Source organism: Oncorhynchus clarkii, chromosome 13 (assembly GCF_045791955.1).
Source record: "Oncorhynchus clarkii lewisi isolate Uvic-CL-2024 chromosome 13, UVic_Ocla_1.0, whole genome shotgun sequence".
In the NCBI taxonomy this organism is placed as follows: domain Eukaryota; kingdom Metazoa; phylum Chordata; class Actinopteri; order Salmoniformes; family Salmonidae; genus Oncorhynchus; species Oncorhynchus clarkii.
In genome coordinates, this window is record NC_092159.1 from 58,233,231 (window position 1) to 58,296,978 (window position 63,748).

The 63,748-nt window shown below is 43.3% G+C and overlaps 3 protein-coding genes across 3 annotated transcripts; all 3 read right to left on the reverse strand.

Moving 5' to 3' along the window:
- Window positions 1–17,745: 17,745 nt before the first annotated feature.
- LOC139424075 (centromere protein X-like) lies at window positions 17,746–19,037 on the reverse strand. Its single transcript, XM_071175769.1, has 5 exons — window positions 19,002–19,037; window positions 18,651–18,702; window positions 18,453–18,506; window positions 18,074–18,162; window positions 17,746–17,968 (listed from the first exon to the last, which is right to left on the reverse strand). The coding sequence occupies exons 1-5, from the start codon at window positions 19,035–19,037 to the stop codon at window positions 17,954–17,956; spliced, it is 246 nt and encodes an 81-aa protein (XP_071031870.1). The 3' UTR covers window positions 17,746–17,953.
- Window positions 19,038–25,305: 6,268 nt separating this feature from the next.
- Window positions 25,306–26,934, reverse strand: LOC139424076 (heterogeneous nuclear ribonucleoproteins A2/B1-like). Its single transcript, XM_071175771.1, has 4 exons — window positions 26,851–26,934; window positions 26,427–26,522; window positions 25,929–26,084; window positions 25,306–25,326 (listed from the first exon to the last, which is right to left on the reverse strand). The coding sequence occupies exons 1-4, from the start codon at window positions 26,932–26,934 to the stop codon at window positions 25,306–25,308; spliced, it is 357 nt and encodes a 118-aa protein (XP_071031872.1).
- A 1,895-nt stretch (window positions 26,935–28,829) lies between these two features.
- LOC139424077 (transmembrane channel-like protein 6) lies at window positions 28,830–60,098 on the reverse strand. Its single transcript, XM_071175772.1, has 21 exons — window positions 59,747–60,098; window positions 57,612–57,718; window positions 56,928–57,071; window positions 55,972–56,127; window positions 54,193–54,301; window positions 53,933–54,008; window positions 53,518–53,775; window positions 52,929–53,131; window positions 52,387–52,531; window positions 49,925–50,071; window positions 42,670–42,842; window positions 39,432–39,522; window positions 35,956–36,053; window positions 34,042–34,137; window positions 33,781–33,856; window positions 32,381–32,514; window positions 31,898–32,074; window positions 31,655–31,733; window positions 31,441–31,545; window positions 30,684–30,894; window positions 28,830–30,434 (listed from the first exon to the last, which is right to left on the reverse strand). Exons 1-20 carry the CDS (start codon window positions 59,797–59,799, stop codon window positions 30,868–30,870), a joined length of 2,454 nt encoding a protein of 817 aa, XP_071031873.1. The 5' UTR covers window positions 59,800–60,098; the 3' UTR covers window positions 28,830–30,434; window positions 30,684–30,867.
- Between the last annotated feature and the right edge of the window lie 3,650 nt (window positions 60,099–63,748).

The following is a 63,748-nucleotide window of genomic DNA, read 5'->3' on the forward strand; positions in this document are numbered from 1 at the left end:
TGATTTGTTTACCAAACATGCTAACAAAAGAAGCTATTTGGACATAAATGATGGACATTATCAAATGTAAAAATCAAACATTTATTGTGGAACTGGGATTCCTGGGAGTGCATGCTGATGAAGATCATCAAAGGCAAGTGAATAGTTATAATGTTATTTCTGACTTCTGTTGACTCCAACATGGCGGATATATGTATTTGTTCTCTGAGCGCTGTTCTCAGATTATAGCATGGTTTGCTTTTTCCGTAAAGCGTTTTTGAAATCTGACACAGCGGTTGCATTAAGGAGAGGTATATCTTTAATTCCATGTATAACACTTGAATTTTCGTCAACATTTATGATGAGTATTTCTGTAAATTGATGTGGCTCTCTGCAAATTGAAGTTGAAGTTGAAGTTTTTGGAACTACTGAACATAACTCGCCCAAGTATACTGCAATTTTTAAAAATATAAATATGAATTTTACCGAACAAAACATACATGTATTGTGTAACATGAAGTCCTATGAGTGTCATCTGATGAAGATCATCAAAGGTTAGTGATTCATTCTATCTCTATTTCTGCTTTTGTGACTCCACTCTTTGGCTGGAAAAAGGGCTGTGTGTGTTTTTGTGACTTGGCTCTGAACTAACATAATCGTTTGTGGTGCTTTCGCTGTAAAGCCTATCTGAAATCGGACACTGTGGTGGGATTAACAACAAGATTACCTTTAAAATTGTATAAGATACATGTATGTTTGAGAAATTTTAATTATGAGATTTCTGTTGTTTTGAATTTGGCTATGAGACCAGGCTGAGTCAGGGGGGAAACCTTGATTTGAATAAATATTGTAAAAGCCTGAAAGCACGGCATGACAATTTCCAATAGTGATAGACATCTGTCAGTCAGCTTCAAGCCATGTGTCCTTTTGCCCCTGAAATGAAAAGAGTGAGATATGACTGTTGTTTTGAACCATTCTTCTGGACACTGCAGCTTGTTAGGGTGAAAGTCTGACTCATTAGAAAGTCTGACTTCACTCAGATGCTCATGTCAAATTGTAAAATGTCCAAAATATAAAAAGGAGCCGGGTTGTTTTGCATATCCTTTTCTTCAAAGCACCGTGTCTGTGCTGACATGCAAATCGTCACCCAATGCTGAGACATTAGTTCCTGTCAGGATATGTTACGTATATGGAAAATAACCTGACCACATCTACACAATACATCCAGTGATGTCCTAACTTTATTATAAGGTCTATATCTGCATGTCTGATCGTTTGGATGTTCAGGAGGATCCAAAGGTGCAGATAGACAACCAGTCATGAATAATCTGGGAAAACCCAGAACAAACATGTTGCGTAATCTCATCAGATGCTCAATTAGATTCTGGGAGGAGAGGTTGAGAGAAACATACTTATGCAACTAGCAAAGTCTGGAGCCACCTAAACGGAAACTAACAGCCAAAGCTTATCCCCCCACCCCCTTCCAAAAACAACATTCTGCTTGAAATCATTGTTTGAAAGCCCCGCCCCCACTTTAAGAACCATCTTCACCCAATCACGATTGGTTCAAATGAACCAGTGATGGAAAATGTTTCTCAAAATGTGTCCTCCCTACTGACCACTACCCTGGTCCCGGAGTCTCTGACAGGTGGAGTGCTCAGACTAGGGTTCATATTCACAAGACATCTCAGTGTAGGAGTGCTGATCTAGGATCAGTTTGGCTTTTTATATCATAATGAACAAGATCATAGATGACCAGCAGAAGAGGACTGGCCACCCCTCAGAGCCTGGTTCCTCTCTAGGTTTCTTCCTAGGTTCCTGCCTTTACTAGGGAGTTTCTCCTAGCCACCGTGCTTCCTCATCTGCATTGCTTGCTGTTTGGGGTTTTAGTCTGGGTTTCTGTGTAGCACTTTGTGACATCGGCTAATGTAAAAAGGGCATTATGAATACATTTGATTAAATTTGATTGATTACATAGACGCTCGTTCTGTTCCTTCTTTGAACACACGACACAGTGGGATTACTGCAGTGCGTTTGTAGAACTCACCACACAGGAAACCCTGAATGACACCACCACAACACTATGGTGTGACCTCTGACCCTTAAACCCCTGCTCTCTGACCTCTCCTGCAATCTCACATCAGCCCTCTTGTCCACATGAAAGCTGTCCTAATGACTCACCACCAGGGCTAATCTAGAGTTCCGGTGCCCCCCCCAACTCCCCCTCACCTCTCCACCCCCTTCACCCCCCCCCGTCAGCTCTCCACTTTGAAACCCCCTCACCTCTCCACCCCCCTCATCTCCCCCTCACCTTTAAACTGTAGCTGCACCATCCCACATTATTGGGACCCCATCACCTCTCCACCCCCCTCAGCTCCCCCTCACCTTTAAACTGTAGCTGCACCGTCCCACATTATTGGGACCCCATCACCTCTCCACCCCCCTCATCTCCCCCTCACCTTTAAACTGTAGCTGCACCATCCCACATTATTGGGACCCCATCACCTCTCCACCCCCCTCATCTCCCCCTCACATTTAAACTGTAGCTGCACCATCCCACATTATTGGGACCCCATCACCTCTCCACCCCCCTCAGCTCTCCAACCCTTCACCTCTCCCTCATCTCTCCACTCCCTTATCTCCCCCTGACCTCTCCACCCCCCTCATCTCCCCCTGACCTCTCCACCCCCCTCACCTCTCCAACCCTTCACCTCTCCCTCATCTCTCCACTCCCTTATCTCCCCCTGACCTCTCCACCCCCCTCATCTCCCCTGACCTCTCCACCCCCTTATCTCCCTCAGTTAACCACCACCCTCATCTCTCCACCTCTTCACCCCTCCCCCTCGTCTCTCCACCTCATCCCCCTGGGGTGGCAGGGTGGCCTAGTGGTTAGAGCGTTGGACTAGTGACCGGAAGGTTGCGAGTTCAAACACCCGAGCTGACAAGGTACAAATCTGTCGTTCTGCCCCTGAACAGGCAGTTCCTAGGCCGTCATTGAAAATAAGAATTTGTTCTTAACTGTAAATAAAGGTAAAATATATATATTTTTAAATTACCTCTCCACCCCCTCATCTCTCCACCTTTCCAACCTCTCATCCCTCATCACCTCTCCACCCCCCCATCCCTCATCACCTCTCCACCCCCTCATCCCTCCTCACCTCTCCACCCCCTCACCACTCCATTGTTCCACCCCCTCATCTCTCCACCACTGTAGAGGAGACCGTAAAGAACTGATTCTGAACCTCTTGTGTTGTTGGACAGATATTTTCACTCAGGTTTGTTTGGCGCATTACGAATTCTGTGAATATACTTATCTTAGTCCAGCAGATTGGTGATAACTTTGTGAAGTGTATGATACAAAATTAATGAATTCTGTCTGTGGGCTTTTCTTCCTCATGTGAATTGGGCCGGACAACATCTTACGATCTTGAAAAGAAACTGAAGAATGAAAATTCTCAAATGTATTTACCTATTTTTAAGTTGTGTTTAGCCCTAGTCTCTGTTGCCACTGCTAGCCAAAGCCAAATTCCATTATGTCAGTGGAAGCAAGTGTGAGATCTGCTCCCATTCACCAATCTGCTGGACTATTCACAGAATTCACAGAATCCGTAATGCGCCAAACAAACCTGAGTGAAATGATCTGTCCAACAACACAAGAGGTTCAGAATCAGTTCTTTACGGTCTCCTCCACAGTGGTGGAGAGATGAGGGGGTGGAACAATGGAGAATTGAGCTGCACCATCCCACATTATTGGGACAGTAGATCCCTCATATGTTACCGTAGTAGTAGCCCTTAGACTAGTCCTTCACTCACTGGTCCAGTGAACAGCAGCCACGCGCAGGGGATAACCATGACACCTGTGGATGCCAATCCTCTCCGCAGCCTAACCAAAGGCCAAACATCACACTGTGTCCGCCCCCCTGGCAGCTAAAGACATTTCGGTCATTACTTGCTCCTTTCGAAATATCATCAAACGTTTCCCCTGCTCATATTCCCAGCCCGCTGTAAGCCTGATAGACAGGTACCCAGAGGGCCCGTGCAGCACTATTTTTATTTCAGGCCCTTTGATCGTTCCTAAAAATAGGTTGATCTGCTGACCTCTGGTCCCGCAGGGCCAATCAGCTCATTTGGAGTACGACTTGATCCCCCCCCCCCCCCCCCCCCACACCTTTTGACGTCATTTTAGACAAAGCAGCACTTTATTATTAGAGGGAGGCTTCCCGACATTAATTGAATGGTCTGCTGCCATTCAGTTTGTGCACCATGTGTGTTATGTAAGTGGATTTACTCTTGTTATCGTCGACCTGTACCCTGGCCATGCAGGCCACAGTACTGTGGGTGTGTGTGTGTGTGTGTGTGTGTGTGTGTCAGTTCGCAGTACAGTGTATGTGCAGTGTCTACGATAGAATCCATGGCTCCCGAAATAGCCCCAGTCCTCCACCTAATTGTACATCCCTCCTCCTTCTGCTCCCCTCTTTCCCTCCTCTGCTGCATGCCAAGGTCGCTGACCCCATCATCCACCTCACTGGTTCCGGAAGAGTCCTTTCCGCCCCCTGCGTCGTCCAAAACCCCAGCCAATAGGGAGGGCACAGCAGCAGCCCATCCCGGCCCAGGCCTAACAGCAAAGCGCCAAAACCAGTTAGGAGTGATCCCAGGCCGTCCCAGCCCAAGTAGCTCAAACTGCCAGGTATGTTCTAATCAGAACCACCCAGTGGGCCCAGTGGCTCCCTAACGAGGGCCCTTCAGAGGCTCCGTCCGGGGCCCCTGGAACCTCCCACTGTGTTTGTGTCACGGCCGTGGAAACTGCAGGCAGAGCACACCGTCTGGGTATTTACATTCAGTGCACACACGCTAGGGTTAGGGTACACCCTCTCTCCTCAACACTAGGGTTAGGGTACACCCTCTCTCCTCAACACTAGGGTAGGGTACACCCTCTCTCCCCTCAACAGTAGGGTAGGGTACACCCTCTCTCCTCAACACTAGGGTTAGGGTACACCCTCTCTCCTCAACACTAGAGTTAGGGTACACCCTCTCTCCTCAACACTAGGGTTAGGGTACACCCTCTCTCCTCAACACTAGGGTTAGGGTACACCCTCTCTCCTCAACACTAGAGTTAGGGTACACCCTCTCTCCTCAACACTAGGGTAGGGTACACCCTCTCTCCCCTCAACAGTAGGCTAGGGTACACCCTCTCTCCTCAACACTAGGGTTAGGGTACACCCTCTCTCCTCAACACTAGAGTTAGGGTACACCCCCTCTCCTCAACACTAGGGTTAGGGTACACCCCCTCTTCCCAACACTAGGGGTAGGGTACACCCTCTCTCCTCAACACTAGGGTTAGGGTACACCCTCTCTCCTCAACACTAGGGTTAGGGTACACCCTCTCTCCTCAACACTAGGGTTAGGGTACACCCTCTCTCCTCGAGACATACAAGCTAGGGGATGTTAGGGCCATACACAAACATACACACACGTCCATGCGACTGTGTACAGTATGTATGAAGTTTGTTATACAGTGTTGTTCATGTTTGTGAGTAGCATATGTGTTTGTAAGTCTTCATGATTTGTGATTGACTGTTAGCATGTATTGCTAGTGTTTATGAAAATCCTCCACACTATGAAGTGACCTATCAGATAGTGTTAATATTTTGAAATGGAGAAATACTCCATGTTTTATGTGCCTCCTAAACTGTATGTGGTACATCCAGTGGTTCAGCTACAGTACTGTTACAGCAGGCCAACCAGTCTGAGACAGAATGCTGCAGGGTGTATAACTGTAGCTCAAACTTATAGTCTGGGCCTGAGAAGAAAATAGTTGGAGGAGTGAAGACAGAATATTGGGAGGCTGAGTCATCGTGGGCTCAAACAGAACGATGGAAACCGGGGGGGGGGGGGGGGGGGGGGGTAGTAAAAGCTGACATGATCCTGACGTACCCTCAAAGGGACAATAAAGTGATGCTGACGTCCAGACTCACTCCACCCTAAAAACTGACATGATCCTGACCTCAAAGGGACAACACGGATTGATGCTGAAGTCCAGACTCACTCCACCCTAAAAAAAGCGACACCTGTCGTTGATAATCATAGATTTGTGCATGCTGGCATAGGGTGTTACCATTATTCTCTCAATGTGTTTTTATTTGCTGTTGTTTACAGAAAATGAGTGTTACTGTGTGTGTGTGTGTGTGTGTGTGTGTGTGTGTGTCAAACCTTGGTTACAGTGAAGATTCTGTTTTGTTTGTTTCCTTTCAGGTAAGACAAGAGAAGACTAGCAGTCCAAGCATTAGAGTACATCACGATGAATATCAACCTTAACTCAGAACCAGAACATACAGCACCACACATAAGAAGAACTTTCCAAGTTTCTCATTACTGACCTCAACCCTTTTAACACAGTCAGAATGACTACCTTAATGATACGAAAGACAACATATTGTAGTGACCTCAACCACTGTAATTTCTGACTCTGTTGAAACAATATCAACCCTACCTTAATGAATTACATCAACCCTACCTTAATGAATGACATCAACCCTTCCTTAATGAATGACATCAACCCTTCCTTAATGAATGACATCAACCCTTCCTTAATGAATTACATCAACCCTAACTTATTGAATGACATCAACCCTTCCTTACTGAATGACATCAACCCTTCCTTAATGAATGACATCAACCCTTCCTTAATGAATGACATCATACCTACCTTAATGAATGACATCAACAGTACCTTACTGAATGACATCAACCCTACCTTACTGAATGACATCAATAGTTCCTTTTATGAATGACATCAACCCTGCCTTACTGAACGAAATCAACATTACCCTAATGAATGACATCAACAGTACCTTAATGAATGACATCAACAGTACCTTAATGAACGACATCAACAGTACCTTAATGAACGACATCAACAGTACCTTAATGAACGACATCAACCCTACCGTAATGAATGACATCAACCCTACCTTACTGAATGACATCAACCCTACCTTACTGAATGACATCAACCCTTCCTTACTGAATGACATCAACCCTTCCTTAATGAATGACATCAACCCTTCCTTAATGAATGACATCAACCCTTCCTTAATGAATGACATCATACCTACCTTAATGAATGACATCAACAGTACCTTACTGAATGACATCAACCCTTCCTTAATGAATGACATCAACCCTTCCTTAATGAATGACATCAACCCTTCCTTAATGAATGACATCAACCCTTCCTTAATGAATGACATCATACCTACCTTAATGAATGACATCAACAGTACCTTACTGAATGACATCAACCCTTCCTTAATGAATGACATCAACCCTTCCTTAATGAATGACATCATACCTACCTTAATGAATGACATCAACAGTACCTTACTGAATGACATCAGCCCTTCCTTAATGAATGACATCAACCCTACCTTAATGAATGACATCAACCCTGCCTTACTGAACGAAATCAACATTACCCTAATGAATGACATCAACAGTACCTTAATGAATGACATCAACAGTACCTTAATGAACGACATCAACAGTACCTTAATGAACGACATCAACCCTACCTTAATGAATGACATCAACCCTACCTTACTGAATGACATCAACAGTACCTTAATGAATGACATCAACAGTACCTTAATGAATGACATCAAATCTACCTTACTGAACAACATCAACATTACCCTAATGAAAGACATCAACAGTACCTTAATGAACGACATCAACCCTACCTTATTGAATGACATCAACCCTACCTTACTGAATGACATCAACAGTACCTTAATGAATGACATCAACAGTACCTTAATGAATGACATCAAATCTACCTTACTGAACGACATCAACATTACCCTAATGAAAGACATCAACAGTACCTTAATGAATGACATCAACAGTACCTTAATGAATGACATCAAATCTACCTTACTGAACGACATCAACATTACCCTAATGAAAGACATCAACATTACCCTAATGAAAGACATCAACCCTTCCTTAATGAATGACACTGCTTCTCAGTGCAAGAGGTGTCACTGCAGTACCTGATTTGAATTCAGGCTGCATCCTATACGGCCATGATTGGGAGTCACATAGGGCACAATTGGCCCAGCGTCGCCCGGGTTTGGCCAGGGTAGGCTGTCATTGCCATTGTTCTTAACTCACTTGCCTAGTTAAATAAAGGTTACATTTTTTTTTTTTAAATAACTTAATAAATGACATCAACCCTACCTTAATGATACAAAGGACAACATATTGTAGCGACCTCAACCCAATGCCTAACAACCTCATCAAGAGGCTCTGATATCTTGGCGTGACAGCTAAGGTGTTGAGTTGACAGTTGCTGAACCTGGGTTTGTATCTTGGTCGGGCTACCCCCACATTCGCTATAATATTTATTTTGTTATTATCATAGATATTGGATTTTGAGTACGTTATTCTGGAAAAAAGCTTATTGAAATTCCTGTCTTTAAAGGCCCCTCTTGGGCCGGAGAAGAGGCCTTCAAACATAGCAGTCTGAAGTTATCTCACTTAATATATATATCTCTTTCTGTAGAGAACAGAGCTCGAGGAGAGGCCAGGCATGGCTACTGCTGCTTCCATAACGTCAGTACAGATCATGACGACCACCATCACACTAATAGCCACAGCCACGAGCAGGGCCTTTATCCCACGTGTGTCCAAGACCAGTCATCGGGATTGGAGACGGTTCAGTGTGTGTCTCCTGGTAAAAGCCTCCTTGCTCCGGAGCTTCTCCAATGCGTCTGGAATGGGCTGTGTCTCAAATGGCCCCACCTTATTCCCTACGTAGTGCACTACTTTTGACCAGGGCCCAGTAGTGCACTGTGAAGGAAAGGGTGCCATTTGGGATACAGACATGGGCTGTCGACACTCCCTAGCCTTTAATGTACGATCTAGAAAACCTTCAACTCATTACTCTCTTCCACGATCCTCCCCAGTCTGGTCCTAACTGCTTTCAGATGTTCAGTAATGCTGCCTTCAGATGTCATTAGTTCCACTAAGATGCAGAAGGAGAAAAGTGGTGGGGTAGCGCCACTACTTCACTACCATTACAGAGATCTTCCAAGAGCACTTCAGTGGAGATTTGCAATAGTACTCAGTATTGGAGGTTGACTACAGTTAATGTTTATGCATCTCAAATATCTCTGGACAGTAGGCACAATCATTAAATCAAAGGGAACTGTAAAGTTAACTGTCTCTGTGGAATCATGTCTTCTCATATAATACACACATTGTGAATTGACATCTTTATGATTAGTTACAGTATCTTTGTGGCAATTGTAATGCAATACTTTGAAATTGTTCAGTTACTTACACATTAGGAAACTAAATCAATAGTTTTACATATGCAGTGCATTGGGAAAGTACTCAGATCCCTTGACTTTTCCCACATTTTGTTACGTTACAGCCTCATTCCGAGTGGCTATAGAGTTACTCCCAGCGTCTGCCGGCGTAACTCCCTCCGTTGTGCCCTCAACCGACCTTTGCCGGACGTCGGAGCAGGCCCCAGCCTCGAACTCAGGTCCTGTGTGTAGTTAACTGACCCTCTCTGCCCATTGATCGCCATTTTACCTGTTGTTGTTGTCTTAACTGATTAGCTGTTGTTGTCTTACCCATTGTCTTAGCTAGCTCTCCCAATCAACACCTGTGATTGCCTTCTGCCTCGCTTCATGTCTCTCAAATGTCAATATGCCTTGTATACTGTGGTTTAAGATAGTTATCATTGCTTTAGTTTACTGCGGAGCCCCTAGTCCCACTCAACATGCCCCAGATACCTTCTTTGTCCCACCTCCCACACATGCAGTGACCTCACCCAGCATGACTAGTGCAGCCAGAGATGCAATCTCTCTTATCGTCACTCAATGCCTGGGCTTACCTCCACTGTACCCACACCCTACCATACCGCTGTCTGTACATTATGCCCTGAATCTATTTTACCACACCCAGAAATCCACTCCTTTTATTCTCTGTCCCCAATGCACTAGATGACCAGTTTTGATAGCCTTTAGCCGTACCCTCATCCTACTCCTCCTTTGTTCCTCGGATGATGCGGAGGTAAACCCAGACCCTGCGTGTCCCCATGCACTCTCATTTGTTGACTTCTGTAACCTAAAAAACCTTGGCTTCATGCATGTTAACATCAGAAGCCTCCTCCCTAAGTTTGTTTTACTCACTGCTTTAGCACACTCCTCCAACCCCGATGTCCTTTCTGTGTCTGAATCCTGGTTTAGGAAGGCCACCAAAAATTCTGAGATTTCCATCCCCAACTACAACATTTTCCGTCAAGATAGAACTGCCAAAGGGGGAGGAGTTGCAATATGCTGCAGAGATAGCCTGCAAAGTTCTGTGATACTTTCCAGGTCTATGCCCAAACAGTTCGAGCTTCTAATTAAAAAAATTAATCTCTCCTGAAATAAGTCTCTCACTGTTTCCACCTGTTATAGACCCCCCTCAGCTCCCAGCTGTGCCCTGGACACCATATGTGAATTGATTGCCCCCCATCTATCTTCAGAGTTCATTCTGTTAGGTGACCTAAACTGGGATATGCTTAATACCCCGGCAGTCCTACAATCTAAGCTAGATGCCCTCAATCTCACACAAATTATCAAGGAACCCACCAGGTACAACCCTAAATCCGTAAACATGGGCACCCTCATAGATATTATCCTGACCAACTTGCCTTCCAAATACACCTTCGCTGTTTTCAATCAGGATCTCAGCGATCACTGCCTCATTGCCTGCATCTGCTATGGGTCCACGGTCAAACGACCACCCCTCATCACTGTCAAACGCTCCCTAAAACACTTCTGCGAGCAGGCCTTTCTAATCGACCTGGCCCGGGTATCCTAGAAGGATATTAACCTCATCCTGTCAGTCGAGCATGCCTGGTCGTTCTTTAAATGTAATTTCCTTACCATCTAAAATAAGCATGCCCCTTTCAAAAAATGTAGAACTAAGAACAGATATAGCCCTTGGTTCACTCCAGACCTGACTTCCCTCTACCAGCAAAAAAACATCCTGTGGCGGACTACACTCGCATCGAATAGTCCCAGCAATACGCAACTTTTCAGGGAAGTTAGGAACCAATACACACAGTCAGTCAGGAAAGCAAAGGCTAGCTTTTTCAAACAGAAATTTGCAACTTGTAGCTCTACTTCCAAAAAGTTTTGGGACACTGTAAAGTCCATGGAGAATAAGAGCACCTCATCCCAGCTTCCCACTGCACTGAGGCTAGGAAACACTGTTACCACCAATAAATCCACGATAATTGAGAATTTAAATAAGCATTTATTTACGGCTGGCCATGCTTTCCTCCTGGCTAGCCCAAAAAAAGCTAGCCCCTCTTCAAAGGGGGTGACACTCTAGACCCAAACTGTTACAGAACTATATACATCCTGCCCTGCCTTTCTAAAGTCTTTGAAAGCCAAGTTAATAAACAGATCACTGACCATTTCAAATCCCACCGTACCTTCTCCACTGTGCAATCCGGTTTCCGAGCTGGTCACGGGTGCACCTCAGCCACGCTCAAGGTACTAAACAATATCATAACCGCCACCGATAAAAAACAGTACTGTGCAGCCGTCTTCATCAACCTGGCCAAGGCTTTTGACTCTGTAAATCACTGTATTCTTATCGGCAGTCTCAACAGCCTTGGTTTCTAAAATGACTGCCTCGCCTGGTTCACCAGCTAGACAGAGTTCCATGTGTCAAATCGGAGGGCCTGTTGTCCAGACCTCTGGCAGTCTCTATGGGGGTGCCACAGGGTTCAATTCTCGGGCCGACTCTTTTCTCTGTATATATCAACAATGTCGCTCTTGCTGCGGGTGATTTCCCTGATCCACCTCTACGCAGATGACACCATTCTGTATACATCTGGCCCTTCTTTGGACACTGTGTTAAAAACTTATTCGGGATAGGGGGCAGTATTCGGAAGTTCGGGTGACTGAGGTGCCCAAAGTAAACTGCCTGTTACTCAGGCCCAGAAGCTAGGATATGCATATAATGGTATTGGATAGAAAACACTCTGAAGTTTCTGAATCCGTTAAAATAATGTCTGTGAGTATAACAGAACTGATATGGCCGGTGTAAACCCGAGGAGAATCCATCTGGATTTTTTTTTTGAGCTGTCTGCCCATTAAAATGCTTGTTTATGGGAAAATCAAAGGAATACCTCCCAGATTGCAGTTCCTAGGGCTTCCACTAGATGTCAACAGTCTTTAGAAATACTTTCAGGCTTGTTTTTTTTTTAAATGAGCTAGAATTTGTAGTTTTTCTAGGTGGCTTTCATTTTGACTGTAGTCTTGTGGCGCGCGTGGATGAGCGCGCGCTCTTCTTTATTTATCTCCGGTAATGTACATACTATTCTCCTTCTTAAATTTGATCGTTTATTTACATGTTAGAGTACCTGAGGATTGATTAGAAACGTTGTTTGACTTGTTTGGATGAAGTTTATTGGTAACTTTTGGGATTCCTTTGTATGCATTTTGAACGAGGGGAACAGGTGGATTACTGAATCAAGCGCACCAACTTAACTTACTTTTTGGGATATAAAGATGGACTTTATCGAACAAAACAACCATTTGTTATGTAGCTGGGACCCTTGGGATTGCAAACAGAGGAAGATCTTCAAAGATAAGTGATTTATTTTATCGCTATTTCTGACTTTCGTGACACCTCTGCTTGTTTGGAAAATGTTTTTAATGCTTTTGTACGCGGGGCTCTGTCCTCAGATAATCGCATGGTGTGCTTTTGCCGTAGAGCATTTTTGAAATCTGACAAAACGGCTGGTTTAACAAGAAGTTAAGCTTTTAAACAATGTGAGACACTGATATTTTCATGAATGTTTAATATTACGATTTTTGTATTTTAAATTTCGTTAGCGCCCCACCTATCCCAAAAAGGTCACCTTTTGTGACTAGGGGGCAGTATTTTCATTTTTGGAAAAATAACGTTCCCATAGTAAACGGGATATTTTGTCAGGACAAGATGCTAGAATATGCATATAATTGACAGCTTAGGATAGAAAACACTCTAAAGTTTCCAAAACTGTAATCCAAACGAGCTTCAATGCCATACAACACTCCTTCCGTGGCCTCCAACTCCTCTTAAATGCTAGTAAAACGCAATGCATGCTTTTCAACCGTTCGCCCGCACCCGCACCCCCGACTAGCATCACTACTCTGGATGGTTCTGACTTAGAATATGTGGACAACTACAAATACCTAGGTGTCTGGCTAGACGGTATACTCTCCTTCCAGACTCATATTAAACATCTCCAATCCAAAATTAAATCTAGAATCGTCATCCTATTTCACAACAAAGCCTCCTTCACTCACGCCACCAAACATACCCTCGTAAAACTGACTATCCTACTGATCCTCGACTTCGGCGATGTCATTTACAAAATAGCCTCCAACACCCTACTCAGCAAACTGGATGCAGTCTATCACAGCGCCCTCCGTTTTGTCACCAAAACTCCATATACCACCCACCACTGCGACCTGTATGCTTTTGTCGGCTGGCCCTCGCTACATATTCGTCACCAGACCCACTGGCTCCAGGTCATCTATAAGTCTTTGCTAGGTAAAGCTCTGCCTTATCTCACCTCACTGGTCATGATAACAACACCCACCCGTAGCACGCACTCCAGCAGGTATATCTCACTGGTCATCCCCAAAGCCAACACCTTCTTTGGCCGCCTTTCCTTCCAGTTCTCTGCTGCCAATGAAGGGAACGAATTGCAAAAATTGCTGAAGCTGAAGACTTATATTTCCCTCACTAACTTTAAACATCAGCTATCTGAGCAGCTAACCGTTCGCTACAGCTGTACATAGCCCATCTGTAAATAGCCCATCCAATCTACCTACCTCATCCCCATATTATTTTTATTTACTTTTCTCTTTTGCACACCAGTATTTGTACTTGCACACTCCAGTGTTAATCTGCTCAATTGTAATTACTTCGCTACGATGGCATATTTATTGCCTTACCTCCTCAATTGTAATTACTTCTCTACGATGGCATATTTATTGCCTTACTCCTCAATTGTAATTACTTCTCTACGATGGCATATTTATTGCCTTACTCCTCAATTGTAATTACTTCTCTACGATGGCATATTTATTGCCTTACTCCTCAATTGTAATTACTTCTCTACGATGGCATATTTATTGCCTTACTCCTCAATTGCACACATTATATGGACTTTCTTTTTTTCTATTGTGTTATTGACTGTACGTTTGTTTATCCCATGTGTAACTCTGTGTTGTTGTTTGTGTCGCACTGCTTTGCTTTATCTTGGCCAGGTCGCAGCCTACCTGGTTAAATAAAGGTGAAATAAAAAATTACAAAAATAATATTCTAAAAGGTTTGCAGAAATTTTTGCAATTAAAGGAATAAGTGGTTTTGGGTGGATTTTTTTCCTTTGACTAATCAATCAGGTACAAGGAAGGAGTGAAAACCAACAGACACTGCCTTCCATGGAATGAGTTGGACACCTGCACTTTAGGAGAATTGTCACCTATACCTACATAAATGTGTGTGGCTTACCCTTTTCATAGTTAGGTTTAGTCTCTGCTGTGTGGTGCACTGCAGACATACACTCAATAAACACATCACTTTTAGGTTGCTAAGTAAAAATGGTTCCATAAATGTGCAGTGCTGGACATGGAATTGTCGAGATCTAATTCACTACCTAAAAGGGGCTGGGTCATGTTATGTTCTGTTAATTACTGATGCCCCCTTTAAGAATGGAGCACCCTTGGTCATGCGCAGTGTTGTTCTGTTATTCTGGTACTAACTTGTTTTAGTAAATGTGAAGCTCCAGTTCAAGTCCTGGTATTCAGTCTTTCTTATTATATAAATAAGTAATAAGAGCTAAGACACTACAGGTCAAATGCCAGGTGTTGTATCCTTGAGCACCCAGCAGGGCTAGCTATGACTCAAATCCCCCCACTTTACATCCAGCTGTATATGTTAGCAGCAGTTGTAAGCCCAGTGAGTCATTCATCAGCTCCACAAATAAAGTGTGAGGTGCTGTACAGCTATGCTGACTCACAGTGAAACCATGCTGGCTAGGGCCTGTCCCAAATGGCACCCTAGAAAGCTCTCTCAGGTTAGAATAACACAGTCATCAGGCTCTCTCAGGTTAGAATAACCCAGTCATCAGACACTCTCAGGTTAGAATAACCCAGTCATCAGGCTCTCTCAGGTTAGAATAACCCAGTCATCAGGCTCTCTCAGGTTAGAATAACCCACAGTCATCAGGCTCTCAGGTTAGAATAACCCACAGTCATCAGGCTCTCTCAGGTTAGAATAACCCACAGTCATCAGGCTCTCTCAGGTTAGAATAACCCACAGTCATCAGACTCTCTCAAGGTAAAATACCCCCCCTACATGCCTAATTTATTTACCATCACAATTACACCCTGCTCTTCCCCTGTGGGCCATGTTCCAATTCCTTCTGTTTTGCTTCTTCTTTTCAAATGGAAGATCTATGCGTGTGGTCTCTGCAATGGTTTGGCTGACACACACACAGAGAGACAAAAACACACTCATGCACGCACACTCCATTCAACTTTCCCCTGGCCTGTACCTCGAAGTCCCATTCCTCTCCTCCCCTCCTAACTAAACATTGCAGGACAGCAGAAGGGAACTTCAAAGTGTCCGGAGGGGGGGGTACTCCTTTTTTCCTGCCACTTGTCATCATCCAAGGGCCTGGCTGCTCCCCTTATTACTCTAATTGCTTCCAACTGCTCCAGGAGCCTTTGATGGGGGGGGGGGGGGGGGGGGGAGCCAGCCAGAGAGCATGCTGCAACCACCTGTTGTTGCAGAGCCAGACACAGGTGGGCTGTAGTGTGGCGGTGCTGTATAAAAGAGGACTGCACTACTGGGGTGTATTCATTTATGCAAAACTTTCTGGGGTTCCCAAAAACATAAAGATCATCTTTAGAGCTAAGATCATCTGAAGTCAATTGATAGGCAATGTACAAACAATGACCTTAATGCATAAGACAATCATATCTGTTCCGCATAGTTTCTAAATGTTCTGTGATGTTTCTTAGTCCTGAACATGGCCCCTGGTTTCTGTTTCTATTGTATTAAATATGTATAAACATATTCAGTGCACTCCGTAATTATTGTTGTTTTGGCTTTGTACTCCAGCACTCTGAATTTTAAATGATGAGGTTAAAGTACACACTGTCAGCTTTAGTCCTGAATTAATCATGAATAATGAGTGTGAAAGCTGCACAAATATCATACCCCGCCCCAGAAATGCTAACCTGCCATTATTGTAACGGTGTCATATTATTATTGTTAGCATTTTTTGGGGCGGGGTATGATATTTGTGCAGCTTTCTCACTCATTATTCATGATTAATTCAGGACTATCCGTAATCATGGTATCATCCACATTAATGTGGAAAATACCCTCAAATGAAAGCTGATAGTCTGCACTTTAACCTCATTACTCACGATTCATTAAGGACCATGCATAATCATGGTCGATCCATAAAAGTGTTAAGAAACATTCTATTCTTATTTACAATTAAAGGGACTCCAAATTGACACAATACATTGTTTACCATTCACTTCTAAATGGGCAAGAAAATTAATCTGAAACAACCAAAACTAACAACAAATGCATCCAACAAGTTAGTCACAAGCTTTTGCTCCCCTACAAAAGGGGGAAGTATGTACAAAAACCACTGTCATTTCAAAGCGGTTCACCTGACATGAATGAAAATACTCAAATTAAAGCGGGCCGTCTGCACCTTGACCATTAAAGAGGCCCGTCTGCACCTTGACCATTAAAGAGGCCCGTCTGCACCTTGACCATTAAAGCGGCCCGTCTGCACCTTGACCATTAAAGAGGCCCGTCTGCACCTTCACCATTAAAGAGGCCCGTCTGCACCGTGACCATTAAAGAGGCCCGTCTGCACCTTCACCATTAAAGAGGCCCGTCTGCACCTTGACCATTAAAGAGGCCCGTCTGCACCTTGACCATTAAAGCGTCCCGTCTGCACCTTGACCATTAAAGAGGCCCGTCTGCACCTTGACCATTAAAGAGGCCCGTCTGCACCGTGACCATTAAAGAGGCCCGTCTGCACCTTGACCATTAAAGAGGCCCGTCTGCACCTTGACCATTAAAGCGTCCCGTCTGCACCTTGACCATTAAAGAGGCTCGTCTGCACCTTGACCATTAAAGAGGCTCGTCTGCACCTTGACCATTAAAGCAGCCCGTCTGCACCTTGACCATTAAAGAGGCCCCTCTGCACCTTGACCATTAAAGCGGGCCGTCTGCACCTTGACCATTAAAGAGGCCCGTCTGCACCTTGACCATTGTATAATTTCAAATCCAAAGTGATGTCCCAATAAGGTCACCGTATATGTTTTATTGTCAAACACCAGATCCTCCCCCAATGCTGCTGGAGTACTAGGTGTGAATTCCTATCACACAACTGATTACAATAAAGTGCTTTTAGGTTTACAATACATGTTTCCCCCAAGAAAATAAGTGTCACAGACTGATGTAATAAATAAAAAAAGCACGCAACAACTTTTATTAGTTAGCAATGGTTTCAAATGATTTCAAATAACAAACGTAGGCAAAACCAGAGCAAAATGTACAGAGTTCATTAGAGACCGTGTGCAATGTAACTCAAATAAAGGACTAATTACAATATAATATCCTATATGGGCTGAATGTACGACTGGTGGAAGGGATCACTGCCCCTACCTCTCTCCAACCAAGGTGCATGAATTAAGAAGTAGATTCAGAAACTCTTGGAGGACAATAGAAGTAAATAAAGTGCTTCTTTATGTTTACAAACAAAACAGAAGCCTTTTTCTTTACTTCCATTGTCCTCCAAGAGTTGGTCAATCTCTCGAATTCTGAATTGAGGACTGGATGGCTCTCTGGCTCCACCTTCTGGCCTGAAGTCATACTAAAAATCCAACAGCTGGAGAAGAAATGAAATATGTTATGACTGTTGATTCTTATACTGTCATTCCTTGACAATAATAGGAGAGGATATTTAATAGAATTCATGGGTATATTTACACACCAGTTGAGGCAGGATCTTCTCAAAGTGTTCTATGTCCATTCTGTCACAGTCCTCAGCCTCAGCCTGTTTTATCGTTCTTTGTGCAGCTTCTGAGAAACAAAGAGTCAGGGTCTGTATTCCTAAAGCAACTCGGAGTAAAGACTGCTGATCTAGGCACAGTTTTGTATTCAGCATTTTAGATCATAATGAATACGATTATATGGATAGGGGGACACATCTGATCCTAGATCAGTATTCCTACTCTAAGATGCTTTACGAATCCTGGCCCTGATATCTTCATCTCCTATTGAAGTTATATAAACACCATAATCTCAGCCTGTATAAACACCTCCATTGATTTCCATGTACATTACAGCAACAATCAATCGTTTGAACTTACCTTGAACAAACACATGTAGCATCTCTGCCATAAGGAGGACAGCATCGGCACCGACTTGAGAAAAACAAAGAAACAAAGGTCAAATGGCGATGACTTAGTTAACAGCCTACAACTGCTGCTTCATTTGACTAAACATGATCAGGTCCAACTCCTTTCCAGGATAGTTACATTAAACAACTCCGCTAGCTAGCAACTCGCCTTTAGTTTTCTCGTCCTTGAAGAAGCTTGACAGGAGTTTGCTTACAGTCTCCTAAAAAGAAAGAGAAAACCCATGATTCTGAATAACAGTATGCACGACAACAGTACGTTAAAGTTACTGTAGTGAACTGCTTCCAAAAACAACTGCCAGTGTTGTCAGAAGTATCCAGTAGGCTGATGATTTAGCGCGCTACCCCGCTGAATTAGCTCCATACAGTCTGCTCAGTCTAATTTGAAAATGAGGCTTGTGATCTTGATTTATTTACAAAACGAGGCTTGTGATCTTGCTTTAGTCGAAATTATGTGACTCACAACATATAACAATTAATAGTATTAGCGACTTTCTCTTACCTTTTTGAATGTGATTTCCGCGCTGATTTCCGCCATTTTCAGTTTTTGTCGATCAACGCGCTCTCAGCAGTGATTGGCTGCATCGAGTCCGTGATTATTTACGTAAAACGCATCGCGCAACGCTTCTATTCCAAAGGAAAAATAGTACCAAATAAAATGTGGAAAATAGTAAATGTCTTAAGAAAATGTGTGTGCTTGCTAGTTTAAAGTGCATTTACAGTTTTAACAGATGGAACTATCCAAGCAGAAGATAAATCTCCTTCAACCAAACTCAATATCACTTTTGAAATACAATGAATAGCCTATTTTTATTTATTTTTATAAATAGCCTATTAACTTTTCGACAAGTTAACAAATGACATGTTGGATTACATGTTGGCCTAAAGTTAAGGCTATCTTCCAAACTAATGTAACAATAAACCTTAAATGAGTAACACACCCATAGTTATTGTAACTATAAATTACTTCTTATGTAATCATATAAAGCGTGCAGGTTGAAGATAGCATACATACAGTAGGTCGTTGAAGGTTTGTGGAGATCTTCACAAATGTGAAAAAAAATCTGTTGAAATTTCAAACGGCATTGATCAGGTGCACTTTTAATGTCATTTCAACTGCAATCCAGGTCATTTGGTTCTGCTAATAAATGAAGCACACTGATAACACATTAATTAATCTGTTGTATAAATAAACACAATATCATTGTATTCCCATTTGAACTTTGCTGTGGTTTTAAATGGTTGAAAGCAAAGTGATAGATATTTGGGTGACAACTAAACCAAAAATCAGACATTGTTTTTCCATTGGAATTTTGTTGTGCTTTTAGATGGTTGAAAGCAGTGATACAACATTGGAAATTCAACCCATTTTTAGCTGTCTTTTTGAGTGGGTAATCGCATTGATTAACGTCTCAACCCAATACTACCCAATTATCCACATTGAAAATATGTGGTGATATCAGTGGGATACCGAGGCGAGTGTGTTTCAGTGTGTGTGTGTGTGTCACAGCAGCGGTTTTACCAGGTAGGTGTGACAGGGTTTGAATTTTATGTTTGCTCTTGACACCTCTTCTGACAGGTGAACCTTGTAGTGAAAGATCTTCATATCCACCTTCAGAAACACAGAAAAGTCACAGGGTTAGAGGAGAGAGAAAGAAAATATGAGAGAGAGAGAGAGAGAGAGAGAGAGAGAGGAGAGGAGAGGAGAGAGAGAGAGAGATAGAAAGAAAAGATGAGAGAGAGAGAAAGAAAATATGAGAGAGAGAAAGAGAGAGGAGAGAGAGAGAGAAAGAAAAGATGAGAGAGAGAGAGAAAGAGAAAGAGAGAAAGAGAAAGAGAACGAGAGAGAGAAAGAGAGAGAGAAAGAGAGAGAGAAAGAGAGAGAGAAAGAGAGAGAAAGAGAAAGATAGAGAGAGAGAGAGAGAGAGAGAGAGAGAGAGAGAGAGAGAAAAAAGAGATGAGGGATCGTTGAGTTTCATTTTACAGCCAGTCTCTACTCCTGTAAAGTCATAAAATAATCCACAAGACAGCTTTCCCAAGGACAACCAGTCAGATAAACACGCTGTATTAGAGGTAGGGAATTACACTGGCCAAAGAGATCACAGCAATCACAGCCACCAATTATCATACACCATCTAAAATATACACAGGAATCTAATTGTTTCTTGTTGTATTTGTTGCAAATTCATCAACTTTAGCTGCGCTAAACAACCAGACAAGCAAATGACTGCTATAGTGGAGTTTCAGCACCATGGACAGAGGTCAATCAATTCCCCGCTAATCTGACTACAGTTAGACCTGTGCTCTCTCTTTTATTAGTAAATGTCTATTTCCTATTGTAGAGGAGAGTGGGGTAAGTCAAGCAACGTTTTTTGCATTCAGCATCACCCCATCAAGGGAAACATAGTATTCTTTCTAACAAATATATTTGCATATTTTTCAGGATGATGTGTATCCCTGGAAATAATCAGAATTAATGTAAATATTACAGTTTTGAAAACATAGCTTGTTAAAAAACCTTCTCGTGGCACAATATACCCCTTACCCAGGGTAAATTAAGCTGCTTACTTGGTGAAAATCTGTTTTTAGGACACAATGTAAAAACGGAGCGCTGGAGCTCATCTGAGCGGTTGGGTTCTGTTTGATGTCATATTGATATGTTAAAAAAATGTGTAATTTGTGATTCTGTCGAACCTACACATGAACCTGTTTTTAATTTGTTTTGTTTATTGTATATTAGCTGTGTTCTCTTTCACTTTAACCAGGCTAAAAATAGAGAATCTCGAATGATTAAGGTTTTATACTAATGGTGAAGGAGAAATAAAACATGTAAACTGTTATAGACTTATTTATTTTGCCACTCAACCCAAACTTTAACAACCCGTATGTGTGTTAGGCAGAGCACCCCATGCTCTTGTATAAACCTGGGGTGGCGTAGTGTGGCAGTTTGACTTGTGCATTTGGTGTTCTTTCAAATTAGCCAACAGTGGCATTTTCTGATGTTTTCAACGTGATTCTTCTTTGAATGAACCAGAGAGCGCACATTGTTCCAAAAAAATCTGGCTCTGCCCAAGTACACACAGGTGTGAAGAACTACATGTTAAGCTGTATCGGCCCTTACCCAGAATCACCAACCCACATTTTTAATGATCATGGTCACAGTATGGATAAGGTCCACGTGGGGCAAAATACATTGATCCTTAGTGGTTTTGGAACAGTCAGCATTTCATTAAAACAAACAACTAGCAACATCTGAAAGCTAATATGCCCTTTTAACCAAAGCAGTAGAGCAGAGCTTCATATTTCACTACTTAACCAGTTTGTCCAGAACCCATAGCCTATGAAAACCCAATTAGTACCATGAGCATACCACCGTGCATCCCGCCGCTGGCTTGCCTATGAAGCCAAGCAGGGTCTTTCCTGGTCGGTCCCTGGGTGCTGCTGAAAGTGGTGTTGGAGGGCCAGTAGGGGGCACTCTTCCTTCTAGTCTTAAGATCAAAATCCCAATGCCCTAGGGGAAGTGATGGGGACATTTCCCTGCGTAGGAGGCTCTCTTTCGGATGAGACGTTAACGTGTGACCTTACTCTCTGTCACTAAATATCCCATGGCACTTATCGTAAGAGTAGGAGTGTTAACTCTGGCGTCCTGGCTAAATCCGGGCGGCAGGTAGCCTAGCGGTTAAGAACGTTGGGCCAGTAACTGAAAGGTTGCTGGTTTGAATCCCTGAGGTGATATCTGTTGATGTGCCCTTGAGCAAGGCACTTAACCCTATTTGCGCCTGTTCTGGATAAGAGCATTTGCTAACATGTACATTTCCATCATGGCACACCTTCCCCTCATTTCTAATTGGCATGTATCACTCCTCACCTCTCCAGCTGTGGTGAGCGTTTTGGCACAAATGATTGTCATCATCTGGAAAGGCACTATATAAATGTTGGGCCCTGTAAAATCTGTATTTTTTTGTTGTTGCCTGATTCCGATTAGTCTTAATTCCAAATTCCGTTTCCTCCATTTCGTTTAAGGTTTCCATTCTCTGTTTTTTCCCTTCATTTTATCAAGAAAAAAAACAACAAGAAAAAAAACATTTTAATAGAAGACAACTAAATTGGACATGGTCCAAGCACACCAAGAGAGTCGTTAAGAGGGCACGACAAAACCTATCCCCCCTCAGGAGACTGAAAATATTTGTCATGGGTCCTCAGATCCTCAAAAGGTTCTACAGCTGTACCATCGAGAGCACTGGTTGCATCACTGGCTGGCAACTGCTCGGCCTCCATCCACAAGGGTAGTGCGAACATCACTGGAGCCAAGCTTCCTGTCATCCAGGACCTCTATACCAGATGGTGTCAGAGGAAGGCCCTAAAAATTGTCAAAGACTCCAGCCACCCTAGACATAGACTGTTCTCTCTGCTACCGCACGGCAAGCGGTACCGGAGTGCCAAGTCTAGGTTCAAGAGGCTTCTAAACAGCTTCTACGCCCAAGCCATAAGACTCCATAACATCTAATGAAATGTCTACCCAGACTATTTTCATTCCCCCCCCTCTCTACACCACTGCTACTCTCTGTTGTCACCTATGCATAGTCACTTCAATAACTCTACCTACATGTACGTACTACCTCAACTTACCGGTGCCCCCCTGTATATAGTCTCGCGTTTGTTATTTTACTGCTGCTCTTTAATTACTTGTTACTTATTTCTTATTCTAATCTGTATTTTTTTAAACTGCATTGTTGGTTAGGGGCTCATAAGTAAGAATTTCACTCAAAGGACTACACCTGTTGAATTCGGCGCATGTGACTAATACAATTTGATGTTCTAAGTCCAAAGAAAAACAACATCAAGAGACCACTTTTGAGGTCTGGATTTCTTTTGCAAATGTTTGATTTTGGGGTGTATTTACCCTTTAATTCCAGTGTGCACCTACAGTAGCAAGAGGCAGTTTAGAAGTGTTTTTGTAGTGCACACGTGATGGCAGAGTTTGCAAAACAAATACCCACTGATTGATTAGTAAGGTAAGCATAGGCTACTTTGTAGTTAACATCTAATTGCAAAGGTTTATGGGAAAGCCTTTCCATCTACCAGAAGATTTTTGATTAGAATCCTCACTACCAGCTACACAAAGTGGCAGGCTTGCGCACCACACATACAGACAAGGAATTCAAATCAAATCAAATGTTATTGGTCACATACACATGGTTAGCAGATGTTATTGTGAAATGCTTGTGCTTCTAGTTACGACAGTGAAGCAATATCTGCAATAACAAGTAATCTAACAATTCCACAACAACTACCTTATGCACACAAATCTAAATAAAGGAATGGAATAAGAATATGTAAATATATGGATGAGCAATGACAGAGCGGCATACGCAAGATGCAATAGATGGTATAAAATACAGTATATACATATGAGTAATGCAAGATATGTAAACATTAAAGTGCCATTATTAAAGTGACTAGTGATCCATTTATTAAAAGTGGCTAATGATATCAAGTCTGTAGGTAGGCAGCAGCCTCTCTGTGCTAGTGATGGCTGTTTAACAGTCTGATGGCCTTGAGAAATAGCTTCCGTCTCCCAGTCCCAGCTGTGATGCACCTGTACTGACCTCACCTTCTGGATGGTAGTGGGGGGAAACAGGCAGTAGCTCGGGTGGTTGTTGTCTTTGATGATCTTTTTGGCAAACCTGTGATATCGGATGCTGTAGGTGGTGTCCTGGAGGGCAGGTAGTTTTCCCCCGGTAATGCATTGTACAGACCGCACCACCCTCTGGAGAGCCCTGCGGTTATGGGCGGTGCAGTTGCCGTACCGGGCGGTGATACAGCCAGACAGGATGCTCTCAATTGTGCATCTGTAAAAGTTTGTGAGGGTTTTAGGTGACAAATTTCTTCAGCCTCCTGAGGTTGAAGAGGCGCTGTTGTGTCTTCTCACCCCACTGTCTGTGTGCATGGACCATTTCAGTTTGTCCGTGATGTGTACGCAGAAGAACTTTAAAAAACTTTACACCTTCTCCACTGTGGTCCTGTCGACCTAGGGCCTCAAGCTTAATGATGGGCTTGTAGAGTACTATGGTGTTGAATGCTGAGCTGTAGTCAATGAACAGCATTCTTACATAGGTATTCCTCTTGTCCAGATTGGATTGGGCAGTGTGATGGCGAATGCAATTCTCATTGCCCTCTAGAAGTTTGCAGAAAATATGAATCACTGATGCATTGTGTTCATTTCTTATGACATGATAAACTTGGGCAAATTTATTAATTTTCAATAGGCTACATTTTGTTGATACTTTCTAAGCTATATAAATTTTTGAACATTGTTTAATTCTGTTTTAATGTCTGGATTCCGTCAGCGTTCTGCATATCGCAGATTTACAGGGCCCTATAAATGCAATCAATCAATCATTACTACTATTGCTGTCACTATCATAAATACTTCTAGCAAACACACATTTTCTTTAGGAAATGTCCCTTTCTAGTAATATCTTTGCTTATTCTACTAAAAGTTCATGCAACATAGGCCTTATAATGTTCACAGCATTGAAAACAATTGGCATTTCATTACAAATCAGTAAATCACGGTACATAAGACATCTGAAAACAAATTGTTACAATCAAACCAAATCATAGAAAGAAATTATAATCTACATTTATTTTTCAACAAATAATCCATGTATCCCATCCAAAATTGCTTAAAAAAAAAAATAACGTAGGTACAGTATCATCCGGCCTCTGATACATTCTCGAAGATGCTCAATTGATGAACAGACCCATGGTCACGTCTGTGGATAGACCTGGCTGGGATGACCTCAACCTTCTGGGTCATCCATCTATATGAAAGATTAGATTTTAGCATGGTAAAAGAGTTGCAAAAACAGTGACTCGTAACTTCTGTTTGACTCTTGCATATGACTTTAGACTTGACTGTGTTTTAATAGTCAAGTATTGAATCAAAGTATATATATATTTTTAAACAAATTGACCTTTGACCTAGAATAGTCTAACCTGCAACACAATGTTACCCTGCATGGATCAGAACACACATCTGTTTATGAAGAGAGAGACTTGAGATTTGACTCAGACTCGCCCTGTTGAGACTTAAGACTTGACTGGTGCTGAAAGACCTGTGACCCAGACAGTGACATATCGATAAGACTGGCTGCATGTGCTGGATAAAAGCAACCTACACACAACCATGTCAACACAACACTCATTAAAACATGTTTCCAATGTGTAATCACAACAACAACAAAAAGTCAGCGGATTGAAGTGAAAAAATATGACATTCTCTTTATGTTGATGACTTTTTGTGAATCCAAACAGTTTTCCACGTTGATTCAACATCATCATTTTTACTTTTTTGGTTGATATGACATAGAAACATTGCTGATTCATTCAACAAGTCGTTGCCCAATGCTCTGTTTTGATTTACCTTCAGACTGACAACTCTCTTGGCCTCCACTTCCATGCCTCCTATATAGTGAGGACCCGCCCAGTCTGCCGTATCTGCCTCCTCCTCAGAGGAAAAACTCACGTATCCCAACGCACTGGCACTCTTTGAGTCAGAGTCCTGTGGAGTCTTCGTGATCTGTTTTCAAAGGATGGACCATCACCATTACCAATAAAAACACCAATAATCCAAGAAAATACGTTGTTTTAAAGGGGTCAATCTGTAATAGCTACATCCATTGATTCTTGAGGAATATAACTTATAAATACCTTGTCAGATTAGTTCAACTGTCTTACTGTCTTGTCCCATTAGAATGCAAATTATAAGCTTGTTTTACTCCACTGACTGCAGTGTAAAAAAGGTGGAGGGGTGAATGCTATGTTGTTTAAAACTACAGATTTCCCCTTTAAAAAGGTATGGTTTAGGCCTTATCCACGTGAGGCTAATATTACAATAATTGATATGACTTAATCAGCCCACCGTGCATGCTGTAATGCTGCCCCACTGTCGGAAGTAAGCTTGTAGGTATCCTTCATTTATGTTAGTGCTGAGATCCTTAATGACAAGCCCGTGATCCTGTCCAACAGATACAAAATAAAGCCATTCATATTTTTATTTTAAAATGTTATCATGGTAAAGTAACTATATTGTGTGTCTGTAATAGGAATACTATGAAAAATACACTACATCCATTCATAGGCTACTAAGAACTACAGACATCAAACCTTAATTTGATAACCCTGTTGTTGCAACAAATCAAAGACTTGATTTGGCATAACTAAAAATGTCCATTAATTATAATCCACATTTCCTGTTGCTGCAGGATTATTTTCCTGCTGTGACAAACTGATCCTACACCTGTAAGTGTGTTTTAGGATGGTCAGAAAAATAAGTGTTTGTTTACCAGTTTGTACTTTTTGGCCAAAGCGGTCCTGTGTTTTTTAGGGAGAGATATGTACACTCTCCTTTGAGGCTCCATTTTCCCCATAACTAGAGGGAAACAGAATAAATCAATATTTCATTTCATTTGACCCTGTGAAATGCTGTAGTCTTTGGATATTTGCTTCAGACAAAAACAAAATCGATCACTGTAACTTCTTCTATGCTTTATAAAATATATTAAAAAAATGTATCAGTCATAATTAACTTAACATGAAAATAACCTGTTAGAGCAAGATACAACGAATATTTCCTGAGTAGACTTTATTTTCTGCAATAAAAAGGCCAAAATGTGATCTTTCACTAGTAGTATAATGATATATATATATTGTCTTACATACCAACAGAGGTCGTAGAGATGTACATCCACCTGTTTGTTTGGTAGCCCTAAGAGCATTGCATAGGAAACCCCATCATAAGATATAAATCAACAGGTGGATTCGGGGTGGGTACAAGGTTTCTCTTCCTGCTTCACAAGAAGATGATGCAATCCTACTCTTGGCTTTCTACAAGTTCCATGTTACTCATCCTGCAGCATAACTCACATATTACTGGATTGAGTTCCACAGAAATTTCTGAGTAAATGGGCATTGTTCACCCCTCCTTCCCTTTGTGATATTTCGCCTCCTAGCAATGAATGTTAAGTAACAATCTAGGCAATGATGCGGGTCATCTTGGGGTCATGATAGGGGCTGCACAAAATGATTGATGTATTCTAATAATTGATAATGCTTATATTGTGTTAATAGAAGGGGAAGGACTATAAGACCCTCCCCCACTACATGTATAGGGTCCTGGACCACAGATTAGCAATATATGCATTATAAGGTTTAACTTCTTATGGCTGGGGCAGTATTGAGTAGCTTGGATTGATAAGGTGCCCAGAGTAAACGGCCTGCTCCTCAGTCCCAGTTGCTAATATATGCATATTAGTATTAGTACATTTGGATAGAAAACACTCTGAAGTTTTTCTAAAACTGTTTGAATGATGTCTGTGAGTATAACAGAACTCATATGGCAGGCAAAAACAATATGGCGGATATCTTTTTGGCTTGTTTGGTCTCTGAGCGCCGTACTCAGATTACTGCATGGTATGCTTTTTCCGTAAAAAAAAATTGAAATCTGACACAGCGGTTGCTGTGAGAAGTTTATGTAAAAAGAAGTTGCTGTGAGAAGTTTATCTACAGTTCTATGTATAATAGTTGTATCTCTTAATGTTTATGAGTATTTCTGTAAATTGATGTGGCTCTCTGCAAAATCACTGCATGTTTTGGAACTACTGAACATAACACGCCAATGTAAAATGAGATTTTTGGATATAAATATGAACTTTACCGAACAAAACATACATGTATTGTGTAACATGAAGTCCTATGAGTCATCTGTGAGTCATCTGATGAAGATCAAAGGTTAGTGATTAATTTTATTTATGCTTTTTGTGACTCCTCTCTTTGGCTGGAAAAATGGCTGTGTTTTTCTGTGACTTGGTGGTGACTTATTATAATCGTTTGTGGTGCTTTCGCTGTAAAGCCTTTTTGAAATCAGACACTGTGGCTGGATTAACGCGAATTTTATCTTTAAAATGGTGTAAAATACTTGTATGCTTGAGGAATTTTAATTATGAGATTTTTGTTGTTTTGAATTTGGCGCCCTGCACTTTCACTGGCTGTTGGCGGGGTGGGACGCTACCGTCCCACATTTCCCAGAGAGGTTAAACTGATTAATCATGTAACTGTAATTAACTAGGAAGTAGGGGCACCATGGAAAATATTCAGATTACAAAGTTATAATTTTCCAAATATAACTTTCAGATATTTTAATATCTGATCAATCAGTCTTGATTAATGAATCATTATTTACCTCATGTTAGTCTCATTCAAAACGTCGAAAATTGTTGGTTATCTGCACGAACCCAGTCTTCACTATGAGTCATCCATTCATCAATTGTCTTAAAATATTTATTTACTAACTAAGTAATTCACAGAAATGCATAATCAAACAGTAGATCGTTACAAGGAAATGATAGCAGAGTTTCCCTAGTGTGATAAACCGGCATCGCAGCTTGGTGGACAAAAAGGGAAGTGCGGGTCAACTGAGATGAGACACTACAAAGTTAAATATTATAACAATTGAAATACTAATCCTTTGCACATGAACGCTCACTCATTCGGGAACAATTGCAATCAATATATAGATTTACGCTCAGTGTGTCGTCTTGATCTCTGTTGAAAAGTTTGTTTCTGTTGGAGAGTATGTCCACCTTCTCTCTATCTATCGGTCGTGGTTAGAATGGATAGTTCAGAGTGACATTCATTCATGTCGTTATAGATAGATGTTTCGGCGGTTGTCGGTCTTCGTGTTCAATAATACAGAATTCCTAGCTGCAGACTAGTAATTAATATCAAAGACTTGTTCTTATTCTGTCGGTATCGATAGTCTAAGAGTTTAACCACGTGGGATGGTTAAATGATTCAGCAGTCTGGTCTCAAACCTTGGCCCTCTTGTTATCGAGGTAAGCTGGTCTGCAACCTTTGTCTTCACGTAATTGAGAGAAATATGGTCTGTTGAGAATTCTCAAGGTGGGGGTTTTATTCGGAAGAGCAGAAAAAGGCTGTCTCATGATGCCAGGTCCCAACTGTGTTCATGGGGGCGTGCCAGTGACTTAAGTGAAACTTTACACAGAAATACAATTCTCTCACATTACATCATTACATAGCATCCCACAAATAGTTTAATCTTTCCTCATTCATCCTGTACAGCAATTAGATGCAAGCCTCATAACTGAGGCTATTATATAAACAGCGTTATGGTAATGTATTGTCTCCCATGAGTTTCACAAAATTTTACCAAATGGACCAATTCATAGTTGGATTCTTCACCGATCTTTTATACCTTCTCCAGAACATAAATGTTGCTCGGAACTCAAGTTCTGTGAGGTGGAAGAAATTCCTTTGTTCTCTCTATGAAAACTCACTCTGTCTCTATACTGTGGCAATGAGGAGATAATCTCCTCCAGGAATTTACAACCTCTCTCTGACCACAGCAGCCTGGGTGTAGGAGACAGGGGGGTAGGGGGATGGTGCATAGAAAAGGGCTGGTGCAGAGGGAGGGGTGCTCGCTGTACCCAAAGAGGGCAACGTCATGACAAACTGTAACGCAGTAAAATCGTTGAAATTGTTGCATGTTGCGTTTATATTTTTGTTCAGTATACATTGAAGCTTGAAAGCGGTGACAGACAGCCCAGAGACAATAAATATATTTACAAATATATATTAACAAAAGGCAAATTAGACAGTTATGGCCCACATTGGAAATACCATACTAGTATAAAACACACCTCGGATGGTCTTGAATATATATCAGTCTCAGTTACATCACATTTTGATGGTCTAGAATACATATCAGTCTCAGTTACTTCACATTCTGATGGTCTAGAATACATATCAATCTCAGTTACTTCACATTCTGATGGTCTAGAATACATATCAATCTCAGTTACTTCACATTCTGATGGTCTAGAATACATATCAATCTCAGTTACTTCACATTCTGATAGTCTAGAATACATATCAGTCTCAGTTACTTCACATTCTGATGGTCTAGAATACATATCAATCTCAGTTACTTCACATTCTGGTGGTCTAGAATACATATCAGTCTCAGTTACTTTACATTCTGATAGTCTAGAATACATATCAGTCTCAGTTACTTCACATTCTGATGGTCTAGAATACATATCAGTCTCAGTTACTTCACATTCTGGTGGTCTAGAATACATATCAGTCTCAGTTACTTCACATTCTGATAGTCTTGAACACACATCAGTCATAGTTACATTCTACAAGAAATGTCTCAATGTCCTTCACCACACACATCACTCCACTTTGAGTTCACTTTGACTGGTTGATAGCAGACAAATATCCTTGATGTGATGGGAGTCCAAAATGTAACATGCAGCATCCAATGAATACTCTGGAATAATTTAATCTTCCACTAAAACATATTCAACCTGAAATGACATAAGGGAAACCGATGTCATATTTAACAGAAATGACCTGAATCTGTTTAGACTAACATATCAACCTGAATCTGTTTAGACTAACATATCAACCTGAATCTGTTTAGACTAACATATCAACCTGAATCTGTTTAGACTAACATATCAACCTGAATCTGTTTAGACTAACACATCAACCTGAATCTGTTTAGACTAACATATCAACCTGAATCTGTTTAGACTAACATATCAACCTGAATCTGTTTAGACTAACATATCAACCTGAATCTGTTTAGACTAACATATCAACCTGAATCTGTTTAGACTAACACATCAACCTGAATCTGTTTAGACTAACATATCAACCTGAATCTGTTTAGACTAACATATCAACCTGAATCTGTTTAGACTAACATATCAACCTGAATCTGTTTAGACTAACATATCAACCTGAATCTGTTTAGACTAACATATCAACCTGAATCTGTTTAGACTAACACATCAACCTGAATTTCTGTTGCGCACGCTAATGAACACGGCACAGTCAGGGTCACTCACCTCACTGCCCTGTGGCTGAGGCCTGGAGGAAGGGGACAGTGGATACTTCCTCTTCTCATGGATGGCCTGCAGACTAGTAATTAAGAACTTCTTGTCCTTCCCCTCCTGGTGATGAAAAAGAACAGATGAGCAACCATCAACACACAGATCTATCTTTGTAAGAATATTAAATGAAACAGAAGTGTTTTGTCTATACATATACACACACACACACATTTTCTATTTGCTCCTGTAGCAGACTGATTATTTTCCTTTGGCCGTCTAAAACTTGGGTGTGAATGTAAATGACCATTCTGAAAAAAAGAGAGGAAAAATTAACTGCCAGGTAGGTGAACATAACATACTTAAAACATACACTGTACTGTTAGTGGCTTTGCATAATAGTGTCAGCCAAACGGCACACAACAAGAAATATCCAGAGCAGTCCAAAGAATGTCCTTGTTGGATGCTGACTCACAGAAAGACACCTGCCAACAGGAACAGGAAGAGGGGGTTCTCCACCAAGCAGCTGTGTACCCAGTTGAGCCAGGCCAGCTTGTGGTTGGTACTCTTCAGCTCCTGGGCCCACTGTTTGCCCGAGTGGAACATGAAGGGGAGGTTCCTGAAAGGACCACAGCCAGAGGAGGGCTTAATCCTATGGGGGGGAGGCGAAGGGAAGAGTGGAAGAAACATTTGGACCACAACATCCTTTTCATACTGCAGTGTCAACCTGAAGCGTACTGTTCAGGCTGAAATATATTTTCTGTTCATGTTGTCCTTCCCAGCACAATTCCAGAGATGTATACTTTTCAAGGGATGTTATATAGCAACATAGACTCAAAAGTGAAAAGGTGCATGCACTGTATGCATGCATACTTGCGCCTACATTGGTATAGGTTGATATATTTGTGTGTGTGTGTGTGTGTCAGACACCGCTCGTGTGTGTGTTGGACAGACTCACGTCCATATGGTGTAGGTCACAGACACGGTGGCCCCGAGGAAAGAGGGGAAACACAGCAGAGAGATGAAGAGGGTGCTCATCTGACTGGCTCTCCACGGCTTCCTGGATGCCTGGCAGTTCACCAGTAGACTGCTCTGAGGAGGGAGAAAAGCAACAAGAGAGTTCACCAGTAGGCTGCTCTGAGGAGGGAGAAAAGTAACAAGAGAATTCACCAGTAGGCTGCTCTGAGGAGGGAGAAAATCAACAAGAGAGTTCACCAGTAGGCTGCTCTGAGGAGGGAGAAAAGTAACAAGAGAGTTCACCAGTAGGCTGCTCTGAGGAGGGAGAAAAGCAACAAGAGAGTTCACAAGTAGACTGCTCTGAGGAGGGAGAAAAGCAACAAGAGAGTTCACCAGTAGGCTGCTCTGAGGAGGGAGAAAAGCAACAAGAGAGTTCACCAGTAGACTGCTCTGAGGAGGGAGAAAAGCAACAAGAGAGTTCACCAGTAGACTGCTCTGAGGAGGGAGAAAAGCAACAAGAGAGTTCACCAGTAGACTGCTCTGAGGAGGGAGAAAAGCAACAAGAGAGTTCACCAGTAGACTGCTCTGAGGAGGGAGAAAAGCAACAAGAGAGTTCACCAGTAGACTGCTCTGAGGAGGGAGAAAAGCAACAAGAGAGTTCACCAGTAGACTGCTCTGAGGAGGGAGAAAAGCAACAAGAGAGTTCACCAGTAGACTGCTCTGAGGAGGGAGAAAAGCAAGAGAGTTCACCAGTAGACTGCTCTGAGGAGGGAGAAAAGCAACAAGAGAGTTCACCAGTAGACTGCTCTGAGGAGGGAGAAAAGCAACAAGAGAGTTCACCAGTAGACTGCTCTGAGGAGGGAGAAAAGCAACAAGAGAGTTCACCAGTAGACTGCTCTGAGGAGGGAGAAAAGCAACAAGAGAGTTCACCAGTAGACTGCTCTGAGGAGGGAGAAAAGCAACAAGAGAGTTCACCAGTAGACTGCTCTGAGGAGGGAGAAAAGCAACAAGAGAGTTCACCAGTAGACTGCTCTGAGGATGGCAAACAGCAACAAAAGAAGAAAAACTAATGAGTCTAACACCGCTGGGGTTTCCACTGAGTGCGATAGCTGGCAACAAAATGGCGGATCCTATTCATTTTCAATTGAAGGAAGTGGCTCGGGTCAAAGTGAACAAGGTCAGAGAAGGCAGGCAAACAGAGCATGAGCGGGTGGGAATTAAGTTGGGGACCTTAAGTTTCTGGACAGGACCTTTACTTACCTAATCATTTGTCAACACTTTTTGGGCCTCTGGTTATGACAAGTGCAGAGTTTGGACATGATAGTTTGACCTCTTTTAAGGAGTGTACCACTGTCACTGAAATAGTCACACTGGTTGAGCTCTGAGCTGGGGCCTACCTACCTTTTTCATATGGAACAACAACAACAGCTTGAGGATCTGCACAGCTGGCAGTAAAGGAGTGAAGAGCAAGCCTAGCCTGTGGGAAAAGATGACAGAGAAGGAGACATAAATACCACAGAAACCTCAATGACATTATCATCAAAAGAAAGAGAGACGACCCAGGGCTGACGGCACCTGCAGCATCTAACGAAGCATGACAAAACAATTATGTCACAGAGATACGAGGTGAGACGACTCATGGCATGCGAACAGGCATTTTACCAGGTGAGGGTTTGCCCATAGATGAGCTCGAGTACGTTACGGGCGATATCAAACACTGGCTTCCTCCTTCTCCTCAGCACTCCTTGAGAAAACCGCCTATGGGGGGAAACAGTGTGGAGTATCAGTACATTTTACAGGAATTCTAAACAACATGTTCAGCAGGTCTGCCACGTACAAATTCTATTAAAAAAAAAGCTTATTTACAAATGTCCATTTCACAAATACACTTTGGAAGTTACAACTTGAACATACTATACAGAATGACTGCTAATATGACAAGAACAGAAATACAATCACATACAAATAGTACAAAAACCTGTATTGGTTACTGTTTAGCTGTCTGACTAATGAAGGTCATCTAATGAAGGGACTCTTGAAGCATCCTTCAAAAGACTGTAGAACACAGTCAACATTAAAATAGTAGTGTCAGTACATCTCACAGTGAATGTGAAACAAACAAATGCTCAAGCAGTTCTGGCACTCACAACTTCACTACCGACTTCCTCACAAAATTACCCAGAGAGCATGTCAAGCACAGTGAAAATAGAATACCAGTTACATTTCACAGGAATTGTCTACACAAACATCTTCAAAATATGCTCAGCTGGTTAGTCACTCAAATATTTCCAGATAGAATCTCCAAAGAGCAAGTAGAGCGAATATGAAAATAGTAGAATACACAGTACCAGTCAAAAGTTTAGACACACTCGTTCTAAACCTACTCATTCAAGGTTTTTTCTTTATTTTTACTAATTTTCTACATTGCATAATAATGGTGAAGCCATAACTATGAAATAACACATATGGAGTCATACAGTAATCAAAAAGTGTTTTAGATTCTTCAAAGCAGCCACCCTTTTTCTTGACAGCTTTGCACACTCTTGGTATTCTCTCAACCAGCTTCACCTGGAATGCTTTTCCAACAGTCCTGAAGGTGTTCCCACATATGCTGAGCACTTGTTGGCTGCTTTTCCTTCACTCCACGGTCCAACTCATCCCAAACCATATCAATTGGGTTGAGGTTGGGTGATTGTGGAGTCCAGATCATCTGATGCAGCACTCCATCACTCTCCTCCTTGGCCAAATAGCCCTTACACAGCCTAGAGGTGTGTTGGGTCATTGTCCCACTAAGCGTAAACCAGATGGGATAGTATTTCGCTGCAGAATGCTGTGGTAGCAATGCTGTTTAAGTTTATTTGGGCTGCAATTCCTGAGGCTGGTAACTCTAATGAACTTATTTTCTGCAGCAGAGGTAACTCTGGGTCTTCCATTCCTGTGGCGGTCCTCATGAGAGCCAGTTTCATCATAGCGCTTGATGGTTTTTGCGACTGCACTTGAAGAAACTTTCAAAGTTCTTGAAATGTTCCGGATTGACTGACCTTAATGTGTTAAAAAGTAATGATGGACTGTCGTTTCTCTTTGCTTATTTGAGCTGTTTTTGCAATAATATGGACTTGGTATTTTACCAAATAGGGCTATCTTCTGTATACGTCCCCCTACCTTGTCACAACACAACTGATTGGCTCAAACACACTATGAAAATAAATTACAGAAATTAACTTTTTAATTGAAATGCATTCCAGATGACTACATACAGAATGCCAAGAGTGTGCAAAGCTGTCATCAAGGCAAAGGGTGGCTACTTTGAAGTATCTCAAATATATTTAGATTTGTTTAACATTTTTTGGGTTACTACATGATTCCATATGTGTTATTGCATTGTTTTGATGTCTTCACTCTTATTCTACAATGTAGAAAATAGTCAAAATAAAGAAAAACGTGTCCAAAGTATTAGGCGTGTCCAAACTTTTGACTGGTACTGTAGGTTAACACATACAAATCTCCACAACATGGGGTTACAGAGGGGAGTGTCAGTACATCTTACAGGAATTATTACCATAAAACACTTCTTACTTCCAAATAAATTCTCCGAAGACTGTGTAGAGAACCGTGAATATGAAATCCACGAGCAGGAAACGATACAGCTCCTGACCAACAAAGCTCTCCCAGCACTGTAGAGACAGACCAAGATACCAAAGTCAAAATATACATTACAACAACTGTGGTGGGAACTCATTAACAGACTAATTGACATCTGAAAAGAGTCTATACTATCCCAAATATGGGAACTCATTTTGTGGGAGAGCAAAATTGCTCCACTTGCAAGGCCTAGGGGGGGGGGGGTCCAAAATAAGGGAGGGTTTTCCAACAATTTTTTTAAAAAGGTGCTTTGGGGAGGGTTATGCATTTATTTTATTTTATTGGGCACAGGGCATGGTAGTGTGTTTTTTATATATATTTTGTATTGGGCACAGGGCATGGTAGTGTGTTTTTTATATATATTTTGTATTGGGCACAGGGCATGGTAGTGTGTTTTTTATATATATTTTGTATTGGGCACAGGGCATGGTAGTGTGTTTTTTATATATATTTTGTATTGGGCACAGGGCATGGTAGTGTGTTTTTTATATATCTGTTGTATTGGGCACAGGGCATGGTAGTGTGTTTTTTATATATATGTTTGTATTGGGCACAGGGCATGGTAGTGTGTTTTTTATATATATATTTTATATTGGGCACAGGGGAGGGTAGTGTGTTTTTTATATATATTTTGTATTGGGCACAGGGGAGGGTAGTGTGTTTTTTATATATATTTTATATTGGGCACAGGGGAGGGTAGTGTGTTTTTTATATATATTGTATTGGGCACAGGGGAGGGTAGTGTGTTTTTTATATATATTTTATATTGGGCACAGGGCGGGGTAGTGTGTTTTTTATATATATTTTGTATTGGGCACAGGGGAGGGTAGTGTGTTTTTTATATATATTTTGTATTGGGCACAGGGGAGGGTAGTGTGTTTTTTATATATATTTTGTATTGGGCACAGGGGAGGGTAGTGTGTTTTTTATATATATTTTATATTGGGCACAGGGGAGGGTAGTGTGTTTTTTATATATATTTTGTATTGGGCACAGGGGAGGGTAGTGTGTTTTTTATATATATTTTATATTGGGCACAGGGGAGGGTAGTGTGTTTTTTATATATATATATTGTATTGGGCACAGGGGAGGGTAGTGTGTTTTTTATATATATTTTATATTGGGCACAGGGCATGGTAGTGTGTTTTTTATATATATTTTGTATTGGGCACAGGGCATGGTAGTGTGTTTTTTATATATATTTTGTATTGGGCACAGGGGAGGGTAGTGTGACCTTACCCCCCTCCAAAGGTGCGGACTCCGGCCGCAAAACCTGAACCTATAGGGGAGGGTCTGGGGCCAGCAACGAGGGTCCCCAGTCCGGGGCCCGCAGAGAGGGTCCTCACACCACAGGCGCCACCAAAGCGGGGTGAGCCAGAGGTGGAGCGGGGTCTACGTCCCGCACCAGAGCCGCCACCGCGGATAGATGCCCACCCAGACCCTCCCCTATAGGTTCAGGTTTTGCGGCCGGAGTCCGCACCTTTGGAGGGGGGTAAGGTCACGCCCTGACCTTAGAGAGTCTCTTTTTGGTTTGGTCAGGGTGTGATTTGGGTGGGCATTCTATGTCCTTTATTTCTATGATTTGTGTTTCTATGTGTTGGCCGGGTATGGTTCTCAATCAGGGACAGCTGTCTAACGTTGTCTCTGATTGAGTATCATACTTAGGTAGCCCTTTTCCCTCCTTTTAGTGTGGGTAGTTGACTTTGTTAGTGGCACTATAGCCCTCTTAAGCTTCACGGTCGTTTTGTATTGTTTGTTTTGTTGGCGACATTAGAAATAAAGTAATGTACACTCACCACGCTGCGCTTTGGTCCACTTATTCGTTCCAGGAAGACAGCCGTGACAATAGGCGTACGGAGGCCCATTATCAGCAGCTATCACTCCTGTGTTCCAATGGCACGTTGCGTTAGCTAATCCAAGTTTATCATTTTAAAAGGCTAATTGATCATTAGAAAACCCTTTTGCAATTATGTTAGCACAGCTGAAAACTGTTGATCTGATTAAAGAAGCAGTAAAACGGGCCTTCTTTAGACTAGTTGAGTATTTGGAACATCAGCATTTGTGGGTTCGATTACAGGCTCAAAATGGCCAGAAACAAAGAACTTTCTTCTGAAACTCGTCAGTCTATTCTTGTTCTGAGAAATGACGGCTATTCCATGTGAGATATTGCCAAGAAACTGGAGATCGCGTACAACGCTGTGTACTACTCCCTTCACAGAACAGTGCAAACTGGCACTAACCAGAATAGAAAGAGTGGGAGGCCCCGGTGCACAACTGAGCAAGAGGACAAGTACATTAGAGTGCCTAGTTTGAGAAACAGATACCTCACAAGTCCTTAACTGGCAGCTTCATTAAATAGTACCAGCAAAACACCCGTCTCAACGTCAACAGTGAAGAGAACTCCGGGATGCTGGCATTCTAGGCAGTGTTGCAAAGAAAAAGCCATATCTCAGACTGGCCAATAAAAAGAAAAGATTAAGATGGGCAAAAGGACACAGACACTGGACAGAGGAACTCTGCCTAGAAGGCCAGCATCCCAGAGTCGCCTCTTCACTGTTGACGTTGAGACTGGTGTTTTGCGGGCACTATTCAATGAAGCTGCCAGTTGAGGACTTGAGGCCATTTGACAAATGGAAAGAGACATCTGTTACAAAACACCAAAATTACAGTTTAATGACAGTCGGAGATTGTCAACACAAGCCTTCAATACTGGGTAGGCCTACAAGGTAGGGAGGGATGTATTTCCAGTTGTCAGTCTATTTGTTGTGGTGCTGAAAACGCAAATCATGATATTGAGGTGCATGGAATTGGTATGCTTTGTTTATTGGTTGTGTGGTGCATTGGGACAGAAACCTGTTGGTGGAAAATGTGTCACATATTTGACATAGTTGTACATATGGCATAAACATTTTAAATCTGATTTCCCCCTAGCTGATCATTGGCTGCATCCGGCTCTGATTGTAGAGTAATGAAACAGGCAGGGAGAGTGAGCTCCTCGGTGGTGGTCGGCCAACCCTCAACCTGCACGGCATCAATCGTGCCACAAAAGCATGCTGAAGTGGCAAAGTTCATGTTTATAAACACAGTGTTGCTACAGTTGTTATTTGTGGTCGTAAACATTATTTTGAGTTAATTCTATGAGGGGGGAGGGTGTGCAATTTATTTTACAGTGAAAAGGGGGGGGGGGTCATGTGTAAATAGTTAAGCTGAGAAGGGAGGTACATTTTTTGTATGACACCTTGAGTTGGACCAGCCTCCCCAGTAAATATAGAACTGTCCCCTACTACTACTACTACTACTTTGGGCCATAAATTCTTAGCTACTAATGTTTCAATGAAAGGGGACCTTAATTTGAAGGTGACCTCTTGTTTTATGACAGACAGCATGGTGACAAGTATCAGGTGTCTTACCTGCAGACCATGTTGCTCTGGTTCAGCTGCAATTTTCCCCAGCCAATGGTAGCACAGTACGCCAAGAATGCTCACCTTCAGCAGTAGGTTCCTGTATAAAAACAGGATGTACAGTATCAAGTGTCTCAGAGTAAGAGTGTTGATTTAAGGTCAGTTTAGCCCAGCCATACTGAAATGGAGGACCGTGGTCCGGACCCAGAACGGGGTCAATACACACAGCGGGTCCTGACTTTTTTGGGGTGAACTTAGTCAGGCTTTCAACTTGCTGCTGTTGATTTATAATAGAATGCACAAGGTGCAATTTGGAAATGTCTAAGTGCATGGACAGTTTTCTTCTTATGTCATTCACTGACAGACCTACAGCTATTTACAACTGACAAATGTTCAGTTGTTAAACTACTAGCCCATGTAAGCTAGACACAGTGCATTGAGAAAGTATTCAGACCCCTTGACTTTTTACACATTTTGTTACGGCTTTATTCTAAAAATGGATTAAATAAATAAATCTAATCAATTTACACACAATACCCCATAATGACAAAGTGAAAACAAGTTTTTACGTAAATAATTTGAATTCGAAATTGAGCTCAGGTGCTTCCTGTTTCCATTGATCATCCTTGAGATGTTTCTAAAACTTGATTGGAGTCCACCTGTGTTAAAGAGTCTATATAAGGTCCCACAGTTGGCAGTGCATGTCAGAGCAAAAACCAAGCCATGAGATTATAAGAATTGTCTGTAGAGCTCCGAGACAGGATTGTGTCGAGGAACAGATCTGTGGAAGGGTACCAAAAAATGTATGCAGCATTGAAGGTCCGCAAGAACACAGTGGCATCCATCATTCTTAAAAGGAAGAAGTTTGGAGTTCTTCTGTGGAGATGGGAAAACCTTCCAGAAGGACAACCATCGCTCCAGCACTCCACCAATCCGGCCTTTATGGTAGAGAGGCCAGACGGAAGCCATTCCTCTGTAAAAAGGCACATGACAGTCCGCTTGGAGTCTGCCAAAAGGCTCTCAGACCATGAGAAACAACATTCTCTGGTCTGATGAAACCAAGAGTGAACTCTTTGGCCTGAATGAGAAGTTTCACGTCGGGAGGAAACCAGGCACCATCCCTACGGTGAAGTATGGTGGTGGCAGCATCATGCTATGGGGATGTTTTTCAGCGGCAGGAACTAGTCAGGATCAAGGGAAAGATGAACGGTGCAAAGAACAGAGAGATCCTTGATGAAAACCTCCTCCAGACCACTCAGGACTTCAGACTGGGGTGAAGGTTCACTTTCCAACAGGACAACAACCCTAAACACACAGCCAAGACAATGTAAGAGTTGATTCAGGACATCTTGAACCTGATCGAACATCTCTGGAGAGACCTGAAAATAACTGTGTAGCAACGCTTCACATCCAACCTGACAGAGCTTGAGAGGATCTGCAGAGAAGAAAGGGAGAAACTCCCCAAATACAGGTGTGCCAAGGTTGTAGCGTCATACCCAAGAAGAATCAAAGCTGTGATTACTGCCAAAGCTGCTTCAACAAAGTACTGAGTAAAGGGTCTGAATACTTATGTAAATCTGATATTTCAGTTTACATTTTTTATACATTTCAATCAAATTCTAGAAACCTGTTTTTGCTTTGTCATTATGGGGTATTGTGTGTAGATTGAGGAGGGAAAAACAATTGAATCAATTTTAGAATAAGGCGTAACAAATGTGTAAAAAGTCAAGGGATCTGAATACTTTCTGAATGCACTGTAGGTAAGTTAGACTAACCAGCTACATGTCAGCTAGATAACTGGTTAGCCTAACTTAACCTATCTAAGTCTTGCAGTTATCGTGGCTGGATTACGTGCCCAGGGCCCCCCATTGATTTTGTTGAGTCACTCAGGTATCATATGAACACACATTAGACATGTAGAATTGCAGGAATTTAGCTTTACAAACAGCAACAATTTCTCTCTGCCAACAAGAGAGGTGTGAACAGTTTGGGGTCGCACTGTGAGGAGGTTTGTTACTACGGCAATAAATGACAACATCCATCCACTGGTTTAGCCTTTCAGATCACAAATAATAAGATTATATTTACAGGGAGGAGCTGAACCTAGATCAGCACTTCTACTTTGAGAAGCTTGATACATGGCTCCAGATATTGTTAGAGGAAGGAACATTTGGTGAGTTTGTTAGGGCACACGTTTTAAAAACGTTTTGCAACGTACAGCAAATATGAGCATTTCTTATTGGACAATACCAAGTAGTCCCTCTGTTTCAGTTCATATCCTTCCGTTTGATGCCTAATGAACATGACCCTGCTGTACTACTTTGGCCATTGGATGGAGAGCTTTATTACACACAACCCCCCCCCCCCCCCTCCTATTGGGCCTCTGTTAACCACTTTGATAGGAGCATCTAAAAATGTTTACTCTGAAGTTATGGTATCTGTAGTATTGTATACTTTTGCGAAGGGCTCCATCCCTTTGTTGGTCCATTGACAACACCCTCCCATTTGTACTTCTTGTTTACACATGGAGGGAGCATACTAGCTCACTAACTGTTGTCCAAACGTTTGTTGCATGCTTTGAATTAAAAAGGGAAATTTTTCTGTAGTCTAATGTCAAGATTTGTCCACATTCCACACTACCGGTTGTATAGAGCTATCAGTATGCTTCAACCCCAAAATTGTTTTAAAATGTAACCTTTATTTAACTAGGTAAGTCAGTTCAGAACAAATTCTTATTTTCAATGACGGCCTACACCGGCCAAACCCGGACGACGCTGGGCCAATTGTGCGCCGCCCTATGGGACTCCCAATCATACCCGGTTGTGATACAGCCTGGAATCGAACCAGGGTGTCTGTAGTGACGCCTCAAGTACTGAGATGCCGTGCCTTAGACCGCTCTGCCACTCGGGAGCCCATTAATGTCACAATCCAAAATGAAATATAGGCTAAGCAACATGTAATTTACATATTTCCATTCATATTGGATTGTGACATTAGCAATGGTAAGATAATTCACCAACTTAATTTGTTGGACAACCAGGGTTGTCATTTTCACCAAAATTTGCTGTTTTTCCAGAAATCCCAGTTGGAAGATTCCCAGAATCAGGAGGGAATAAGCAGGAAATCCAGAATCCTTCAACCAGGATTTCTGGGAAAAATATTGGAACTCTGGAACTTACCACAATGCTAATGTACTAATATGTGTCAAACACTGAACATCTCTGAACGCAGTTCTAGTCGTATTTACCTGAAGATGGAAACATAGAGACGTACAATGGGCGAGTTGAAGTTCTCCATCCAAGACACGAGGTTGAAGAGACCAGGGAGGAGGAGGTTCCCACAGGACACAACCCCAGGCAGAGCCAGCAGACGAGCCTCATGCACCACACTGACCTCCCCCTCTGCATGCTCAAGTCTCCTCTGGTCACATTGAAGGAAAATCATTAAACAAAGGACTTTGTTGTCAAAAAGAGAGAGTGTAACAAAATAGCAGGAGTGTTGCATAGGCCTACAGTAGAGACCAGGAGTGTTGCATAGGCCTACAGTAGAGACCAGGGGTGTTGCATAGGCCTACAGTAGTGTTGCATAGGCCTACAGTAAAGACCAGGGGTGTTGCATAGGCCTACAGTAGTGTTGCATAGGCCTACAGTAGAGACCAGGAGTGTTGCATAGGCCTACAGTAGAGACCAGGGGTGTTGCATAGGCCTACAGTAGAGACCAGGGGTGTTGCATAAGCCTACAGTAGAGACCAGGAGTGTTGCATAGGCCTACAGTAGAGACCAGGAATATTGCATAGGCCTACAGTAGAGACCAGGGGTGTTGCATAGGCCTACAGTAGTGTTGCATAGGCCTACAGTAGAGACCAGGGGTGTTGCATAGGCCTACAGTAGAGACCAGGGGTGTTGCATAGGCCTACAGTAGAGACCAGGAGTATTGCATAGGCCTACAGTAGAGACCAGGAGTGTTGCATAGGCCTACATTAGAGACCAGAAGTACTGCATAGGCCTACAGTAGAGACCAGGAGTGTTGCATAGGCCTACAGTAGAGACCAGGAGTGTTGCATAGGCCTACAGTAGAGACCAGGAGTATTTGCATAGGCCTACAGTAGAGACCAGGAGTATTGCATAGGCCTACAGTAGAGACCAGGAGTATTGCATAGGCCTACAGTAGAGACCAGGGGTATTGCATAGGCCTACAGTAGAGATCAGGAGTGTTTCATAGGCCTACAGTAGTGTTGCATAGGCCTACAGTAGAGACCAGGAGTATTGCATAGGCCTACAGTAGAGATCAGGAGTGTTGCATAGGCCTACAGTAGAGACCAGGAGTATTGCATAGGCCTACAGTAGAGACCAGGGGTGTTGCATAGGCCTACAGTAGAGACCAGGGGTGTTGCATAGGCCTACAGTAGAGACCAGGAGTGTTGCATAGGCCTACAGTAGAGACCAGGGGTGTTGCATAGGCCTACAGTAGAGACCAGGGGTATTGCATAGGCCTACAGTAGAGACCAGGGGTGTTGCATAGGCCTACAGTAGAGACCAGGAGTGTTGCATAGGCCTACAGTAGAGACCAGGGGTGTTGCATAGGCCTACAGTAGAGACCAGGGGTGTTGCATAGGCCTACAGTAGAGACCAGGAGTGTTGCATAGGCCTACAGTAGAGACCATGAATATTGCATGGGCCTACAGTAGAGACAAGGGGTGTTGCATAGGGCTACAGTAGTGTTGCATAGGCCTACAGTAGAGACCAGGGGTGTTGCATAGGCCTACAGTAGAGACCAGGGGTGTTGCATAGGCCTACAGTAGAGACCAGGAGTATTGCATAGGCCTACAGTAGAGACCAGGAGTGTTGCATAGGCCTACATTAGAGACCAGGAGTATTGCATAGGCCTACAGTAGAGACCAGGAGTATTTGCATAGGCCTACAGTAGAGACCAGGGGTATTGCATAGGCCTACAGTAGAGATCAGGAGTGTTTCATAGGCCTACAGTAGTGTTGCATAGGCCTACAGTAGAGACCAGGAGTATTGCATAGGCCTACAGTAGAGATCAGGAGTGTTGCATAGGCCTACAGTAGAGACCAGGGGTGTTGCATAGGCCTACAGTAGAGACCAGGGGTGTTGCATAGGCCTACAGTAGAGACCAGGAGTGTTGCATAGGCCTACAGTAGAGACCAGGGGTGTTGCATAGGCCTACAGTAGAGACCAGGGGTATTGCATAGGCCTACAGTAGAGACCAGGGGTGTTGCATAGGCCTACAGTAGAGACCAGGAGTGTTGCATAGGCCTACAGTAGAGACCAGGGGTGTTGCATAGGCCTACAGTAGAGACCAGGGGTGTTGCATAGGCCTACAGTAGAGACCAGGAGTGTTGCATAGGCCTACAGTAGAGACCAGGAATATTGCATAGGCCTACAGTAGAGACCAGGGGTGTTGCATAGGCCTACAGTAGTGTTGCATAGGCCTACAGTAGAGACCAGGGGTGTTGCATAGGCCTACAGTAGAGACCAGGGGTGTTGCATAGGCCTACAGTAGAGACCAGGAGTATTGCATAGGCCTACAGTAGAGACCAGGAGTGTTGCATAGGCCTACATTAGAGACCAGGAGTATTGCATAGGCCTACAGTAGAGACCAGGGGTGTTGCATAGGCCTACAGTAGAGACCAGGGGTGTTGCATAGGCCTACAGTAGAGACCAGGAGTATTGCATAGGCCTACAGTAGAGACCAGGAGTGTTGCATAGGCCTACATTAGAGACCAGGAGTATTGCATAGGCCTACAGTAGAGACCAGGAGTGTTGCATAGGCCTACAGTAGAGACCAGGAGTGTTGCATAGGCCTACAGTAGAGACCAGGAGTATTTGCATAGGCCTACAGTAGAGACCAGGAGTATTGCATAGGCCTACAGTAGAGACCAGGAGTATTGCATAGGCCTACAGTAGAGACCAGGGGTATTGCATAGGCCTACAGTAGAGATCAGGAGTGTTTCATAGGCCTACAGTAGTGTTGCATAGGCCTATAGTAGAGACCAGGAGTATTGCATAGGCCTACAGTAGAGATCAGGAGTGTTGCATAGGCCTACAGTAGAGACCAGGAGTATTGCATAGGCCTACAGTAGAGACCAGGAGTGTTGCATAGGCCTACAGTAGAGACCAGGAGTTTTGCATAGGCCTACAGTGGAGACCAGGAGTATTTGCATAGGCCTACAGTAGAGACCAGGAGTATTGCATAGGCCTACAGTAGAGACCAGGAGTATTGCATAGGCCTACAGTAGAGATCAGGAGTGTTTCATAGGCCTACAGTAGAGACCAGGAGTGTTGCATAGGCCTACAGTAGAGACCAGGGGTATTGCATAGGCCTACAGAGAGACCAGGGGTATTGCCTAGGCCTACAGTAGAGACCAGGAGTATTGCATAGGCCTACAGTAGAGACCAGGAGTGTTGCATAGGCCTACAGTAGAGACCAGGGGTATTGCATAGGCCTACAGTAGAGACCAGGGGTATTGCATAGGCCTACAGTAGAGACCAGGGGTGTTGCATAGGCCTACAGTAGAGACCAGGGGTGTTGCATAGGCCTACAGTAGAGACCAGGGGTGTTGCATAGGCCTACAGTAGAGACCAGGAGTATTGCATAGGCCTACAGTAGAGACCAGGAGTGTTGCATAGGCCTACATTAGAGACCAGGAGTATTGCATAGGCCTACAGTAGAGACCAGGAGTGTTGCATAGGCCTACAGTAGAGACCAGGAGTGTTGCATAGGCCTACAGTAGAGACCAGGAGTATTGCATAGGCCTACAGTAGAGACCAGGAGTATTGCATAGGCCTACAGTAGAGACCAGGAGTATTGCATAGGCCTACAGTCGAGACCAGGGGTATTGCATAGGCCTACAGTAGAGATCAGGAGTGTTTCATAGGCCTACAGTAGTGTTGCATAGGCCTATAGTAGAGACCAGGAGTATTGCATAGGCCTACAGTAGAGATCAGGAGTGTTGCATAGGCCTACAGTAGAGACCAGGAGTATTGCATAGGCCTACAGTAGAGACCAGGAGTGTTGCATAGGCCTACAGTAGAGACCAGGAGTTTTGCATAGGCCTACAGTGGAGACCAGGAGTATTTGCATAGGCCTACAGTAGAGACCAGGAGTATTGCATAGGCCTACAGTAGAGACCAGGAGTATTGCATAGGCCTACAGTAGAGATCAGGAGTGTTTCATAGGCCTACAGTAGAGACCAGGAGTGTTGCATAGGCCTACAGTAGAGACCAGGGGTATTGCATAGGCCTACAGTAGAGACCAGGGGTATTGCCTAGGCCTACAGTAGAGACCAGGAGTATTGCATAGGCCTACAGTAGAGACCAGGAGTGTTGCATAGGCCTACAGTAGAGACCAGGGGTATTGCATAGGCCTACAGTAGAGACCAGGGGTATTGCATAGGCCTACAGTAGAGACCAGGGGTGTTGCATAGGCCTACAGTAGAGACCAGGGGTGTTGCATAGGCCTACAGTAGAGACCAGGGGTGTTGCATAGGCCTACAGTAGAGACCAGGAGTATTGCATAGGCCTACAGTAGAGACCAGGAGTGTTGCATAGGCCTACATTAGAGACCAGGAGTATTGCATAGGCCTACAGTAGAGACCAGGAGTGTTGCATAGGCCTACAGTAGAGACCAGGAGTGTTGCATAGGCCTACAGTAGAGACCAGGAGTATTGCATAGGCCTACAGTAGAGACCAGGAGTATTGCATAGGCCTACAGTAGAGACCAGGAGTATTGCATAGGCCTACAGTAGAGACCAGGGGTATTGCATAGGCCTACAGTAGAGATCAGGAGTGTTTCATAGGCCTACAGTAGTGTTGCATAGGCCTACAGTAGAGACCAGGAGTATTGCATAGGCCTACAGTAGAGATCAGGAGTGTTGCATAGGCTTACAGTAGAGACCAGGAGTATTGCATAGGCCTACAGTAGAGACCAGGGGTGTTGCATAGGCCTACAGTAGAGACCAGGGGTGTTGCATAGGCCTACAGTAGAGACCAGGAGTGTTGCATAGGCCTACAGTAGAGACCAGGGGTGTTGCATAGGCCTACAGTAGAGACCAGGGGTATTGCATAGGCCTACAGTAGAGACCAGGGGTGTTGCATAGGCCTACAGTAGAGACCAGGAGTGTTGCATAGGCCTACAGTAGAGACCAGGGGTGTTGCATAGGCCTACAGTAGAGACCAGGGGTGTTGCATAGGCCTACGGTAGAGACCAGGAGTGTTGCATAGGCCTACAGTAGAGACCAGGAATATTGCATAGGCCTACAGTAGAGACCAGGGGTGTTGCATAGGCCTACAGTAGTGTTGCATAGGCCTACAGTAGAGACCAGGGGTGTTGCATAGGCCTACAGTAGAGACCAGGGGTGTTGCATAGGCCTACAGTAGAGACCAGGGGTGTTGCATAGGCCTACAGTAGAGACCAGGAGTATTGCATAGGCCTACAGTAGAGACCAGGAGTGTTGCATAGGCCTACATTAGAGACCAGGAGTATTGCATAGGCCTACAGTAGAGACCAGGAGTGTTGCATAGGCCTACAGTAGAGACCAGGAGTGTTGCATAGGCCTACAGTAGAGACCAGGAGTATTTGCATAGGCCTACAGTAGAGACCAGGAGTATTGCATAGGCCTACAGTAGAGACCAGGAGTATTGCATAGGCCTACAGTAGAGACCAGGGGTATTGCATAGGCCTACAGTAGAGATCAGGAGTGTTTCATAGGCCTACAGTAGTGTTGCATAGGCCTACAGTAGAGACCAGGAGTATTGCATAGGCCTACAGTAGAGATCAGGAGTGTTGCATAGGCCTACAGTAGAGACCAGGAGTATTGCATAGGCCTACAGTAGAGACCAGGAGTGTTGCATAGGCCTACAGTAGAGACCAGGAGTTTTGCATAGGCCTACAGTGGAGACCAGGAGTATTTGCATAGGCCTACAGTAGAGACCAGGAGTATTGCATAGGCCTACAGTAGAGATCAGGAGTGTTTCATAGGCCTACAGTAGAGACCAGGAGTGTTGCATAGGCCTACAGTAGAGACCAGGGGTATTGCATAGGCCTACAGTAGAGACCAGGGGTATTGCATAGGCCTTCAGTAGAGACCAGGAGTATTGCATAGGCCTACAGTAGAGACCAGGAGTGTTGCATAGGCCTACAGTAGAGACCAGGGGTATTGCATAGGCCTACAGTAGAGACCAGGAGTATTGCATAGGCCTACAGTAGAGACCAGGGGTATTGCATAGGCCTACAGTAGAGACCAGGGGTGTTGCATAGGCCTACAGTAGAGACCAGGGGTGTTGCATAGGCCTACAGTAGAGACCAGGGGTGTTGCATAGGCCTACAGTAGAGACCAGGGGTGTTGCAAAGGCCTACAGTAGAGACCAGGGGTGCTGGAGGCGTTATCCGTTGGGCACAATGTTCAGTTCTTTGTTGCTATGAATATTAGTTGGGTGGGCAGTGGACGCAGATCAGTCTTCTCAACTCCTATGGTCATTGTCAAACGTTGGCTATACAGAACAAACAGATCTGTGACCTGGCTATAGAAACACTGCAGTGCAGACAGACATTAAGGTAAGAACAAGCAAGGCTCTACGTCGCTGACTATAGTCTGGTCCTGCCAGATCTGTTTGTGTTATTTGGCATGACAAAGTCCATAGGAGTGGGCTATACACCACAGATCTGGGACCAGGCTTCTGACCTACTCCAACATTGAGAACGTTGCATTCCCTTTCGAGTAGGCCCCCGAGACATCTCCCTATCTTGTTTTGCAGGCAACAACATGTCTTAAGCTGCTTTCTGATTTCACAATGTGATTTCCTCTGTCGACTCACCAAAGTATAATTCTGCAACAAACAAAAACCGTTCCTGTCTGATTCTCAGAGAAACTCTGAAAAAACCTTATCCCCAAAAACTGTGGCAATACTTGAAAGTAAAGTGGCTATAGTCCTCTTCCAATATCCACCCACTAACTTACTTACTTAGAAGGAAGTTATGTATTGCCAATATCCACCCACTAACTTACTTACTTAGAAGGAAGTTATGTATTGCCAATATCCACCCACTAATGTTCTACTTAAAAAGGAAGTTATGTACAGTGTTGGGCAGTGTATTCTATGTGGTACGCTAGTATGAACATGGGAAGGTAGCTAATGGGCTGGTGTGCCAGCAGCAGTGGGTTAGTGACAGAGTAAGCTCTCTCTCCTTCCTTGGTAAAGGCTCATCCATCTACCTTTGAGAGAGCAGCCACAAGAAACTCTGGCAGTAATACCCCTATTGTGCAAACCTGAACCGTACTGTGCTGGTCCGTATAGCCCATTTTCTTTCCACATTGTCCTTTCCAGCACAGTTCCAGCAGCTATAGAGGATGCCTAACCAGGCCAGTGCAGTACAGCTCATGCTTGGCTCAGCAGTATGAAAAAGGTGCAACAGTTTAGCTGGGGTTGGATTTGCATAGCGTTCTATGGTGTGATAGGAGCCCCCACACACACACTAACCAGGTGCATGTACTTGGCAAAGCAGTGGATGCCGAGTGCACAGAAGAAGGTGCTCCCCAGAGAAATGCTCCATGCTAGCAGGTGCACCGCCATCCCAGACAGCCTGCCCTTCTCCTCCTCTCCGCCTTTCACCTCCGACAACAGCTCCTGGAAAGAATGAAGAGACAGTTTATTTATTTATTCAACAAGGACAGTACACAATAACCAACAATACAGCTCATTTTCATCAGTAGCCAAACAGTGTTTGTGAATGTAGAGTCAGTGAAACTACAACACTGAAAAATAACTTCCCCAGTCAGTATTTTAATCTGCGTCATAATGTAGTTCCTTTTAGCTAACTTAGTCTTATTTGTACATCTTAAAATGGTTGCATATTCTTGTTCATTTTCTGTTGACACTGGGCAAGAATGTAGCTTTCTATAGGCATGCTACACCACAAACACCTAGACCCACATCCTGTGTGTGTTTCAATACCAGCTAGAACAGTTGTCCTTTAGATACTGTAGATATGCAGATCTATCCGAGGCAAATTGACGGACTGGGAGTGGCCTTCAGCCTCTGACTGGCTGACTGACTGGGAGTGGGCTTCAGCCTCTGACTGGGAGGGGCCTTCAGCCTCTGACTGACTGACTGGGAGTGGCCTTCAGCCTCTGACTGACTGACTGACTGGGAGTGGCCTTCAGCCTCTGACTGACTGACTGACTGACTGGGAGTGGCCTTCAGCCTCTGACTGACTGACTGACTGGGAGTGGCCTTCAGCCTCTGACTGACTGACTGGGAGTGGCCTTCAGCCTCTGACTGACTGACTGACTGGGAGTGGCCTTCAGCCTCTGACTGACTGACTGACTGGGAGTGGCCTTCAGCCTCTGACTGACTGACTGGGAGTGGCCTTCAGCCTCTGACTGACTGACTGACTGACTGACTGGGAGTGGCCTTCAGCCTCTGACTGACTAACTGACTTGGAGTGGCCTTCAGCCTCTGACTGACTGACTGGGAGTGGCCTTCAGCCTCTGACTGACTGACTGACTGACTGGGAGTGGCCTTCAGCCTCTGACTGACTGGGAGTGGCCTTCAGCCTCTGACTGACTGACTGACTGGGAGTGGCCTTCAGCCTCTGACTGACTGACTGACTGGGAGTGGCCTTCAGCCTCTGACTGACTGACTGACTGGGAGTGGCCTTCAGCCTCTGACTGACTGACTGGGAGTGGCCTTCAGCCTCTGACTGACTGACTGGGAGTGGGCTTCAGCCTCTGACTGATTGACTGGGAGTGGGCTTCAGCCTCTGACTGACTGACTGGGAGTGGGCTTCAGCCTCTGACTGACTGACTGGGAGTGGGCTTCAGCCTCTGACTGACTGACTGGGAGTGGGCTTCAGCCTCTGACTGACTGACTGGGAGTGGGCTTCAGCCTCTGACTGACTGACTGGGAGTGGGCTTCAGCCTCTGACTGACTCACTGGGAGTGGGCTTCAGCCTCTGACTGACTCACTGGGAGTGGGCTTCAGCCTCTGACTGACAGACTGGGAGTGGGCTTCAGCCTCTGACTGACAGACTGGGAGTGGGCTTCAGCCTCTGACTGACAGACTGGGAGTGGGCTTCAGCCTCTGACTTAGCATAGAATATGAGCTTGATCAGGCCTCTATCCTATCTGATCTATTTTGTTTGTTATAGTCTACGCAGGATTTTGCTCCTGCCCATCACTAACATGCCTGATTCAAACATGCCTGATTCAAATGATCAGCAAATAATCATGGCTCATCACACCTAAAACAAATGATCATGGCTCATCACACCTAAAACAAATGATCATGACTCATCACACCTAAAACAAATGATCATGGCTCATCACACCTAAAACAAATGATCATGACTCATCACACCTAAAACAAATGATCATGACTCATCACACCTAAAACAAATGATCATGACTCATCACACCTAAAACAAATGATCATGACTCATCACACCTAAAACAAATGATCATGACTCATCACACCTAAAACAAATGATCATGGCTCATCACACCTAAAACAAATAATCATGACTCATCACACCTAAAACAAATGATCATGGCTCATCACACCTAAAACAAATGATCATGGCTCATCACACCTAAAACAAATGATCATGGCTCATCACACCTAAAACAAATGATCATGACTCATCACACCTAAAACAAATGATCATGACTCATCACACCTAAAACAAATGATCAGTGAATCATGGACCACATTTGGCTGAATAAGGTGTATTAGTGATGGACACCTGTTGATGTTAGTTCTACAGCACTAGAGTTGGAAACCCCTGGGTCTTGTTCATTAGGCACAAAATGGAATAAACAGACTGAAACAGGGAGGGACTACCTGGATTTGTCCAATAAGAAATGCTTATTTGAGTTTTTGGGCTGGAATTGTATTTTTATTTTTTCATTGTGAGCCCTAATGAACATGATCCTGTCCCGTACCTTGAGCTGGGTGGTGATGTTCTCCGACTGCAGCCTGACAGACATCTTCTTGCTGACTTTGAAATCCCAGGAGCAGAAGACCTTTATGGCCATGTTTCCCTGAGACTTGAACACACGGAAACTCCTCTCAAAGGACTTGGACATGCTAAGACAAGTACAATGAAAACATTTTATTAATCACATGAAAGACCAACAAGGAGAAAAAGGTCAAAGATCTGTCTTGCCAACTCTTATGGGCATTTTCACACCAACACGGACCATAGCAGTTGGCTGTAGAGCACAAGCAGATCTTGGACCAGGCTAACAAAGAGATTCCAAATGAATAGATCAGGGTCATATTCACGTTATGATCAATGGTTGCGTTTACACAGGTAGCCCAATTCTGATATTTTGCTGGTAATTGGTCTTTTGACCAATCAGATCAGATCTTTCGCCAATAATTGGGCAAAATATCAGAATTGGACTGCCTGTGTGAACGCAGCTTAAAAGTGATAATCTGATCCTATATCAGCACTTCAAAAGGTTTGAGAGGGTTGTTCAACCTGTAAACGAGGACGATGCCGGTGATAAAGAATGTTATGCCGATGGTGAAGCAGTAGGCTAAGGGAATGTTGTAGGCCATCATGTGAGGGTCACTGGTGGTGCCGCAGCCAGTCCCGGCGGTGGCTTCATCAGGTCTACAACTGGTGTTGATGGTGGAGTTGGTGTAGTAGCCATAAAACATTAGAGAGTTGGAGAGATAACCCTGAGAAGGAAGAGAGGTGATGTGGTTTCAGAAACAGACTGACAACACTGATGTAGTGTTTTGATATAGAAGTGCTCTTGCAGGTGCTTTACATTTGTATGGGTGGGCATTGCATTGTGACTTAGCTAGGTATGTCAGCAGCAGTTGTTTTATTGGCGTAGGCTGGATTTACACTCCACTAGGTGTACTCTGTAGAGGCTCAACAACCACGTCGTGCTTTCACCGCACACAGCAGAGATTTTGGTACATGCCAGAAATTGTAACTTAACCAATCGGTGACATTTCGCTGGACGATCGGTGGAGTTTCAACTTTAGAGTGAATCACATTAAGGTCAAAACCTTGTGGATGAACATAATCAACCAATCAATCATAAACCTCATCTTACCGTGCCGGTGAACAGCTCCAGGCCTGTGACTCTGTGGGAGCTGGGGGTGTGAAGGGGCGGGTGGATGGCCTGGGGGAGGACCAGGAACAGGCCGTTGATGAGGAAGAGAAAGACGTTGAAGAGCAGAAGAGTCCTGATGAAGAGAAAGTAGGAGAGCACACCAGTGCCAAAGCGGCCACCCAGCCTCTTCAAAGCCACCTGCCACAACTGCAGGGAACTGAGGATGAAGAGACATCCGAACCAGATGTGATACAAAGCCTGTGGACACAGAACGCAGAGTAACTTTCATGCCTAACATCTCTGTGCAGAGATTAACGTCAGGATTGGAGCACTTTCCTCAGATTTTACATCTGAATGATAGTCGTGAAATTGCCAACAGCATGTTTTATGCTAGTGATAGCTTGGTTATACTCACTCGCTTAAGGAAGCTACAGCAGGGAACCTGGCTGCTCAAGAGGGACTGTCCAACTTTGTCACTGAATACAAGTTTCCTAAGGAGAGATGTTGATTGTAAAAGGGGTCTTTGAAGATTCAGCAATGATGAGAGAAGGGTTTAAGTAGCTTTCGTGTAATTTGTTTATTGTCAAATTTTACATTGGCATCATGTAAAGCAAATGGTGTCCTGGAACAATTAAGATATTCTCTTCATTGTTTGTAATTGATTATGGCACACACCTCAGTTTAGTCTTCTCAGCCAGACTAAGGGGCGTGGCACGCAGCATACGCACACGGTCACCGGCCGACAGACTCTGAAGATTGTTGACCAGCTCCTGTCTCTTGGTCTCTGTAATCCACACAAAGTTAAAAGGATACCGTAAAACTTCAATTAAATAGCCCAGGCATTTATTTGCTTCAATCACTGAACACAACCGCAAATATAAGAGACAGGCTTGTATTTGCCTGGCTATTAAGAGAGCATGCAACTGGCATGCTGACTGCAGAAATGTCCAACAGAGCTGTTGCCAGATAATTTAATGTTAATTTCTCTACCATAAGCCGCCTCCAACATTGTTTTAGAGAATTTGTCAGTAGGTCCAACCGGCCTCAACCACAGATCACATGTAACCACAAAAGCCCAGGACCTCCACATCCGGCTTCTTCATCTGTGGAATGAAACTGGCCTCATCTGAGACCAGCCACACTGACAGCTGATGAAACTGTGGGTTTGCACAACCGAAAAATGTCTGAACAAACTGTCAGAAAACGTCTCAGGGAAGCTCATCTGTGTGCTCGTTGTCCTCACCAGGGTCTTGACCTGACTGCAGTTTGGCATCGTAACAGACTTAAGTGGACTAATGCTCACCTTCGATGGCCACTCGCATGCTGGAGAAGTGTGCTCTTTACGGATGTATCCCAGTTTCAACAGTACCAGGCAGATGGCAGATGTGAGGGAAAGCGTTTTGTTGATTTCAACGTTGTGAACGGAGTGCCCCATGGTTGCTGTGGGGCTATGGTATGGGCAGACATAAGCTATGGACAACAAACACAATTGCATTTTATCGATGGCAATTTGAATGCACAGAGATATCGTGACAGGAATCTGAGGCCCATTGTCGTGCCATTCATCCATCACCTCACATTTCAGCATGATAATGCACAGCCCCATATCGCATGGATCTGTACACAATTCCTGGAAGCTGTACATGTCCCAATTGTTCCATGGCCTGCATACTCAGACATTTCACCCATTGAGCATGTTTGGGATGCTCTGGATTGACATGTACGACAGTGTGTTCCAGCTCCCGCCAATATCCAGCAACTTCGCAGTCATTGAAGAGTGGGACAACATTCCACAGGCCACAGTCAACAGCCTGATCAACTCTATGTGAAGGATATGTGTCACGCTGCATGATGCAAATGGTGGTCACACCAGATACTGACTGGTTTTCTGAGCCACGCCCCTACCTTTTTTTTTTAAGGTATAGGTGACCAACAAATCTGTAACTAACAAAAAAATGTGTTTGATACCATTCCACTTATTCCGCTCCGCCAATACCACAAGCCCGTCCTCCCCAATTAAGGTGCCACAAACCTACCGTGGTTCCCAGTCATGAAATCCATAGATTAGGGCCGAATGAAATGCATTTCAATTGACTGATTTCTTTATATGAACTGTTAGTCAGTGAAATCTTTGAAATTGCTGCATGTTGATTTATATTTTTGTTCAGTATAACATTTTCTAACCAAACCTTGATATCTTTAACTTCTACCAGCGGAGTCATTCTTGTTGGTACAGCCCATCTCAGCAGAGCACACAAAACAGACACCGACTCCCAGCGGAGGGACAGAATGTTCACTCTGTTCAAAGGTTGATCTAAAAGATCTAAAACTGTCTGGTTTCAAATGCCATACACATTGTCATGTGTCTGTAGTGAGGGTGGTAGAAGGCCCCTCAAAGCTGGTGAAAGACTATTGCCTTCAGGGGTGGATGGTGAAGTGGGTTTGGGGATTCACCTTCCTCACAGACATCCTCAGAGTCTGCCTCGATCCCATAGCCACGGATACTAGGTCTGGAGGAGAGGGAAACGTCTTGGGTCTGGCGGTGGTACCTGCGCAGCTGAGTAGAACGGATGTTGCACTGGGAGATGATTTCAAGACGACTCTGCTGCCCTGAGTGAGGAGAGACCATTTCCTGAGGTTTAAAAGGAGGAAGATTACATTTACTACCTGGGTGTATTCACTAGGAACCAAACGGAAACAAATGGCCGAAACAGTTGTCTAACTTGAACTTGTCCAATAAGTATTCTGTTGCACAGCATACATGGTTCGCTACGGTGTGCACTAATGAATACACCTCAGCAGTTTATTCAAACGTCAACCACTTGTGAGGTCAGTGGCTTTTGCGTAGGCCATATTCTCCTCCAGTAATTTTCTGAAACTTCTGACACAGTAAGAAAAGAGACAGGAAACTCATCTAATGACTTATGCAGGTTCTTAGACCCCACATTTTGACCATCCACATAGATGTAGATTTCCGAACCATTGTACATATTTAAAATGTGTGTGGTGCGTTTACACTTATCCAGAGTGACTTACAGTAGTGAGTGAATACGTTTTCATACTGATTCCCGGTAGGAATCGAACACACAACCCTGTGTGCTATGCTCTACCAACTGAGCCACATGGGTAACAGGGCAGAGACAAGAGGAACTGCAACATTTTTGTATGCTCTCAAAATATCACCCATAGTCTCTTTATGAGTCACACAAAAGCCTTTGGCCTGGGTCTTGTTCATTAGAGCACAACGTGGCAAAACCGTTTGCAACGTCAAACGAAAACAAGCATTTATTTGGACAAATTCAGGAAGTACCTCACGGTTTCAAGCCGTTTTCTTCCCTTCTGTGTCTATTAAACACAACCCTGAGGTTTCCCCTTAACAAATCGGCTTGTGACTGAAAGGATGGTCTCACCGATGCTGCGACTGGGCATGGAGGACAGGACCCTCAGGGTGGCGGTAGACCAGCTCTTCCTGACCAGAAGGTTGGTCTGTATGGATTCCTCACTCCTCTCATCTGCCCGCTCTCTGACATCACTCATCTGGCTGGCCAGCCTATCTGTGGGGAACATATGATTGAATATGATTAATCAGATGATAAAATATATTCAGTAAGACACACTGTACTGGCCTTGGTCGTTTTCATTAGGGCATGCAATGGAAAATTATTTTAAAAAATGTTTCAACTGCAAACATTTCTTATTGAACAAGTCCAAGTAGCCTCTCCTTGTTTCATTCAGTTTTGTTACATTTGGTGCCTAATGAACACGACCCTGGTGGTAGTCTGCTTGTGCTTTATCCAACTCCTCTGTGTATTATGTTCTTTGTCATACATGTAGGCATGGCAATGATAAAGACAAGTTGGCTACAGCACAGTATGGGACCAGGCTAACACTGTTATGGACGTAGTGGTTATCAGAGGGAGTTAGAAGATATCAGTCCTCACCTCAATGAGCATATCAGTTCACTGGAAAACATTCACTTGTAACAAACTGGCTACGTCCTAAAAGACAACCGATTGCCCACATAGTGCACTACTTTTGACCAGGGCCCATAGGGAATAGGGTGCCACTTGGGATACAACCACATATAGAAGTACCTCTGCCTTCTGTTGTAAGGACCTCCATTTCCAGGGTTTCAGGACTGCCACTCTCCAGACCTGTTCCCGTCATAGAGTCCTGGGCCGTATCATCACCCCTAAGACTCCTGGTCGTAAACAAATGCACACACACACAGCAGTGTTATTCTAGTGGTTAGAGCGTTGGGCCAGTAACCGGAAGGTTGCGGGATCGAATCCCCGAGCTGACAAGGTCAAAATCTGTCATTCTGCCCCTGAGCAAGACAGTTAACCCACTATTCCCCCACACCTCTCTGATTCAGAGGGGTTGGGTTAAATGCGGAAGACACATTTAAGTTGGACAACTGACTAGGTATCCACCTTTCCCTTATTCTTGGTTTTATCTACATATAAAAACACATTCAATATGAATTATGCAACAATTGAGGAAAAAATAGCCAGTGCTTGTAGATGTTATGATTTCCTATTCTCAGGACAATGATTAATCGAACAAAAGGATCCAATGTTGCCAAGGCAACTGGGGTCACTGGAACATATCCAAAAGAGAGAAACAGACCAGAGGACAAATAACTGCTTCTAAATGCTAGTAAAACTAAGCACATGCTCTTCAACCGATCGCTGCCCGCACCCGCCCGCCTGACTAGCATCACTACTCTGGACGGTTCTGACTTAGAATATGTGGACAACTACAAATACCTAGGAGTCTGGTTAGACTGTAAACTGTCCTTCCACTCACATTAAACATCTCCAATCCAAAATTAAATCAAGAATCTGCTTCCTATTTCGCAACAAACACCTCCTTCACTCATGCTGCCAAACATACCCTCGTAAAACTGACTATACTACAGATCCTTGACTTCGGCGATGTCATTTACAAAATAGCCCCCAACACTCTACTCAGTAAATTGGATGGAGCCTATCATAGTGCCAACCGTTTTGTCACCAAAGCCCCATATACTACCCACCACTGCAACCTCTATGCTCTCGTTGGCTGGCCCTCACTACATATCCGTCGCCAAACCCACTGGCTCCAGGTCATCTACAAGTCTCTGCTAGGTAAAGCCCCGCCTTATCTCAGCTCACTGGTCACCATAGCAACACCAAACTGTAGCACACACTCCAGCAGGTATATCTTACTGGTCATCCCCAAAGCCAACACTTACTTTGGCCGCCTTTCCTTCCAGTTCTCTGCTGCCAATGACTGGAACGAATTGCAAAAATCTCTGAAACTGGAGTCTTATATCTCCCTCTCGAACTTTAAGAATCAGCTGTCAGAGCAGCTTACATTTGCACGCACTGCACATAGATTCTTCTATTTTTCTTTTCTATTGTGTTATTGACTGTACGTTTGTTTATGTGTAAGCCTGTGTTGTTGTTTTTGTCACACTGCTTTGCTTAATCTTGGCCAGGTCGCAGTTGTAAAAGAGAACTTGTTTTTAACTGGCCTACCTGGTTAAATAAAAAGGTGAAATAAAAATTAAATAAATAAATGAAAATCATTTTTCTGTAAAAAAAATTCTGTGTACACTTTAACTACTAAAACCACATATAACGTATGTAGAACAGATAATGAAGCTACATATTTTAAATAAGATTGTCTTTGAGAACTAACATTCACTAAACAAACACTAGACAGTCTGGGAGAAACTAAAATTCCTAAATGTCACTGCAATAAAGAAGCACTTTTTTATCAACTTCCACTGTACTCCAAAAGCTCTTTGCTTCAGTTTGCTCCTCAAATCAACCTTGGTTAGAGAGCGGCAGTGTTCCCTTCCCTTGCAACCATACAGTAGTTGGACAGCGTTAAAGGAACTTTTGAATGGGATGTTTAGACCTTGACTAATCTCACGTGAACAGACTGCATAAACATAAATGGTCATCCAGTATCTGACCAAATTACGCAATAATGTTGTTCCGGGTTAACTGAGATTAAACCTTGACCTATTCCAAACTAATGATGTCCTATGCACCAACTATGTACAACCAGACAGAGAGAGTGTGTGAAACTAGAACTAACAACGAGGAACAACAATGCACACACAATAATGCAGTATCTCCTGCAGAATATGCAACTGTGGACAGACATGGGCTACAAAACACAGCTCTACTTAAACATCCCGCCATTAACAGAGAGATGAGAGTAAAGAGCAACTTACTCTAATTCAAGCTCCATTATAGGTCTCAGATTGAAGTCCACACTGTATGCCATCCTCCTGGCCTTCACTCTGCGTGGCCACACCTGTCTGTCTGTATCATGGACTTACCCTTTTCCAATCAGACAGAACCATAGGGGAGCACACCAAGAAGAAAGGATTGGTGGAACAGAGGTACTGTTGCGTTGTGTTACTGTAGTTAGTGCATCGTCCCAGTCTTGTCTTCCAGTTCCCAGGAGAGGGAACTATTAGGAGCTCTTAGTGGGTGGGTTTAGGAGTTAGGACTTTGTCTGACCAACTTACACTCTCAACTCATTATCTACCAAACCCAAAATATGAAGAAAAAAAAAAGACTGACGGAAGGGTTGTTTCACAATCAAAAGAAGACTATAGAGGAAGTGGTCCCTCCCACAGACCACTAGTGTACTCCTTCCTCCGTCCTCCATCCTCCCAAAGATCCTTATCACAGGCAATGTGCCATGTTCACATGTTATCAGGAACTTCTTCAACAGGAATTGAGAGGAACTTATGGAGGTTAAAGAAAATAAAAACAATCAAGGACTAACCATCCATTATATCAACATTATTGTTGTAAGCATACATTGTTTACATTTAATTCATTTACAAACAGAGTAAAACAAGCTTTCGGGTTCTGACGGGGTAGTACAGTTGAGCTAAGCCCATGAGGCATTTAAGTTCTATTCTGCAAAAATGTATGTAGAAATTGCTTACTGCCCCTTTAAGCTCCCTCTTGGATCTAGTTGAGTTCATTTTACTAAAGAAAAACAATAACACAGTATGTATATTTCTAATAACTAGTTTCTGGAATACCTTTGGATTTTATATAAAGCTATCCAACAAAATGTATTAAATAAATTCATCCAGAGTTTCTAAGTGATTGACAGCAGTGGAGGCTGGTAGGCGGAGCTATAAGATGACAGCTCATTGTAATGGCTGTAATGGAATCATTGAAACAGTATGAAACATATGGAAACCTCAAGTTTGAGTCCGTTCCAATAACTCCATTCCAGCCATTACACAGAGCCCGTCCTCCTATAACTGTTCCCAACAGCCTCCACTAATTAACAGCTGTGAATTGATTCAATGTGTTAGTTCCATTTCCACAGGTTTCCAGATGGAAACACAATAGAAACAACACCAGTCAATACACTAAACTTCTGAATCATAATTCATAGGCAGTAGCCTATGACTTAGCAAAACTGCATATGTATTGTAACTGCAAAAATAAACTTCAAATTGAATAGGTTGATGCATAAGACTTGCATTATCGATGTATGTTCTACCCCTCACCATTTCTGAAGACTTCATTTTTTCAAGACTGCCATGCACAGAACCAAATCACCAATCAACTTTCAGCTCGAGCGGATTTCTCTGGCGCAGACTCAACCAATGAAATACATTCTCCTCATTAGAGGTGTGTTCATTATGCGAAAAGTTTCGAAAACGTTAATAAAATATTTCCAAATGAATGTCAAGTTTATTCTAGACAGTTTGAATACATTTTGTAAGTCAATGTAACATTCTAATTGCAATCCTGCATTACAGTGGTGCACAACTAAAATGCATTGGCACATCACTAAAGAATAAAATGAAGTGAATATATAATTCATAATAAACTGTCTCTCACAGCAGGAATCCCTTGTGTGCTACTGCTGTCCTCTAGTGGTAAACCTACATTATGAATGGAGTTTAGTGGGATAGGATAGCAGTTGTTTGAGACGATATTAGTTAGAGAATCTAAAATATTGAAGTGAATAACAGTGATATGCAGACCTCACAACAACACCAATAAATGTTTTCTATTTGGTGGTCAATGTGCAATGTTTTCATGTCCAAAGCACATTACACAGCCTGTGTCCCAATCAAAAGGCAACATCCTTGCTGATTGGGAGGCCAGTGGAGGCTGCTGGGGGAAGAACGGACCATAATAATGGCTGGAACGGCGCAAACGGAATGGCATCAAACACATGGAAACCATGGAAACCATGTGTTGGATGTATTTGATACCATTCCACCAATTCTGCTCCAGCCATTACCATGAGCCTGTCCTCCACAATTAAGGTTCCACCAACCTCCTGTGGATGCCACCATCATAGCCTATGGAAGGTGGTTGTTCCTAGGGGTATCATTGCAAATACTGCCTTGATGATGACAATAACGATGAATTATATATTATACACTATAGCCAGAATTATATTTTATCTTGCTCTCTTCCACACCATAATGTCAGCCACTAGGCTACATAAGCCTATCTATTATTCTCAAAGCGTGTGAAAATGAAGTTGATAACAAGTTAATAAAGATACAAGCCATTGTGTACACAATGGGGTGTGTGTAAGGGGACACAGACACATAGAGAGAGGATAGATGCTTATTTATTTTGTACAAACCCTTTGAAAATGTGTGATAATGTGACAATACTGAACACTATGGTCAAAAGGTCACTGTGAGAGTAGCAGTACCCCCATTTATTTGAAGCAATTATTAGTCCTATGAAGAAAAAAAATCATAGAGATGACGTGGTCATTGTCCGGGGCGGTTCTTTAACTTTTCAGGAAATGAGAGTGAAAACAAAACCACAGATCTGCAACTTCACAAATGAGACCTGCGCATAGTCATTTTCTAGCTGAAGTTGGGACATATTAATCGGCATAAAAATATATATATAAAAAATGGAATCTGGTGCCTATGGGGCCTCGCTGGCCGGAGGTGACTTCGATTTTATGAGCTTTATTAAACAACCTCAAACCATAGTCCGCATCTTGAGCTGGGTGAGTGATTTACTCTAGGTTGACAGCCAGCTAAGCGTGTTATCTTAGGAAACTTTTGAAGTAGCTAACGTTAGCTAGCAACCATAGCGAGCTGTCTGTTTAACTACAGTGCACATCACAGTTGTATTTTCTTTTTATGTAAAAGCTTTGCGCATCAAGGCAAGAAGACAACATGAAAGAGTTGTTGACCTGTTTTCTAGTTTGTGATGTTGTGGAAAAGTTGCGAATGACACTTGGCTAATGCTAGCTAACAGGCTATCCAGCTGTGTTCTAGTAGGGAACTTTTACTCGTGACCAGTTTAGCTGTGTCAACCAAACTAAGCGTTTTGCCAACTGTTGATGATGGTAGTTGTAAGCCTGCCAACGGCCAGCTTTTGAGCTACAGATGTTAGTAGCTTGCTGCTGTAACTTTAGCTCGCTGGCATGACGTGGAAGATGTTTGTTTAGCTACTATCTGATCAACTGTCAGTCTGACAGATCCACCACACCACACGGTCATCCCATCAACTTCCGTACCCCTGTAAAAGTTCTGCAAGGATAGCTGTGATGACAATTTGTTTGCATGCAACTATCTATATTATTATAAGATGGACAATATGTTTAGTTTAATGGGGAAAAACATGTTAATTGATGTTGCATTACACTTCAATGTCAAGAAGAGATCTTGGATGCACTGAGCTAGCTAACCAAAAGCTGAAGCCCTTGTGGAAAAGTCCCATTGGATACCAATCGGAAATCATCATGGGATACAGGTCATGGGGCCCCAGTTTGGTTGTTTTCACTTAAAAACCCCGATGGGGTGACCGAGGGGCAAGCTCAACGCAACTTGCAACTGCTCAGTTCACTTGCCCCAGGCAACCCAAAAAATTGACCCAGAAAAAAGATACATTTATTTTTCGTGTCTCTGTTTCACAATTTTCCTTCAATTCTTAAGTGGCTGATGTGTCTCACCGGAGAAAGCATCCGATCGAGTGAAACAGGCTACACATACAGGAGACAGAGGAGCACTATCTATCTGATGCTGTCTGGTCAAAAGGAGCATGACATTGTTGCCGCCTGTAGCATTGAATGCAAGGGAAGCCAGCAAGCATTTGGCTTCCCTTGATACAAATAAAATAATAGCCAATCAGCGTTGCGCTAAACTGAGTGAGCCCACACATTTCACCCACGCACTGCTATAGCTGTCCAAAGGGTTTCAATGGGAATTCCAATA

Excerpts from the sequence above, each read along its gene's own strand:
- LOC139424075 (XM_071175769.1), bottom strand. The coding sequence starts at position 19,037 with ATGGCGGAAATCAGCGCGGAAATCACATTCAAAAAG. Across the intron at positions 18,703-19,001 it reads CGGAAATCACATTCAAAAAG|GAGACTGTAAGCAAACTCCT; the intron begins GTAAGAGAAAGT and ends CTTTCTTTTTAG. Across the intron at positions 18,163-18,452 it reads GCTACATGTGTTTGTTCAAG|AAGCTGCACAAAGAACGATA; the intron begins GTAAGTTCAAAC and ends TTTGTTTCTCAG.
- LOC139424076 (XM_071175771.1), bottom strand. The coding sequence starts at position 26,934 with ATGGGGAAAATGGAGCCTCAAAGGAGAGTGTACATATCTCTCCCTAAA. Across the intron at positions 26,523-26,850 it reads TGGCCAAAAAGTACAAACTG|GATCACGGGCTTGTCATTAA; the intron begins GTAAACAAACAC and ends TCTGTTGGACAG. Across the intron at positions 25,327-25,928 it reads AGAGAGTTGTCAGTCTGAAG|ATGGATGACCCAGAAGGTTG; the intron begins GTAAATCAAAAC and ends TCTTTCATATAG.
- LOC139424077 (XM_071175772.1), bottom strand. The coding sequence starts at position 59,799 with ATGGCATACAGTGTGGACTTCAATCTGAGACCTATAATGGAGCTTGAA. Across the intron at positions 56,128-56,927 it reads CATGCCCAGTCGCAGCATCG|GGCAGCAGAGTCGTCTTGAA; the intron begins GTGAGACCATCC and ends CTCCTCACTCAG. Across the intron at positions 52,532-52,928 it reads GGCATCGTCCTCGTTTACAG|CATGTCCAAGTCCTTTGAGA; the intron begins GTTGAACAACCC and ends TACTTGTCTTAG.